We start from the raw sequence: 72089 nt of genomic DNA on the forward strand, positions 1-72089 counted from the left end.
TGACATTGAGCATATAAGTTTGTGAGAACATGAACATTTAGTGTTTTTGCTATTGGTGTTTTCTTACACCTATTATTAAAAGCAACACATACACACACACACAAACACACACTTATACACACATTTTCATCAACAATATTAGAATAAAGACTTGCCAGCCTCTCTATAGAAAATAGAAAATCATAAAAAAATATGCTAAATGCTGAGATAATTAAAAATTATGAAGGAAAGCCAAATATGGGAGAAAGAATAATAATCAGGCAACTATTTCAAGACTTTGTAGTATTTGTGACATTTGTCAGATTAAAATTTTTTGTCTGAAAAAAAAATTTTTCTGATTTGCTTTTGTAACTAACTTAATATTTGGAATTTGTTTCTCTTAAAGAAAGGTCCAACACTGTGTAAACTGTAGACCCTACAAAATTGCTCTGAGTGCTATCATTTCTACTTCAAGAAAATCATGTGAGTGTATAAAATACATGTATGGTCACCCTTTAGTATCCAGAGAGGTAATGGCTCCAGAACACTTCTTTCTCCCCTAGTGATGCCAAAATCCACAATTGTTAAAATTGTCTGCAAAAAAAAAAAAAAAATGACATTGTTGGCCAGGCACCAGTGGCACATGTCTATAATTGAAGATACTTTAGAGGGCTGAGTTCTGAGAATCACAGTTCAAAGCCAACATGAGCAGGAAATTCCATAAGACTCCTATTTCAAAAAAAAAAAAAAAAGTCCAGAAGTGGAGCTGTGGCTCAAGTGGCAGAGCAGTAGCTAGAGGGGAAAAAAAATAAAAACAACAACAACAACAACCCTCAGGGGATAGTACTTAGGATGTGAGATCAAGCCTCAGGACTAGCACAAAACAAAACAAAAATGGCATAATCATACCTGTAATCCAAGGTACTTGGAGACTGAGATCATGAAGATGATGGTTTGGAGCCAGCCTGGGCAAAAAGTATGAACGAATCTATCTAACCATGCTGGGCATGGTGGCTGTGCGTGTCACCTCAGCTTTGTGAGAAGTACAAATGAGAAGATCATGGTCCATGCTACCCTGGGCAAGAATTGAGACCTTATTCTAAAAATAACTGAAACCAAAAGGGTGGAGGTATGGCTCAAATGAAAAAGAATCTGCCTGGCAAACACAAGACCCTAAATTTAAACTCCACCCCTAAAAAAAATCAGGTATTATATTTGCACGCATCTTCCTGCTTATTTTTACTTATTACAATGCAAATGATATGAAAATAGATTCTATACTGGTATTGTTTCCAAAATATTAGCCCCTAAAAAGCCTTTGGATCTATGGGTGTGGAGCGGATAAATACAGAGGACCAGGTGTAATTAATCTTGCTTTTCTCTCATTCTCGGTTCACTCCAACCACCTTCTCATCAATACTTCATCTTTTACAGTAGCCTTCAGACTACTGGCCTTTTTAATTCCATGCTCTGCTTTCTAAAATCTCATTCCTCCTGCAATCCCAGTCCATTGAACCTTCATAAGGAACTGCACACCTTTTAATAAATTGAAAGATCAGAAGAGAACGCTCCCTTGGCCTTCTGCATATATTTGCATCTTGACCTTACAGCAGGGACCTTATAATGCCTTTACTTCTAGATCTCTGAGTCCCAGACAACATGGAATTGATCATTGTCTTTATCTCCCTTACCTGTTCCAGAGCATTGTCAAGTTTAGTGGGCAGCAGCTATTTAATGCATTTGGGTCTACATGTGAAATCATACATGCATATGGACTTTCAAAAGCAACCAAGTCTTATACACTGTGTTCTGCAGCTTCATAGCTACCACGGAATACACTACTCCACTTTGCAGTTCAGACAGTTACAGACACAGCTGGCTTTTGTCTGGTCAAAGTAAGAGGAAATGCAGAGCCTCCTGCTGGCTGGCCATCTGGGGTAATCATTCCCCAGTCCCTGCAGCACATCCCAAAGGCAGCAGTTCTGTCCTCTCAGCTAGCGATGAGCTCAGTCTGGCAACCGCTGTCTCCCTAGCTTACCCATGTGGGAACTTGCCACTGTGCTAGAATAGTTCCTGTGTGCTTGGATGGGCTACAGAGATGGAGATAGTCCAGTATTTAGGGGAATGTCAGGAAAAAGTCAAAGAAATGACTAAGAAGAAATCAGGGAAAGAACCGTTTAAGTAAGTATGGGAAAAGATTATTATCTATGCAACTATTCCAGGAAATAGTAAAACTCTCAACGCATAATCCTTTTTCAGAACCATTTAAAAGGCTGAGTTACAGGAAAGTAACTCTAAGTACATATGCACACATGAATGAATACAGCCACAGTTTCACATATGTTAATTCACACATACAAGTACTTACTGCCAGGTGTCTGTGGCTCACACTTGTAATCATAACTACTCAAGAGGCTGAGATGTGAGGACTGCAGTTCAAAGCCAGCCCAAAAACCAAAAACCAAAAAGTGGAGATATAGTCTCGGTGGGGGGGGGGGGGGGAGTCTGGGAAGGGATAAGGGGAAACAAAGGAGGAGGCTACAATGCTTGATAAGAAATGTACTCATTATCTTGCCCATGTAATTGTAACCCCTCTGTACAGTATTTTCACAATAAAAAATAAATAAAAAAAATTTTTAAAAATGGCAGAGTTGTAGCTTTGAGTGATCAAGCTCAGGAACAACATCTATGCCCTGAGTTGAAACCCCAGTACCAACACCAAAAATCAGAAGAACAAAAAAACACAAAAATCACAGTGTCTCTTCATTGCTGTGGGCAAATTTGAGCTAACAGCTATAACATGAAAAGTTATTTATTATTTTTATATCTATCTTTTCATTCTAAAGTCTTCTTACTTGCTTTGCTAATAGATTCAAGTTTTGACTACAAGTTATTAATGGGCATTAGCATACATGTCTAGATTTGACAAATATGTTAGAATTTCACAAGCGTTGAGTGTGAGGAAATTCAAAAGCAGCCAACATTTTCAAACTTTTAACACTTCCAATAAAGGCCCAAGACTTCAGTTAGATTAACCAACAACAATTAACAATTATAATTCAAAAGTAAATAGAAAGTGACTTCACTAATGAGTTCATTGTGTCGCTCAATTACAGAGTGTAGCTTTTCAAACATGTTTCTAATAGACATGTTCTTTTAAATATTTGGAAATCATGAAGCAAGGATCCATGTATTAAAAATCAGTTTCTTTTTGAAAGAGCCAGCTTTTGCCTGCCCTGAAAAATCCACTTTTTAATAATGCATTTATCCCTGAAACTGATCCTCTGAAAAATCTTGAGCTTTCACATACACAGCAATGTACATTTATTATCTAGGATCAATGAGCCTGATAACAAAAAATTGCAATAACAGGAGAGAAAATAGTTTACTCTCCTTGAACTTTATTGTTACTTTGGTTGACCTTCTCTCAATTTGACATTTTAACAGCTTGAAAAATATAGATTGTAGATGCCTGACCGAAACAGCAAATGTTTTCTCAACTAATCCCCTGAGAATTTAGCCATTTAATTTTCGTGTACAGAAAAGGTGATAAATTACTTAGGATTATACCTCAAACGGGTAAATGTTGTACAGATGGCTCACCAAGTGATTATGAGAGAGCATATCTCAACTGCAGATGTGAAGGAATAATTAGTCATTGTCTTTTTCCATAGTTTAGAATAGCATCTATGCCTGAATGCCCATTTTAAATCATCAGTTGGAGGCGGTGAGTACACTCATGTCAAAGCAGGATGAAATCTGATTTTTTTTTCAAATCAAATTATTCCAAGGATTTGGTCAAAGGTTACCAGTTAGATACACTGAACAGCTATGTTAAATATTATTCATCTCATGAAAGGGAACAACTTTAATCTCGGTTTATTGTATAGGAACTACTGTAGCCAAGAACCAAAGGTATTAAATCCCAAGGCCATAGCACTTGTAGTGAACAGGCATGGTAAGCTATTTCTTTAATAGACTCAGTGGGCAAATACAATAAAGTTCCAACACCCACTTGTACTTGGCTCACCTCATACAACTGCCAGGACCAGCAAGCACAGTGTGGTAGATGGAACAAATGACTTAAGTTTTGAAATTCTCAACATAAAATGTACAACATGCCTTACTACTTTTAGCAAATCCTCCTCAAAGCCCAGAATTATATCGTTTTATTACAGCAGTATACAATTTAAAAAGAAATAAAAGAGACTCAGCCAATTTTGGCAGTGCTTAGGGCTGAGTTTGGGTACAGACTGCCATTCCATGAGCTTCCACTCAGAAGGAAAGATTCTTGACCCATAGGCCTAAGTCTTCACCATACGCATAGTCTACCAACTCTGCAGCAGTGCTATGTCAGCCCATAGGACTTATTTTCCTAAAAGGTTATTCTTTTTTGTGTATGTATATTTGTTGATCCATGCTTGCATTTGGCTTTTTCACTCAAGGCTGGAACTTGAGCCATACTTCTATTTCCAACTTTTTGCTGGTTAAAAATAAGAGTCTCATGGACTTTTCTACAAAAACGGGCTTCAAACTGAGATCTTCAGATCTCAACTTCCTAAGAAGTTAGGGTTACAGGCATGAACCACCAGTGTCTGGACTATTTCCTTAAAAGGTATTTTTATGGAATGAAGAATACAATTCATTTAAAGTTAATGACCTACATAACAAAATCCTTTTTTAACTATAAGGACATTAAGTCTATGGTCTTTAAGGGTTTTCTTTATTGCTATTATAAAGGTGATGTACAGAGGGGCTTGCAGTTACATAAGTCAGGTAATGAGTACATTTCTTTTAGAATAATGTCACCTCTTCCCTTGCTCTCTCCCAGTTTCCCCAGCTCCAGCCCCAGCCACAGTTGTATAATTCATTTTCAGCATCGTGTCTGTGAGTGCCACTGCTGCTTTTTTTTGTTCACACTTTGTCTTGCCATTTCTATGTTACCCTTACTCTCCCAAGACAGATGACTGATCAAACAAGACAAAAAAGGAAAGAAAACAAAAATGGCAACAAAGATAAAACCATTTCCTGGAGTTTTCATTTCCTGGAGTTCATTTCAATAAATATTATTTTATATAATCGGATGTACCTAAGTATTGTACCTTTGTGTTCCTCCCCTAAGAATATCCCCCTTACTCTCTGGTGTTAAAATGCTGAAGACTGATGGCAGGTTGAACATTCACAAATGGAAAAATTAAGCCACAAATTCTCCTTTTTATCTTCCTGATTAATTTTTGAATTTTTAAGCTACTCTATTCCCTTAAATTCCCCCCAATTAAGTTGTAAAATAATCACCATGATTATTAAGCAACTATATAATATTATATTTTCAAAGTGTTTTGCAATCATCTGTTTTATAAAGTACATTGTTCTGTATATTGGGTTTTATCATGCTTTCTGTGCAACAACCATGTTCCACCTGAGCAGATTAAAAAGTGGTATCTCAATTTTAGGGGCAAAGAGTGCTCTTTACTCAATCTGTGTACCCATTATTTGCTTCTGGCCTTTTGACCTTTGTGCAGTCCAAACATGCTATCTATATTTTATTGGGAGTCATAAACGTCGTGGAGAAATCACTAAGTACGTAGGACCTTATATAATGAAGTATATCAAAATGAATTCAATGGCCTGGAAATAACAGGTTTTTATTATGTCCTATACACAGTTTTTTTTCTATTTTTTTCTTTCTCTTTTAGTTTTCTGTACCCTTTGTCTTATATATAAGCTTATCTGATCCGTGGAAGGGAAAGGGAATCACAGAAACAGCAGGACAAAGGATGAACTAATGCAACAATGATGCTCACTAGACACACTGTTAGAAATGAACTTTACAAGCTAGGGGGGAGGGGGAGTGGAGAGTGGTAAACAGGAGAAAATGAGGGAGGGGTTACCAGTGTATAAAGAGAAATGTATTTATTTCTCTATTTATGTAACTGTAACTCCCCTATTCATTACCTTTACAACAAATTTTTAAATTTTTAATTTAAAAAATGTCCTAGAGAAAGCTGGGGGAGTGTCCCAAGTGGCAAAGTGCCTACTTGGCAGACACATGGCCCTGAGTTCAAACCCAAGTACCTCCAAAACAAAAAGAGCTATGGAGTACAGCCAAAGCTCTTATCAGGATATCCTACATGCATTGGAACACTGATGAATAGGCTCTGAATGCAATCTGCACTCAAGAAACTGAAGTTTCATGATAACCTCCCCCGCCCCCAACTCCTCTCTGCTAGAAATTAGCCAGTTGTTAAAATATGAAAAAAACCAAATAACCATAGATTTTTCTAGGCATGTATCTACAGAGGGCATTCTGACAGTTCCAGGTGTGATATAGATATATAGATATGTATACATATATACAAATATATGTATATAGGTACATGCATATACATATGTTTGTAAACATCATATATGAATATATACATGTACATACACATATACATGACATGTATGTATATATTATATACACGTGTGTATACACTGCATAGTATAGTACACTGCAATGTACTACATGATGAGAGTATGGTTCACTACATATTACATATCCAATGGTGCCCCTATATGATTGCCTTTGCTAATGATATCATCAGTGATGTCATAGCTCCCTCACTGTGTGGTAATACACTCTGTGATATGCACACAATAAAACCATCTACAGTGCATGAGTTATTCAGCAAAAAAAAAAAGAGAGGCTAATCAATGAATTTACTCTTAATCTTCTCCCATACCTGATGATTGATTCTCTTGGCCACTATTGCCACATGAGTCTCTAAATGTTCTTTTTCTCAGAACTGACATCTGTTCTCCATCAGGTCTCTAAGAAGGAGAAAGCCAGACATAGCCTTTCCTTTTCCAGAGCTTGTTAGCCAGGTGACAATGTCGCTAATGCTGGCTCAGCTCCACATTCAAACTTCCTTATATAGTGCTTACAACTGAACTGAACCACAAAAGCTATCAAATATCATTGTTCCCTGTACCACACCAGAAGGCCCTATGAGACTTAAATCTTTGAGATTAAAATGTACCCTGAAATTGTTCCTCCATCAGCTCTCCTTACAGATCCACTCCAAATCTAGCCCATTCTTAAATCTATCAGTCTTATTCACCTACCTTAATCTTTCCCCATGAGAAATGCGCACTGCCTGTCTCCAATAGGAATGCTGCTTCTGCATTCTTCCTGCACATGACAAAATCAATTGGCACCTGTAGCCCAAGCTACAGAGTCAAGCAGGTAGTGCTCTTCTGTTAGATGGGAGGGAAGGTAGAGAGTTATGTTGATTTCTCTCCTAGAAATATCAGCTAAGGAGAGGCAAGCATGCCTTACCCTGAGGAGCTATAATATTTTTCTTGGAGAAAGCACAATCTAATGTCAATTGAGGTGAAGATACTTATCCTATTAACCTGACTTTGGTCTCCTGTAGTTCAGTGAAATAAGCTGTGTTTTAAGATAAAAAGTCTGTTACTTTCCTATTATCCTCAGTCCTCTAAATAGTTTATTATGCCAAATAATAAATAGATTAGTACAGGTGTTAATTGGTTATCTTTTTCAATCCATGAGTTTTGCTATGGGTTAATCAATTGGATTAATGCTTCTAGAACAGTAGTTTATCCTCTCTCTCTCTCTCTCTCTCTCTCTCTCTCTCTCTCTCTCTCTCTCTCTCTCTCTCTCTCTCTCTCTCTCTCTCTCTCTCTCTGTGTGTGTGTGTGTGTGTGTGTGTGTGTGTGTGTGGTGTGTGTGTGTCTGTCTGTCTGTCCTTCTGTCTCTGTCCTATTTCCTTCTCTTCCCTTATTCCTCCCCTTTATCTCCAGATTTCAGGCACAATGACCCGAATTGTTGGGGACAGGAAGGAAAACTGCGAGAAAGCCAGGGAAGGGGTGACATTGTCCAAAAAGAAGTGTACTGTTTACCTAACCTATGTAACTGTAACCCCTCTGTAATCATAATAATAAAAATATACTAACAATAAAAATATAAAATATAATATCAGTAAAAAATAAAAACTGAAAAAAACCATGAAATGTCATGGTCTATGTTATAAGGGGGCAGAAAGTCAGCCTAGAAATGAAGCCAGACAGAGTACAGATGAAATATGGAGGGATGAAGATAGACAGATGGAGAGTTGATAATTGTATGACCCTATATCCAGCCACGAAGGGGTTACAAATGTTCTATCTAATCTTAGTCTCAGTTCTGATGCTGGACAAAGGATAGAATTTATATCTAGTACAAACAGTGCCAACTACAAGGTTTGTGTTTTCTGCTTTATCTGTATTCCCTTTTTTACAAAATAAATAAATAAATATATGTACTTATATCATTTAAAGAAAAAAAGAAAAAACAAGAACATCTTACCAGCCAGGAGCCAGGGGCTCATGCCTGTAATCCTAGCTACACAGGAGGCTGAGATCTGAGGATTGTGGTTCAAAGCCAGCCCAGGGAAGGAAAGTCCTGAGACCTTTACCTCCAATTAACTACAAAAAGCCAGAAGTAGATCTGTGACTCAAGTAGTAAAGCTCTAGCCTTGAGTACAAAAGCTAAGCTTAAGGACTGGCAAAAACAAAACAAAACAAAAGCCAGCTCATATATAATAGTGATTGAATGGAGCTGGAGAGATTGTAGACATAAGTGACACAGTGGAGGAACTCTTCCTTACAGATCCTGCCGGCCATGACAAAAGTCCTGGCCCCTGTCCTTGTTCCCACTACAGTTCCTCACAGTCGACTCTAGCAGCTGTGTCCTGACCTGCCTTATCTCTAGACAAAAGGTTCTCAGGACAATGGCCAGGTCTTACTAATTTTGCAATCCCCAAACCCAGAACTATACCTAACTCAACAGTAATCAGTTGTTCTGTGTTGACTTTATGATTGAAGGGACTCCAGATATTTATAATCTTATTAGACAAACAAATAGCACATGGCAAAGGGCATGTGTGCCTTTCAAAGCAATGTAGCATCACTGCCAAACTGACATTCCTGGTGCTTACAAGAAATAGAAAGGAGACAATCTCCTGAGAATCATACCCATCCCTTGCCAGTGCTATGCCTGACACTAACATCATCCAATGCAAACAGAATGGAAGCCATAGATGTAACTTCACAGACATGAAGTTCAGAATAAGAGATCCCTTCAGCTAAAGCCAACCTTCCACATGTAATTTTTAATTATCTAATAGCCGCATTAATGAAAGTAACAAGATAAATGAACAAGACAAAAAGAAATTTAAAAAAATAATGAAGGGAAAAAAACCCTCTTGTTGGGAAGGTAGTAGGGGGTGGGGACAGAAATGGTGGGACAAAGAATAAACAAACGCAGCAGTGATACTCAGTACATACTATGTTGGAAATGATCTAGACAACTTGTGGGTGGGTCCAGGAGGAAAAAACTGAGAGAGAGCAAAGGAAGGGGTAACACCATCCAAAAAAGAAAATTGTACTTTTAGCCAGGTGCTAGCAGCTCACATCTGTAATCCTAGCAGTAGGCTGAGATCTGAGGATCGCGGTTCAAAGCCAACCCAGGAAGGAAAGTCCATGAAATTCTTATCTACAATAAACCACCAGAAAACCAGAAGTGGAGCTGTGGCTCCCGCTAGCCCTGAGCAGAAAAGCTGAGGGACAGCACCCAGGCCCTGAGTTCAAGCCTCATGACTAAAAAAGTAACCAAAGAAACAAATAAATAAAAAGAAGGAAAGAAAAGTTTTCTCTGGCTGTCTATAGCAGGGGAAGCCACAGCTACTCAAATCATAAAACATTCACTATAGCATTGCTGCTTGAAGATGGAGGGTTGAGCAAAGAGTGGAGAGTACCTTCTCAGGCTGTGGGCTGTCCTTGGCTCCCAGCCACAAGGGGATGGAGTAGCCTCAGTGTTAATGAAGAGCTGGCTTCTGCCAAGTGAACAATTCTGGAAAGAGATTCTTTCCCAAAGGGTCTAGAGAAGATGTTAATTTTTACATTGACCTTGCACAACCTTACACAGGGAAACCATGAAGGCCTGCCCTGCCTGGTGACCTATGCAAATGTTATAGGATTGGAAGGGAAGGGAAGGGGAGGGAAGGGGCCTTTTGATAGTAGCTCAGGCCTGTAATCTTGGCTACTCAGAAAGCTGAGATCTGAGGAGCATAGTTTGAAGTCAGCCCCAGCAGAAAAGTCTATGAGACTCTTATCTCCAATTAATCAGAAAAAGCCAGAACTGGAAGTGTAACTCAAGTGGTAAAGCACTATCCGTTAGTGGAAAAAAAAAGCCAAGTGAGAGTTCCAGCCTGAGTTCAAGCCCAAGTACTAACACGCACACACCAATAATAATAATAATAATAATAATAATAATAATAATAATAATAATAATAATAGATGAAAGAAAAGACAAATAGGTGAGGTTAAGTTTAGCAATGTATTATAATTAACTTACCATATCCCAAATTGTATCATTTACCAATTAATTAATAAAAACATTATCTTCTTTATTACAGTAAGTCTTTGAACCTGGGGTGTGTACTTTACACTCTCAGCATATCTCAGTTCTAACATCACACCATGGGCTCGTTAGCCACATGTGATTCATGGTGACATACTGGACAGCACAGGTCTGTAAAATTAAAGCTCCCAGAGCATACAGAGGCTTCTCTCCAATGATCCAATGGGACTGCCCTGAATAGCTTATTGCTAGCCCCACAGAGCCTCACCTTCAACATGCTCCCTACCTTTTCTGACTATGAGTGAGCTGACTATGGAGGGGCTACAGATATTGCAGCTCAATGTTGAACAACCACTCTATTTTTTCCTATAGAACCTGGGCTCACGTCATGTGCTGGAGGCTCACACCTCTCACCCAAGATCTCAGGAAGCGAAAACCTGAGGGCTGAGGTTTGAAGCCAGCCCAGTCCATGAGACTCTTACCTCCAATTAAATGTCAGAAAACAGAAGTGGCACTGTGGCTCAATGTGGTAGAGAACTAGCCTTGAGCATGAAAGCTCAGCGACAGCACCCAGGCCCGGAATTCAAGCCCAGGACAAAAGCTAGGCGTAACAAAACATCAGCAAGTCTCTATCCTTTTGCATTATTTTTTCCCCAAAGTAGGTTCTAAGAAATATAAGCAAATTATAAAATCTCTAGCACCTGAATAAAATGAGAAGTCAACAAGAAGGAGGTACCCACAATGATCCTGGACATCTCATTCCAAAACTGCTTCAGGCTTGGACTTAGAAGGTAACGTTTCTCTCCTCTAAAGGTTCCTCTGGGAAAAACTGTGATTTTATCCAATGGAGTAGAACCACCTTGGCAATAGAACACCTTCATGCGAAGCTTAGAGTCTCTATTCATAAGAGTTCTAGAAACTCATGTACATCTGTGGATCATTCACACTATGAACAACCTCAGTTCTTGACATGCTAGATGATGACACACTCCCCATCCCCCACCCAGCTGGCCCTCGTCTGATTTCCTCCTCAGTCCTCAGTCATCATTTCTGAAGAAACAGAAAACTACCACAGCCTTAGATACGGGCTGAACTTTGTTCCAGTAAATCATCTCAAGCCCAAGTCTCTCAGGTAACTGGAGACTTTTTGTGAAGGGACAAGATGGAGAATTACTATTGTTTGTTTAGTTACAGCTCTCAGTTCGATTTAAACATGTTTGGTTGGAGATGGAGAAGAGAGGACGGAAGCTAGAGACGTGAGTATTGATGCTTCTCATCCCACGGTCAGAGCTCTGAGCTCTGGACAGGGTCCTGGCAGCTCAGCAATCCACTTCCTCTGGCCACACACACCACCACATTTAAATCATTTCAAATCAATGACGACATGTTTTTCTTTTTCTTTTCTCTCTCTCTCTTTTTTTAAAGACCTCTAGAGGAGAGAACATTCCCTTAGTAAATTATTCCCGGATTCAACAACTCTCAAGAAAATGGTCCTCAGCTCCATGTGCTTTAGATCTCTACCACAACCACTTCCAACCCTTCTGCGCTTTCCATGCACCATCCCTGAGTTTCTGGTTTGAGGGGATCTTGAGGTAAAGAAGGCAGCTTGCAGGGTCCAGAGGTTTACAGGTCAGTAGAAAAGATAAACTTCCTCATCTTCCAAGGAAAAAGGTGCAAAGGGGAAGAAGATAATGGGCTAGGACTGTTTCCAGGAGAGAACTCTTTGTCCTCAGGAGGGATGAAGAACAGCTGGCATCCATTGCTCTTATTTGTCCTGGTAATTTCCTTCTTCCTCACCTTCTGTTTGCTCTTCACATCATTTCATAATGCTGTCAATATTTTGAGACATCTGGAAGACAATGTATAAGGTAGGTACATGTCCTGTCTGACAGAAGAATGTTCACAGCCTCAGTGATTAGACGTCACATGCACAGTTTGGGGATTAGAGTCCCCAGAGAACACTGTCCAGCCTCCCAGAGGATCATCCCACCTATTCCAGAACTTCCCTTTCTCTCTCTTGCCTACTTTATGTCCTACCTGCTATATTAAAATGGAAAGTAGAGATCAACATATTAGACAGTGCTGGGCGCTGATGGCTACTCACGAGGTTGAGATCTGAGGATCATGGTTCAAAGTCAGCTTGGGCAGGAAAGTCCATGAGACTCTTAACCTCCAATTAACCACCAGAAAACTAGAAGTGGTGCTGTGGTTCAAATGGTAGAGCACTAGCCTTGAGCTGAAGAGCTGAGGGACAGTGCCCAGGCCCAGAGTTCAAGCCCCACTACAAACCAAAAAAATATAAATATATGTATGTGTATTTATATACACACACACATATATATGACAGTGTATTTTTAGCTCATCTGGTCTTAAGTACCATTTCTCTACACTCATGTCTTTTGCTGACCTGATAATAGTGGTCAGTTGTCACATAGGACCCAAATATTCTTATAGTATCTAATGTGTGCCTCCCCTCCCCCATCAATGGGTAATTGTTTCTTATCCTTTGCTGTCTTCCTTTTAGCTAAGTATGTAACTCTTTTTTTCTTTTCTTTTCTTTTTTCCTATTTTTTTTCTTTGGTGCCAGTTCTGGGACTTCAGCTCAGGGCCTGGGCACTATCCTTGAGCTTTTTGCTCAAGCCTTGCACTCTGCCACTGAGCCACAGCTCCACTTCCGGTTTTTGGATGGCTAATTAGAGATAAGAGTCCCACAGACTTTCCCACCCAGGCTGGCTTTAAAAAAACAGTGATCCTCAGATCTCAGCCTCCTGAGTAGCTAGGGTTACAGGCATGAGCACCAGCAAGTATGTGACTCTTAATGAAAAATCTGTTTGGTCAGAAGAAATCAGAAAAAAGACTCAGAGAAGTTAATAAGCTTCAGTAAGCTCAACACAAACATTCCCCCTGTTAGCGGGCACTGGTGGCTCACACCTATAATTATAGCTACTCAGGAAGCTGAAATATGATAATCACGGTTGGAAGCCAGCTCAAGCAGACTCTTACCTCCAATAAACTACTCAGAAAAAGCCAGAAGTGGTGCTGTGGTTCAAGTGGTAGAACACTAGCCTTTAGTAAAAGCAGCTCAGGGACAGCATCCAGGGCCTGAGTTAAAGCCCCAGGACTGGCAAAAAAATAAAAAAATAAAAATCCCTCTTCTTTCCACCAGGGAACATTTCCTGTGTGCTCATCAGATCTCACCAACTATACTGTGACCTTTGATCATTCTGACATAGGTTCCTAGAGACTAGCTGTCAGGATTTCCTTCCTGCATGTCTATTCCCTTTTGTTCTTTTGGTTTTGTCTGTTTGAGACAATACTGGTACTTGAACTCAGGCCATTATGTTCTCCTTTAGCTCTTTCACTCAAGGCTGTTACTCTACCCTGTGTCTCCACATCTGGCTTTTTGATGATTCATTGAAGCTAAGAATCTCTCCGATTTGTCTGCTTGGACTGCCTTCTAACTAGAATCCTCAGATCTCAGCCTGAATATCTAGAATTATAGATGTGAGCCACTAGTGCCAGTCCTTTTGTGGGGAGGGGAACAGGAGGGAGGGAGGGAGAGAGAGAGGGAGAGAGAGAGAGACAGAGAGAGAGAAAGATCTCAGATTTTTGAAAATGTATATTATATAATGTATTTAAATAAGACTACAATTTAAATTTCCTCTAAAAACAACTCCATTGCCCCCCAAAACTCATATGTGAACCCTGGAATATACAGAAGGGTTTGAGCAATGAATGGTCACATAATATATAAGCGAGCACACAGATGAGGATAAATTATGGACTGAACTCATCAGCAGGAGCAGGGATCCAGGCATAGAGTCTCCTTGCACATGGGGCTGGGATTTGAACCAAGTCTCAGGGAATAAGTTGTCCCAGACTACTTTTGGGATACAGAATATATATATCCTCTCATCGCGATAACTAGAGAACAATCTAAAACCATCGAAAACTTAACACATACAAAGTAGACTGGTTTAACAACTTCAAGTGGAAAAAACAAAGAAATTGTGAGAAATGTTTATCTGAGTGAACAAAATAAGGCTATGAATTAAGGTAAATAATTAGATTTTTATATAACTATAAGGTACTGAGCCCTCAACTCAGCAAAGCAAAAGGAGAGATTATTAAAGATTAGAAGAAAAGAATACAGAAAGAAATATAAAGATTATACCGATGAAACAGTGGCTCATTTGAATATTTCAAGTGAATGAGTCCAAAAAATATGGATTTCTAGTGAGTGAGACATCAATGGTAAATGTGATCTAACCAGTGAAGACAGGAAAAACAAAACAAAATATTGAGAAAGATATAGACAATTGATTTTGAAATCAGAGCAGGTTTTCTAGAAGCGCTTGAGTCATAAAGGGATCAACAGAAAGAAAAAAGGAAGAAGGAAAAGAGGGTAATAAAAAACATTCTTCCTGATGATTCAAGTGAGATTAGAAACCACATTGACTTCGAATCCTGCTGAACCACAGGCCCTCTGGAATGACTGAAGGGAGAAAATTCTTCTATCTCCACAGACCAAAACATCCACCAAAACATCCAGAACATCTCTCTTTCTATTGGTACGTGATTGGTCAAATTCTCACCAAGGGCCTGCCAAAGGCTTGCTATAATTCCTCTGTGAATTTCATTCAACTTACTTGTCCCAGAAGGCTGTGGTAGAAAGTTTATTGGTTGGTTTCTTGAAAAGCAAACTATCACCTTGATAACATGGCCATCTGTATTCATTCTGGCTCATACCACTACTGAACACATGCTTCACATGTGACAAATTTATCTGTTGAGCAAATGTGTTCAGCCCACAATTTTCCCTTTACCACAAACTACATCAAGTTCAATATGGATCCTACTGTACATGCTTGAGAAACACTAACAACTGGTTGAATGTTCAGCATATTTTAACTAGATATTCCCTTCCACTGGAAGGCAAAAAAACCGAAGTTATTTGTTTGCTCTGGGTCATGCTTAGAGACTTCACCTTTCAGGACCTCGACTCTTCCTCTGTATAAGGAAATGTGAGGAATGGCCCCTAATGTTGCCTTCCAGCTCTAGCATTCTAGGACTGCCTCAATCTTTCAGATGCAATGGCATCTGCCCCAAGACAAATTCCTCCAGCTTCCTATGTCCATCCACAAGCAAGATGGGAGGGAGAGATCTGGGTAAGAGGTATCACAAAGAAAGGGAACCTTGAAGAATTCAGACTCAATCGCATCCTGCACACTGGCCTCCTTACTTCTTCCTATTACTTTGCTCTTCTCTCTGTGTAACTGAGATTAGTCACATCTAACCTTCTCTGAGTTCTGTTCCTTCCTAGCCTTTCACTGGCAGCTCCAGTAGAGGCCCTTGGAAGAGGCCAAGGAAAGGCGGTAGAGAGAAGTGGATGGGTTTAGATGGAAAGATGGTGAACTCAGGGGTCTTGGAATACTCCCAGCCAAGCAAATGATCCTCTCAGAAAAAGTAGCACTTCTATTTCTAGATGCCCTCCAAAGTTTCTTAAAGACACAGCCTTACCAGTTCATAGGTTTCAGTGTCCATGAGCATTTCCAAAAGTCTGTCATTAAAGACACTATAAACTTCTCAGAAATTCTCTCCTTAATCCCCACTTCCCAAGCCAGACCATTATTATTTCCAGTAACTGGTTGTGATTTCCCCTCCGGCTTGAAGGAAAGGCAACACTCCTAAATGCAATGCTGCACTGCCCATGCAAATGTTTTTCACATGGCTCTTATCACCCCATGTCAAAGTGTCTGGTAAGGTGCTCATGCTTCATCAAGAGCAGGCACTAATATTGAACTACAAATTTTCCACCTTAGTTTTGTGACTCACACACATTCATGAGAACTGATCCTTGAAAATAACAGGGCAGCGGGTGACACTAGAAGAGATCTTATTTTTTTAAATATGTGGGTCAAATCTGTGCAATATTATCATGACACTCTATTTAATTACTGTAATGAACTCATTTCCAGTGGCCATTGATTGATCCCAAAGGATGCCTAATCACCTCTTAAAATAGAACACTGGGCTGAAACAGAGATAAGAACATTGCTAATTATATAATTCTTTTATGAACCATGAGATCTTTGCATTGGGGCTTCCGCATTCTGATTCTTTTTCAGCCATCTTGCTTAAAAAGCTGAGAAAAGTAAACTCCAAACCCTATTATTATAAAGTGAGTTTTAGGTTGACACTTGGGAATGCTCTATCATTCATGCCAGGCTACTGATCTGCATTTTGTGGATTTGCTTCTAGAAGATACAGCAACAGAGTCTAAAGACAAGCATGTCCGCGCAATAGATAGGTCTGTTTTGAGGATAGTTCACACACTCTAAATGTGATCACAGAGCCGGGTAAATTGCCTAGAAGGAATGTTCAAAGCAGATGTCACTTTTTTTCTTATGTCAGTCTGCTGTGAAAATCACCCAGTCTAGTAGAACTTTATCTACAACAGGAGAGAATTTTAAGGATTGCTGTAACAGCAAAATGAAAACCTGAAGCTACTCAGAAAACCCCAAAGATGCTTTTTCCCTAAACTATAATCAAATTATATTGTGTCTTAATTATGTCTATTGTACCTTTGGACTAAAGAACTATAGGAGAGTTCTGTTTTGGTTTCACCAATATGCATTAAGATTCTGATATATGGGCTTCTGTTGCTTTTAATAAAATCATGCTACTCTATTTGGGAAATATGTTTCATGAAATAAGTGTCTCAACATGTTTTTGTTTTTCTAGAATCTCAATGTCTACAGCAGGATTCCTATTGTTCAGACCCTTGGAGTAAATTACTACAATCAGACCACATAGGGAGAAAAGTTAACTCCTGATTACAACAGCAAGCAGTCCAAGAGGTGAAATATTAATCAATATTAACTTTTAGCAACCCAATTTTTCTCACTAGAGTGTGTTACTATCAAGTGGATCAAAAATGACATTTTCATCAGTCAGTGACTCCTTCAGTATTTGTTATCTGCTGAAATCCAGGGTCCCCTAAGTTAAGGGGGCTAAACCTACTACCCATCTCAAATGTCCCTTTGATAGCTTGTTCTGGCTCTTATAATTTGTCATTGTCAAGCCATTTAGTTCTTTCGATTTGGCCCGATTTTTCTTGCAAGTGTCAAAAAATGCAAAACCCACAATTGATGACAGAATCCCATTTCCATTGGTTGTGATATGCCAGGAGGCAACTTTATTTAAACTATCACAACATCCTCTCCAAACTAGTTGCCTGAGTTCCAGGGTGGTCTGAAGAGTTGATTCAACAAATAAATGCCACTGTAGCAACTTACAATTCCTAAGGCCAAACATCCAGATGTGTCAATAATCTGTGTAAATGAGAAACAGATGTAAACTCTTGTTGAAAAATAAATATAATAGAATTATTTCCTTTTGCCTCCTGATGGTTTCACACACTTGAATTTATTCCTTCCACATTTTTTGAGTTGGTTCAGTTTTAAAAACAAAAATCATTTCTATTTTTCACACAGGGAGTGTGGCGAAGCATGAAGAACAGAACAGTTAATTTTGTGTCTTGTTCCATGTCCCCTGGAGCTAATCCAAGCCCTGAGTCCTCTGGAATCTATTAGTGATCCACAATCCATGTGGATCTTCTAGAATGTATTCTAGAACATCGTGACCAGGTAAAATAACTGCTATCATGAAACCTTGTCAGCTCCTATCTGTTACTCCAGTCATGAGATAAAACAAACATTTCAAATATGGTAGGACTACATTATTGACAGCTCCTACTAACATTCCTTTGATGTTTAAACTCTAAACAGAGCTGTTTAGAGTTTTAAAAGGTGTTTTAGTGTTTAAACATTCTTTTTTGATGAGTAAAATTGCCTCTTAAAGCCCATTAGTCCCTGTCAGGTTAGAGTGAGAAATGCTTATCACTGGGAGTTTTGTCAGAAATATAAGTGATTGTTCATAGACAACACACATACCACAACCAATTGCATGAAGTTGCTTATGACACCATTGACAGCAATTAGAAAAGTCATAATGACTTCTGAGTTCCGATTTTCTGGAACCTCTGGGGCCATTTTGTCCTGATCATAATGGGATCCAGGGATGCAAACTCAACTGCTTCATAAGAATTACCTTTTAAGAAACTGAACCAAGCCAAGTGCTTCTGGCTCATGCCTGTAACCCTATAGCTACTCAGGAGTCTGAGAACTGAGGAATGTGGCTCAAATCCAGCCTGGGCATGAAAGTCTATGAGACTCTTATCTCTGGTAAACCACCAAAAAGCCAGAAGCAAAGCTGTAGTTCAAATGGTTGAGTCCTAACCTTGAACACAAAAGTCCAGGGACAGTGCAGGGGAACTGAGTTGAAGCCCCAGGACTGGTACAAAAAGAAAGATGAGAAAAAGAAAAAGAAAGAGAGAGAGAAAGAGAAAGAGAGAAAGAGAGAAAGAGAGAAAAGAAAGAAAGAAAGAAAGAAAGAAAGAAAGAAAGAAAGAAAGAAAGAAAGAAAGAAAGAAAGAAAGAAAGAAAGAAAAAGAAGGAGGGAGAGGAGGAAGGAAGGAGGGAGGGAAGGAAGGAGGGAGGGAGGAAGGGAAGGAAAAAAAGAAGGGGGAGGAGAAATTGAACCACTTCACAGTCAGGTCTTCACTCTCAACACCATTCAGAGCATGTATAATAGTAACCTTCCTGCCAGAAAGACAAACAAATAGAATTATGAGATCAGTTAGTATCTGTATTTAACTTCTCCTTGATCTCTTGAGTTTTCTGTAATTGTTCATCCCCCTAACCCAGCCAGGACTAAATACATTACAATGGTACAGAATTGGCTATATAGTATTCAGGGCTAAACTATGCTAAGAAAAGGAAAACATTTGCATTTTGGTGTCTTGAAAGTGTTACAGCTAAAATAAACAAGGTTTAATTGCTAGTGTTCCAACATGCATTTTGTCAACTAAGGACGAAAAGAGAATCTTGTCCCTGATAACATGGGAGCCACCATCGCGTGGACCAGCCAGCCTACATCTAGCCCTAACAAAATCATGAAATCACAGACCTTATTAGCAGCTAGAGAATATGATCTCACAGATTCTCTTGGAGTAGTTTTACCCCAAGTCCTGTCTGGCTTTTACCAAGTGAGGCACTCACCAATCTATCAGTCCCTTCCTACCTTGCAGAAAGTTCTGTGTCTTAGGCCTCATCTGCCCAGAGCATCACTCACAAAAAGGAAGAAATGGTTTTCACCCTTTCAAAGATGGCTTTAGTGCTTTCACTATGTTGCTCTTGTCTTAGAATGTATTTATAAGCCACGTCCTTTATAAAAGATTTACAAATACGCACTTTATCACCCAGCTAATCTGATTACTTAATATGGGTCATTGGTCTAATGATAGAAGAGATCATGGTAGAAAACAAAGTTAAAAGTAAGAATATAGAGACAGTTGTATAATGTCAAGGATAGCTAAAGAGGTTATAATCAAATCCTTTTTAAGTTTTGAAATGTTTATATTGGATGCCTATGGCTCACGTTTGTAGACCTCGCAACTCAGGAGGTTGAAATCTAAGGATCTCAGTTCAAAGCTAGCCCAGGCAAGAAAGTCCATGAGAATCTTATCACCAATTTACCAGGAAAAAGCCAGAAGTAGAGGTGTGGCTCAAGTAGTAGAGTGTCAGACTTAAAAGAAAAAGCTCAGGGACAGTGCCCAGGCCCTGAGTTCAAGCCCCAGAACCAGTACACACACACACACATCATCATCATCATCATCATAATTCACAATAAAAACTTATTTAAAATAACAATAATAATAATTGCTATGGATAATTAACTAGAGTAAGATTTAAAATTAGCTATTCTCAATTTCTTCCTGGATGAAAACCCAGCAAATTAAAAAGGAAGGAGGGGGCAGATAAATAGAGAAATGAACAGTGAGCAAATACAGGCACAATATTCAATGTTCATATGTAAAAATGGAACAGGATAACTTAAGGTGGGAGAGTCGGGGGATAAAGATGGCAGGAGGGACATTGATCAAGGTGCTTTGTACTCATAAGCTCACATGCTGAATTGAAATTCCTTTGTACAACTACTCAAAGATCAGCTAGAATCATGGTGGTAGCCATGGGGCTTGAACTCAGGGCCTGGGTGCTGTCCCTGAGTTCTTTTGCTCAAGGCTAGCACTCTACCACTCCCAGTTTTCTGGTAGTTAATTAGAGAAAAAGAGTCTCACGGACTTTCCTGCCCTGACTGGCTCTTAACCATGATCCTTAGACCTCAGCCTCCTGGGTAGTTTAGGATTACAGGTATGAACTACCAGCAGCAGGCTAGATAGCTAGGTATTTAAAAGAATAAAATAAATAAGGAATTATGCTACTTCAACCCATAGCTTGCTTCTTTCCAAAACTCATCCCTCTCCCTGGCTGATGTGGCTTCTTCATTTACTCTGTTCACGGTGATGACTACCAGTGAGTGGGCGAGAGGCACTTACGACTACACGTCATTGCTTAGGTTAAGTGGCAGCGGCTGTGGAGGCTGCACACGCTGGCCCCCTCTGGAAGGCTGGCCCCCACAGCAGCCCTGCTTCCCACATTGCTTTACTGTCTTGCTTTCAAAACAAAGTTAGGCCTTTTTTTGGTTTTATTTGCGTCTGACCTTACTGAAAATGACAAAGAGGCTACCTCCTCAGAACGTTCCCAGCTTAGCCCCCTGGGCTGTCTGAAGGTTTAAATCAATATGGGCGCTGGGCTCCAAATAGGGTTTGGGGGGAGGTGGCTTGTTATTTGTTCTTATTTCTCTTGCCATTTTGCAAACTGGGGTTTGGACCTCAGCAATCATTAGGTGGCTTCTCTGCTTTCCTCTATTGGGAACTGATGATCCAAGATGGAAAGAAAGAAGGGGGTAGGAAAGAGAGAGGGAAAAACTGAGCCTCAAGTACAAATTAGTTGTTTTTGAGCCAAGAGGATCACATCCAAAGTTAGTGAGTCATTGTGTTGAGGGATACTGTCTTGCCTAATAAATAAAGGCAAGTGGCCAAACACACACCTGCCCACAGGTAAAGAATTCAGTTCTTACCAGGACTGTAGATAACATGGAACTTCACATGCAAAAGGTATGCCCTTAATTCAGCACATTTCTATCCTACTTAACCTCTGTCTCCTTTTCTTTCAGGAAGATAGAAAAGGTACTTACACTCAGAGAAGCCATGGGCTGATGCTTCCTGAAAATCACCTGCATCACTGCCTCCTCCTGCAAACTTCTCATTTTCTTTTCAGCAATTCCAGTGTACCACTTGGATGGTATTGTGCTTTTAGCCTCTCTTTTAATAAAAGAGGTAAATTCTGGTGCCATTAGACACATTAATGTGTCAAGGACTTGGGGGTGAGCACAGTAACTCAAGCCTGTAATCCTAGCTGGTTAGAAGACACATATGAGGAATCACAGTTCAGGGCCAGACTGGGCATAGGATTTGAAGAGACTCCACCTCAACTAAAGGCTACGTATAGGGATGTACCCTTATTATCCAAGCCATAACCGGGGAAACTATAGCTGGGCACAGTGGCATATCTCTGTTGTCCCCAACCATCCAGGGAAGCATAAGTAGGAGGATCAAAATCCAGAATAGCCATGGCAGAAAAGAAGAGCATACTTGAAAAACATCCAAGGCTGAAGGCATGGATCAAGTGTAATAGGAGACCCTGAGTTTGATTCCCCAGTACTACTCTAATTTTTTTTAAAGCATTTGCTTATAGTGATCAGTATTTTTTCAGTTTTAAGACCTTATATCAGCCGGGCGCTGGTGGCTCACCCCTGTAATCCTAGCTACTTAGGAGGCTGAGATCTGAGGATCGCGGTTCAAAGCCAGCCCGGGCAGGAGAGACCGTGAGACTCCTATCTCCAATAAACCACCAGAAAACCAGAAGTGGCGCTGTAGCTCAAGTGGTAGAGCGCTCGCCTTGAGCTGAAGAGCTGAGGGACAGTGCCCAAGCCCAGAGTTCAAGCCCCACGACCGACAAAAAAAAAAAAAAAAAAAAAAAAAAGACCTTATATCAAATATGTGTCTCTCCCTCTGCCAATTCATAGGGAATTTTTTTATTGATGCCTCTCAAATCCTTATCTCTGCCCTAGCACACTCTTTCTAAGATGCCATTTGTACCAAGAAGTAATATAGCACAGTGATTAAATCATCAAGCTCTGGGACCAGATTGTTAAGAGATGAAACCTAGCTCCTCTAATTCACTATAAATTTTAGACAATCTCTTTCCTCAGTTTCCTCATCTATGAAATGGAAATAAAAGCTGTGTGTGGTGACTCACCCCTGTAATCCCATTGCTCAGGAAACAGGCAGAAGGATCATGAGTTCAAGGCAAGCCTGAACTACATAGTAGGACCCCGTCATTTAAAAAAAAAGTATGAAATAAAATGAAAATAATACCATGTCTTATTAATTCTAAGGACATTTAAATGTCTATGACACCAAGATGTGTCTTAGACTTGATGGCTTCTTAGATTTGATGAAGCAAACAGCCAATAGCTTTAGTCAGATTTGGAGAATTAAAACCATTTAAAATATACCATTTACAACAGTATTTGACACATACTGAGCTCTCAACAAATGCGAGCCAACATTACTCCATTAGTGGATACATCCTTTTCCATTTCTCGTCACCTCCGACTCATTTTTCCTTCCAACACACTAATTCCCTAGCATGCTTTATCTTATTTATTGCCACTCACCCATGCCAGAAACATGGAAACCATGACTGATTCTTTCCTGTCCTCCACCCTCCACGTGCAAGCACTAAATACATTCCCCTAGTTTTACATTTTCAATTCCATTCATCTTTCATCTTCATGCCATGCCTGTTCCTACTCAGGCTATCATCTCTGACCTGAAACATGGCAGCCTCCAGATAAAATTCTTACTTTTCATTAGAAAGAATAATATTATGTCACTTGCAGGGAAATGGATGGCCCTGAAACAAATCATGTTAAGTGAGGCAAGGCAACCTCAGAGAGACAAATAGTGCATGTTTTCTTTCATATGCTAAGGCTAAATCTAAAATACTCGCAGGACATGATAATTTATACAGGACTCTGTATTCACACACTGTGAGACCAAAGGAGGATACTCTTAGGAGAGGAACACAAAGGCACAATGTCTATGTGCATCTAATCATATAAAATAATATTTATCAAAATGTACTCCAGCAAATGAAAACATGACTTTTTTTTCATTGCTGTTTTTGGTTTATTTTTGTCTTGTTTGTTCATTTATCTGTTTGTGGGGGTCACACAAATGGAGGGGCAAAGGTGAGCAATGCAGCAGTGGTTCTTAACTAGACACTGTTGAAAATGAACTATACAACTAGATAGGGACTGGAGGGAAAAACTTGGAGAGAGCAAGAGGAAAGGGGTAACATTGTAGAAAAATAAATGTACTCTTTACCTGACTTACAAAACATCATTTTATAACAACAATTTCAAAAGCTCTTACTTTGCCTTTGAGTTATCTTTGGGACCTGGGAATTAGACCACTTTCTCTGTCTCTCTCTGTCTCTCTGTCTCTCTGTCTCTCTATCTCTGTCTCTCTGTCTCTCTGTCTCTCTGTCTCTCTGTCTCTCTGTCTCTCTGTCTCTCTGTCTCTCTGTCTCTGTCTCTGTCTCTGTCTCTCTGTCTCTCTGTCTCTCTCTCTCTCTCTCTCTCTCTCTCTCTCTCTCTCTCTCTCTCATCTCCCTCATCTTCCTCCATTCTCCCCGCCCCCAAGTATGTGGGCTTTCTTCTATCTGGAGCAATCGTCTCCCTTTGACCTATTCATGCCTCATCTCCAACACTCAGAAATCAGTAGGACTTTCTCTTGTGTCCCCTTCCTCCTTGCTACTTGTTTGTAGTTCCATATCACCTCACTTCTGTTTCTACTCTACTTTTCTCACTCTCAATCATTGCAAGTTCCTTACTTGGCAGCAAATTCTTTAAAGTTGTATTTATTTTCCTGTCACCAAGATAAGCAATTTGTGATCATTAAATAAATAAGTGAAGGAATGAAGGTAAGTAATAATGCATTTGGTATTGGTTGACAATATACTGAGAAAATATGTTGAGAACAAAAATCGGTCATGAGAGAGAATAACATGAGGAAAATATCCAACTAATTCTTCTCCTTAGCTGTAATGGTCAATGTGTCTTTCCCTGAAATGCACCTTCCTGCTGTTTGCCTTTCCTAGAAAGTGCTGGCACTTTCTAGCAATCTAGCTATGGTACCCTCGGGCCAGGGTACCAATGCTCTTTCTTTACCAATATTGACATCAGTACACTTATTGGGCACATGACAAATGCATGTTGTCCTTATTCCTATTGCAAGATGACATCCTTTAGTGTACTGCCCAGATGTGATGGAAAAGGCGACAAACTATCAAAGTTACTGTTGGGAATAAAAATTACCTATGTGGTAATAATGAAACTATGGAAAATGTGGGCCAACACTAACCCTCAAGTGTTTTCTCTGATTGAGATTGCTTCTTAAATGCCTGTGCTCACTGCAAAAGGCAATTGCATAAGAACTTTCCCAGACTTTCAACTCCACCCTGACCCCCCAAACACATTCATGAGTTAATGTCGAGCTAATATGACAAAAACAATGCACCAAGAAAGTTCCTTGGCTAGTTACACATAGAGAAATTCTTTTGTAGCATGGAAAAAAGCCCCACAAAGGACAGGTTTCTCCATGATACATTAATCCAGAGATGAACCAATAACTCACTGGACCAAAGACTTCTGATCAAAGACTTGCTTAACAGTCATTGGCCAAAGGCCAAGGCTTCCAAAATATCAGTGTTCTCCTTGCATAGGCCAAGAGCCTTTGCACAGTAGTAAAAAATCATGACTGGAGATCCAGCCTTTAAAAGAACATCAGGTATATAATACACCATTTTAGATTAAGTAGACAAAATAACTATAGAATTAATGTGCCTAGCAGATCTGGTCTTATGAGATCTTTATTTGGTACATTCTTCTGATTAAGCACAAGGCAATGAACAATGGGGGATAGAAGCGATTGTTGAAAAAAGAAAGGTACCTATCCTAGTCTACTTGACAACTCTCTGAATGTAGTCCTCTCCTGCTGTAGTTGTCTATGAATAACTTGCAAAGTGGGTATCTTATCACCTGGTCCCCAGGGATGCTAATCAAATGCGAGAGTCCCTTCGGTATCAGTCTCTAGCACCTAGTCCCAGAACTGCATTCTCAGCAAAGTTAATGTTGTAACCAATTCCCTCCAGCAATTCCAGCACACAGTATCCCCACCCCTTGGAAGGAATCCCAAGACAGAACCACCTCCTGCCCAATCCCATTCTATAGGCAGTAGTCCTGTACGTTTCAAGTTGTACTGCTCACATTAGGAAGCAAGCTTCCATTTGTATTTAATACTGTTTTCAACAAAAGCAAGGAGCAAATGTTTGTGCTAAAACAATAATATGGTCTTAGAAGAACATTACTAAGGGACACCCATAATTCTCACTCTCTCCACTTCCTGGCCATGTAAAAAAATGACACTTTCTCACCCAATGAAATGAAACACAGTCATTTAACATCTTTTGACCAATAAAGTATGCAACTCAAAGGATAAGTATCATATTTGAGCAGAAATGCCCACAGTCAGTCATTCTTTATGCTCTCTCTCTCCTTGCAAATGCTAGTGTGTATTTCAAAGGACCAGGATAGTCACCTGGTGTCACCTAAACCTAAAGTGGATTTGGCATGACTTTATAAAAAAAGAAATGTTGTGTCATTATAATAACTGTGCCTATCCTAGGCAGATCAGATAGTAAGTTTGGACCCTGTAGGGCAGAATTTGTTTCTGTAGACTCTATACCAGCCATCAAGAAAATGCTAAAGCCTCAAGGCTAGCCACCTCCCAGAGAGAAGCTTATATCATATTCCATCTTAAAAAAATTACGATGTAGTTTTTCCATTAAAACTGTGTTACTATAAAATAGCAACAACCCTTCTTGTAGTGCATAATTTTCACTCTAATTAATGTTCTGCATGTTGTGACAAGAAAATTGAGCCATTCACTAGTCTGATTGCAATTATGAAGCAAGTTTAAGGTTATCATTAATTTAAATCACAGTACTGACTCAACATTATCAATTTGGCCTCTGAATCATAGAAACCAGAACTGTAAGCATTTAATTTATTTAGAAATGCATTGGGCTAATTCCTTAACAAACTGTATGATGCTCATTATAATATTCTCAAGGTGATGGGGGAAATACTTATCTACAAATATGAAAAAAATGGGTGACTGAGTAGTTTGTATACTTCATGCCCTCAATAAAAGTAAGTCATCTGAGTACTATAGTACTGAGTATTATAGTACTAAGTACTATAATAGATGTTTAAAACTTAAGCTTCTAACTTTTTTCAGATGCTTCTTCTTACTGATTATGAGATGATTCACCCAACTTTTGTGCACCTCAGATGCTCTATAAGTAATATTTTTATGGTAACATACAGAAAAGTATTTCTTGAGAATGTTCTTTAGCATTCAGTTGAAGGAAGAATGATGAGAGAAAAGTGTATTCACTGCTATTTTCTCTTCAAGTCTTGATTTGTGAAAATAGAATTGCAAAATTTTAAGAATAATAAAATCGCTATAACATCTATCTGGAAACCTCAATTATCTGGACTGCATCTGAGAATCAAGAAGGCAGTGATAGGAGTCTGAGAACTCAAGGCTTACTACACATGTACCCAGATTCACACAAGCAGAGCCATTCTGAGTGTTGGTCCTATGTTATTTGTTTGTGCACACTTTGTGTCATCAGCACAAAATCCATGCCAGACACAAATGTTGTCCCCATTTGATAGGTGAGGAGCATGAAGTGCAACCAGTATAAAGAAACATATCTAGAATATTGACAGCTCCAGAATTTGAACCTAGACCTAACTACAGAACCACACAGCATGATGCAAAGACAAAGAGCTAAAACTCTCACTACTGCTGTCAACATGCAAATTCTGTGGTTCAGCTAGGTGCCTATTGTCTCCATGATTGGCTGTGAAAATTCAATGCTAGAGAGTGATTCTGGAGAGAGATCATGGATAAAGGGAATTTTCTGGAGTGCCTAGAGGATAAGGGTTATCAATGGATGCTGTTGCCTCCACATGTCCTCTCTCTGTGGCCTGGACTTCATTATAGCCTGGCAGTCTCGATGGAGTCAGATCTTTTACTCAATGGCTCAGGACTCCAGGAAAGAATAATGAGGAAAAACTTGCACTGGCTTTCAAGACACAGAGTATTACTTCTTCCATGCTCATTATAAACTGGCCCAGATGTAAGTAGCTAGGACATAGACATAAACCCCCTAACCTTCAGTGGAGCTCAAGATCACAGTATAGAATATGATACATGTTAAATGTGCATATTATGATACATATATAAGACATACATATTTTGGTATATAATATGGAAGACTGGCAGCCAAGATGATAGCCATTTTGGGGAAGTGCCATGAGCCACTAGGACTCACATAAAATTAAATTGCTCCACCATCCTAACTAGTTCACCCTGGGCAGTGTCAAACCCAGAAAGAATGATGAGCATCATGTGGCTATTACGCAGCCTCAACAATGACCAACATCTGTCAATTTGAAGAAGAAATGTCAAGAATGGCAAATAGGGCAAGAAATAAAAATCAAAATGTCAGTTTTACCATAAGACAGATATAGAAATAGTATGGGCATGAAATAAGAAAGATTCAGTAACTACAGAGGCAGGATATTTAATCTGGATCTACAAATCCATATAGTTCAATAACCTCTGTGTAGTGGGGTGAGGTGGGGGAGGGCCCTCTATTCTTACACTGAAAAATACCTGATTTTCTAACAATGATCCTACCCATCTTGGTCAGGCTAAATTGTAGACATTATATTCCATGAAAGAAGGCAGCCATGTAAGTGCCACGATGTAGAAAGATTTACATTGGAAACAGGCACTTTTAAGTGGAGCACATTAATCTCACATGGAAAAGCTCGTGTCTCAGTGAATTTCTGGATCATTAGTACTCAAGTAGAAAAGATGCAGGCCTGGGATGGTTTGTTTGAATGAGAAAATAAGAAAACACACTGCAGGCTGCATTTTCTAGAGCTAATGCTCAAAATTCCACCCACGATTACCAAGCTGGCACACACCGCATATTCAAACAGCTTTGAGCAAGTGCGTGGACACATTTGTAGACAAGCACCTGCTCTTGTATTTAATGTCGATCCTTATCACACAAGGGTATTTTAAAAAAGAGATTTTTTATAGCCTTGAGTTCTCACAGCAGCAAATACTAATGGAATAATTGGACATGTCCATAGTCCATAGACAATTGACCAAAACAAGAATCATAGTTCTCACAGTGAAATTGCTGCTCAACATATACACTTGCCTTCCACGAATTTATTTCAATGCATACAAAATATCAGTTTGAAACCAGTTGGCTTGTGGCTTATGCTGCTAAGGAGGCTGCAATCTGAGGATTATATTTTGAAGCCAGCTGTGGCAGAAAAGTCTATGAGACACTTATCCCCAATTAATGAGCAACAGGCTACAAGTGGAGGTGTAGCTCAAGTGGTATACTGCCTGCTTTGAGTGAAAAAAAACAAGTAGAGCATGAAGCCCTGAGTTCAAGCTGCATTACCAGTACAAAAAAATAATAAAGAAATATAAAAACAAACAGATAATACATCAGTTTGCATTTCTTGAGGGTACAGAAACCACTGGCTAAGAAGAACCAAACAGGTAAGAAATCTGAACAGATCATGGAGTACTGACTTGAGAGTTGATCAATAGAGGATAAAATATTGTGGAATAATTAATATAAAGGAGGTATTTGATAGAATTTTTAAGAGCATCTTCTTTAACCTCTGAACCCCATCAGCTATATAAAGAATATCTTTTAAAAAGTTGTTTTCCAGGCAGACATCAGTGGCTCAGGCCCATAATCCTAGCTACTCTGGAGGCTGAGATCTGAGGATCACAGTTCAAAGACAGCCCAGAGCAGGAAAGTCCATGAGACTCTTATCTCCAATAAACCATCAGAAAACCAAAGTGGCACTGTGGCTCAAGAGGTAGAACACTTGGGGCCTGGGAAGGTGGCTCAGTGGTAGAGTGCTTGCCTTACATGCATGAGGCCCTGTGTTCGATTCCTCAGCACCACATAAGCAGAAAAAGCTGGAAGTGGTGCTGTGGCTCAAGTGGTAGAGCACTAGCCTTGAGCTGAAGAGCTGAGGGACAGCGCCCAGACCCAGAGTTCAGGCACCATGACTACCCCCCCAAAAAAAGAGGTAGAACACTAGCCTTGAGCTGAAGAGCTGGGGGACAGCACTCGAGCCCAGATTTCAAGCCCCATGGCCGACAAAAAAAAAGAAAGAAAAAGTTGTTTTCCCAGCCAGGCGCCAGTGTCTCATGCCTGTAATCCTCACTACTCAGAAGGCTGAGATATGAGGATCACAGCCCTGGCAGGAAAGTCTGTAAGACTCTTATCTCCCATTAGCCACGTAAAAACCAAAAGTGGCACTGTGGATCAAGTCAAGTGGTAGAGAACTCACCTTGAGCTGAAGAGCTGAGGGATAGTGCCCAGGCCCAGAGTTAAAAAAAAAAAAAAAAAGTTGCTTTCCCTTGGACCACAGTTTCAATTTTTGTATCCGTGTGTGTGTGTGTGTGTGTGTGTGTGTGTGTGTGTGTGTGTGTGTGTGTATGCGCGTTAGTCCTGGGACTTGAACTCAGGACCTGGGCACTATCCCTGAGCTTTTTTGCTCAAAGCTAGTACTCTACCAATTGATCCACAGATCCACTTTTGGAGTGCTTAATTGGATATGAATCTTGTGGATTTTCTTTTTCCTGCCTAGTGTGGTTTTGAATCGCAATCCTCAGATCTCAATCTCCTGAGCAGTTTGGATTGCAGATATAGCCACCAGCACCTTGTTTCCCTTAGCTTTTTTGCACAAGGCTGGCACTTAACCACTTGAACTACACCTCAACTTCCAGGTTTGGTGGTTAAATGGAGATAAGAGTCTCCCAGACTTTTCTTCCAGGAAGGGCTAATTTCAAACTGTGATCCTCAGATCTCATCATCCTGAACAGTTACGATTAAAGGCATAAAACCATCAGTGCCACAACTTCAACTTCTAATTTCTAAAACATATTTCTTGTTGAGCAGTAGAAATTTTTAATTGTTTTGTTGTCAGTGTGCAGTTCTTGAATTAGCTATGACATAGAATTCTTTGGGCCAGGAACAACGGGAGAGATCTGAAAAACAGATAATAGGGAATCAAAGAAGATAGACTTGGCAATCAGAGAAAAAATACACAGTAATGATATTGGTCTCTTTGGATAAGAAAACTTCTGTAAACGTTAAAAGTCTCTCCTTTTCACCCTATACCTCCATCCAAGGCTCCAGACTTTATCTTTCTGTTTATTAAATATGTCTAGTATAAAAGTGTACATGTGTCTTTGTTTCAGATCCCTCTGTTTGTGACTTTGCTTATGACTGTGGCTGCTAGTGAGGAAACTCTAAGGGGCAGTTACAAATTCTTCCATCAATCAGACAATTATTAACAACAAATCGTTTATTTTTGCAATGTTAAGAAGGAAGACCTAGACTGACTTAAATTGTAGAACTGTGATTGCCAAGTATGTCCCAGGCCCTGCAATAATTAATAATAATAATAATAATAAGCTTAAGAAGTTTTGTTCTAACCTAATATAATATTATTAAATTCATCCAGGCCCGAGACTTCTCAAACTGGCTTCTGGATCCCAGGAAGAGCCTTCTGTCACCCAAGGAGACTTATAGTAGCACTTTTAAGTAATAACTTATGATTTTCTACCATGTAATTATGGGCCACTGAAACCTAGCCTAGACCCAAAGTCACACTCCAGAGATTTCTTGGCATGTATTTACTATGGCAAAGAAAAAAAGAAAAACAGAAGGAAAAGTAGGATGGAATATTTTGAAAAACAATATGAATGGATAGAAAAGTGGGAAAAATATTTCTTCTTTGATCCTTACCTGAGCTATCATCAATCTCTAGCAGTCAGCCATGCATTACCACAAGTTTATTATCAGGGAGCTTGTGAAAATGCAGTGAATTGTATGTCACCCCAGCCAGACTCAAAGTCCTATTCTTTTTTTTTTCTTTTTTTTTTGTCAGTCGTGGGGCTTGAACTCTGGTCCTGGGCACTGTCCCTCAGCAATTCAGCTCAAGGCTAGCACTCTACCACTTGAGCCACAGCGCCACTTCTGGCTTTTTCTATTTATGTGGTGCTGAGGAATCGAACCCAGGACCTCATGCATGCGAGGCAAGCACTCTACCACTGAGCCACCTTCCAAGCCCCCAAGTCCTATTCCTGCCTTGCCAGCCTCACCTATTTGCTGTCCAGCTTAACTAAGCAATGCTTAACTTTGGAAAAACCATTAATCCATTTGCTTTTCTTCAAAAATGGTCATTTCATATCAATGTCATGGTTATTATGTCATTTGAATGTCTACCCCAGAGCACCTTGTAAAGGAAATAGCTAGAAACCACTCAGCAGCAACTTGGATTGAACATTTTCATATCTCAGAAGGGAACCTACATAGAGTAAAAGACTAAAGTCGAAATCACCGGGATAAATAAGAATCATCAAGACAAACACCAACAGTGCCCATTAGAGCACTAACTAGACCAGGCAATGGTATTGTGTGTCTTTAATACCAGCACTCAAAGGTCTGAAGCAGGAGGATTTTGAGTTCTAGGCCAGCTTGGGCTACCTAGTAGGACCCTTCCTCAAAAACACAACAAAATAAAATCAAACCAAAAAAATCACTATTTAAAATTTATTTTTCTTTAAATTTTTATTGTAAAGGTCATGTACAGAGGGGTTACAGCTACAGAAGTCAGGTCTTGAGTACATTTCTTTTTGAACACAGTCACCGCTCTCTGGTCTATGAGTAACAACTATGTATCTCTATCGTAAACAGAGTGAATCGGGCTAACACACCACAACCCCTACCACAATCCGGGTGATATTTCTGGTAGACTATCAAAGGGCTCCACCCTCCCCATAACACTTGCCATAGTGTGGGAAAATCTAACCATCACAATCAAGCCTTTCAATTCTGGTGTTGTGCCCGAGCAGCCCTTGCTAAACACAAACGGCATTTATGAATCATTTTGTTGCTGCTAACTTGAAAGAAAAGGATAAACTGCAGTTGAATTTTTAAGGCAAGAAGTGGGAGGCAGCGAGTATCATCTAATAAATGAAAGTGGGTTTAAGACTTGGGTTAGAATTTCTGTTTCTCTAGTTATATGACCCTGAGCAAGTTACTTCTGCCTTTTGAAGCTGGTACCTTATGTACAAAATAAAGACAAAAAAAATCTACCTCACCAGGTGAGGTGTGTTTTCGTAAGCATGGGTATTAGGTAGTGTGGAGCAGCACAGCAAGCATGGGGTAAATGGGAGAATTATCAGTGAACGAGAAAAGGGCCAGGTGCTGGTAGCTCACACCTGTAATCTTAGCAATTCAGGAGGCTGAGGATCTTGGTTCAAAGCCAGTCCAGACAAGAAAGTCTATGAGACTCTTCTCTCCAATTAACCACCAGAAAACTGTAAGTGGATCTGTGGCTCAAAGTGAGCCTTGAGCAAAAGAGTTCAGGGACAGCGCCCAGGCACTGAGTTCAAGCCCCACAACCAATAAAAAGAAAAAGAAAGAAAGAGAAAAGGATAGATAGATCTGGGGTGTAGGCCTAGACACAGTAGACAGGTCCATACGGGACTGATTGCCAAAGGCATAGAGTCTACTGGAAAGAACATAAAGCCTTAGATTGCAACTGAGAAGTAGGTGAAGAAGTAGGAAATACCAAGAGAGGTGAATAGCTTTGTTTTCTCCTCCCTCCCAGTAGGCTCTCACATCTGAAGAGAAAGAAAGAGAAAGAGAGAACATTGTCAGTCCACAGTGAAGGCAGATCCAGTTCAGGAAGATCTAGCCCATGTAGAAGTTGCTGTTTCCACCCTTGGTCAGTGAGCCCAAAGCTTGTCTAGCATCTTGACTGTCTGTGAACAGCAAATTGCTTCCTGCTACATAGCTCCTATTTCCAAGGCAGCCCTACCAACTGGAAGCTGAGCACAAATTCCACATGAAAGTAGGGCATCTGTTTCCCAGTAATGTAACTTTCCTAAACACTGTGTGTGTGTGCGCGTGTGTACACACACACACATAGATTTATGGTAACTCTGGGCAGCCATGCAAAAGGTTGCATTGTGTTCAGAAGTCCTGGCTTCTCATTTCAGGAGGATTTCAGTTAAGGACCTTTTGAAGTGGGAACTTGAATCATGCATCTATAAATTCCTCATTTTCCACAGTTATTAAAACAGCCGCCAGTGCCAGGGTATCCCATTGTTCATTCACTTCCCTGGCACGCCAGTGTGGGGGTGGATGCCAACCACACACCAGCCACAGGACACAGACAAATGGTAGGTGAGGCAGGCAGGCGAGGTGGAGACGGGAGGGTACATGCCAAAGGGACACAGGTTTGGGACAAGACATACCGTCTCTGCTCAGAAGTGTCTTAGTTGATCATACATTGGAAACCCCTCTAGAGTGAGGCAGGCAAGCACAAAAACAAGCTGAATTTACAAAAGGATGGCTTTCTGCATCCAATAGGGTTTTCTATCTTAAATAATAGGTTTTTCTACTATAAGTAATGCAATTATGCATTCCAAGGTCAAGGTGGACAAATATTTTCTACTGTTCCTCATCTCTTGTTTTGGTCCTGGTCACCAGCCAGGTGACAGGGAGAGAGTTCCAATAGGGTCTCCTAAGGTCAAACTGGGAAGATATAGCTATAGTTTAGGGGATCAACCCTGGCTGCCGAAATCTGTGTTAGAACCAGCCCAACATGTTTGCTTTAATTAGTTCTTTTCTTTGGAGTATAATGAACTGTATATAAAGTACTTTGTTCCTACATACACCAGATTGCCACTACTAATTATCATTATAATACTCTCAGAGTAATTTTCCCATCTAGAGAGTTCAAAACTCATCACCTACACTATCTCTTTTTTCTCCAAAATATCCTTATGAAATAGCTGGAGGAAAGCTATTATTATCTCATTCCAGCACACACATAAATCAAGACAAAAACCAAAATGTTTATACAGTGCATAGCCAGAAACTAATAAAACTAATTTTTAGTGGTAGTTTGTGAAATCAGTTTCATTATGCCTGTAATAGCACCCTGCAAGCTTCCCCAGTCTTCTTCTGGATTCAATCATGGAACCAAGATTCCCTGCTCAGGACAGAAGGGAAGAAGTGACTTCAGAAGGACCATTCATCCTAGAAAGAACCAGCCGCCATGAAACCTGTCATCAGAATGTGCCACTAACAGGAACGTGGCAGAGCCTCTTAGAAAGCCAATCACAACCCTAACTTGTCTAACCTAGGATAACCACACAGCATCACAATGTACATTCTGGGTAATTCTTGGAGTGAAGGATTGTCCAGTGCTTTCTAAGATGTTTATCAGAACTTTGGTGTCTGTCCACTGGGCAGACAGACAGATAGACCAATCAATGGATTGATTGATTGATGCCATTTTTAGCACCTTCACCCGTTGCAACCATAAAAATTGATTCTAGATATTGCCATACATCACTTGAAAACTGAAGAGGAGCTGGGCCAAAATATCCCCTACTGAGGAGCAATGATCTAATCAACCAAAAACTTAAAAATGAAAACCTCTGGAGTATTTCCAGAACTGTCCAAAGGAGCACAAGACCAGTCTGCCCGAGTGGCAGATTGTCCCCTGGTGGGGAATATTGTCAACAGAAAAGTGGGCCAAAAACCAGCCAGACTCTGTCTTGTGGATAAGTTCAAAGACAATATGTAGGGCCGGCTTTCAAATTAGCTGATGTAACCCAGGTGCTGGTAGCTCATGCCTGTGATCTAGCAACTCAAGAGGCTGAGATCTGAGGACCACAGTTTCAAACTAGCCCAGACAGGAGAGTCTGTGAGACTCATTTCCAGTTAATCACCAGAAAACCAGAAACGCTCAGGGGCAGCATCTAGGCCCTGAGTTCAAGCTCCATGACTGACAATAAATTATAAATTAAAAAAAAAAAGGGGGGGCTGGGAAGGTGGCTCAGTGGTAGAGCGCTTGTCTTGCAAGCCTGAGGCCCTGGGTTCGATTCCTTAGCACCATATAAGCAAAAAGAAAAGCTGGAAGTGGTGCTGTGGCTCAAGTGGTAGAGCGCTAGCCTTGAGCTGAAGAGCTGAGGGACAGCGCCCAGGCCCAGAGTTCAGGCCCCACGACCGGACCCAAAAAAAAAAAAAAAAAAAAAGCTGATGGAACACAGCTAAAAGTAATAGTGATTGGGTGGCTGGGAAAGACTAGTCTTCAAAAAGATCTGCAACACCTGGAGCCATGGATGGAATTAAATAAAATCTTTTTTAGCTGTAGCAAATGGATGAACTATGTTTGCTTCCAAAAATACTCAACTGTGGAACTTGAATGTGGAGGTAATAAGATATAGCAAATGTGAGCTAAAAAAGATTTAATAATTTTTGTCAACCTTATGTTTAATGAAAGTTAATTACAATGCATAAATGCCCCTTCCTGGCAGTCAAAAAAAATAATGAAATTCTTAGTCTCATTAAATGAAATATGATAGCCAGAGGAAGAATCAGTCCTTATAAACACTGCCTTGAGAAATCCACGGGTGGATTACTCTGTTCCATTGTTTGTAAAGCTTGTAAATAAACTAGAACATACCCCAAGAGTGTAACCCTAATGGAGAGGAAGTTTGAAATCAGGACACAGGAAGGACTTGATTTTATAATCAGGATCCAAGAAAATTCTGCAAATCTGAGAGGTATTTTTTTGCCTATTTTAAGAATTCCAGTGCTACAAATCCAACTTTTTGTACAATAGAGGTAGAATAGCTTTTCAAAGTATTGTTATTGTTAAATAATTATACAAAATAATGGCTTTACCAACTCTTTAAAAAAAAAAAATAATGGCTTTCACTGTGACAATTTCGTACATGCACAAGATCTACTTCAATCATACCCATGCCCCTTTCCTGTCCCTTGTCCTCCCTCACTCTTGGCCTCTTCTCTTTTCTAATAGCCCCCTCCCTTTCTACTTTTTCAGATTCTATATATAAAAGTAATTATATGATGACTGTGACTCTGGCTTATGTCACTCAAGATGATGATCTGTGATCCCATCTATTTTCCTGCAAATTACATGATCCACTCTTCATAACAACTGAGTAAAACTTTATTGTGCATAATATATGCTGCATTTTCTTGATCCATTCTTCCACTAACAGGCACCTAGGCTAGTTCTGCAGCTTGGCTATTGTGAATAGTCCTGCAATCAATCCCTTTTTTTTTTCTCCATTCCAAGGGCTTGAACTCAGGGCCTGGGCACTGTCCCTAAGCTTCTTTTGCTCAAGGCTAGCGCTCTACCACTTGAGCCACACCACTACTTCCGGCTTTTTCCATTTATGTGGCACTGAGGACTCAAAACCAGGGCTTCATGCATGCCAGGCAAGCACTCTACCACTAAGCCACATTCTCAGCCCAGAAAGTCAATTTTTTAGCATCTTTTGTTATGTTCAAAGTTATCTAAGGATGTTCCCCTCACGGGGAAGTGTTACATTCTCCAACATAAGCCAGATGAATAAGAAACTAAATGTCCCTATAAGCTTCTATTTCTATGAATAAAGATCAGTGAAATTTGCCAGCACTAAATAGTAAAAGCTTGGCGTCTAGATGGTAACTCAATAAATTATATCCATTACTTGTCATCTGTTTTCTTTAACTTGCTTCCCACCCCTCGACCAAAAAGTTGCAGGTACGCCACCCATGGTATTAAGTTCCCAATTCTCTTTATTATTAGGAGAATAAGACTCTAGAATACCCGGTTACGGGAAATAAAAGGCTAGAACTTAATTTCGTGATTACAAAGGTTAAAAAGAAAAGTAACAACACTCACTGCTATCAAGATGTTTTAACCGCACAGTGTAATCAACTTTTACTTTTCCCAACTTACTTTTGGGTTGTGTCCCAGTAACAGGCCTCTCACCCTCACTCAGCTTTTCCTCTCACTTCTGGCACTCCACCACTTCAGCCAGGCCTCCACTTCTGGCTTTTTGCTAGTTAATTGGAGATAAGTGTCTCCAGGGTTTATCTGTCCCACCTGGATCTGAAATAAATCCTCAGATCTTAGCCTCCTGAGTAGTTTGCCCTGCTCCAACTCACTTTTTATTGAAAGCCATCGTGAGCTACATGAGTCTCCAACTGGAGCGACTAACAACCAACCATCTCCTGTCCTCCTCTCCCTGTGTCACACTGCTCTGAGTCATGTGAGTGTGTGCAAGCCAGACCGACTGGAGAAGGCAAGGCCTTTTGATAATCTTCATCTTGTGTGGCTCTACAACAGGTGCCAGCTCGACTAACATCACAGCTCATGGCTGAAATGTTTCTTCACATCTAGCTATCAAGGGAGTTTAAGCATGAAAGACTATAAGGCTACTCCAAATCTGTGGAAAGAAAACCCCCAGGAATTTGTCTTTGGTGTATGGTCTATAAGAACTCGCTATGCTAGTTACCAGCTACATTCTTCCTTTGATAGAAGAATTGCCAGCTTGTCATCTAGAGTGCATATAAGATGCCAGGCTCTCTTCTTGCATTTGGGAACAGACTTGTAAAAATCACAAAGACAGTGGTACTCACTGGACACTATATTGGGGATAGGAGGGAAAAACTGGGGAAAAGCAAGGGAAGGGATGACATCCAAAAAAAATCTACTCTTAACCTGACTTATGTAACTGTAACCCTTCTGTATATCACCCTTATAATAACAATACAAATTTTAATTGCAAAGAGCCTCTGATCATATATAAAGCAATATTTATCAAAATGAACACCAGGAAATGGAAAAAATTGCAAAGAGGCTGGGTACCAGTGGCTCATGCCCATCATCCTAGCTACTCAGGAGGCTGAGATCTGAGGATTTGATGTAACTGTCCTCCCTGTGTACATCACCTTTACAATGACAATAAAACAAATTTAAATCAATCAATCCCTGAGGACAGGCAGAAGTAGAATGCAGATTGGAAAAGGACCTGACAAGAATAATAGTTCTAGCATAGAAGTAGAAAGGAGCATGTGTAGCCAGAGAAAGAAGAAAGCGAAGAACTGTGGAGATTCAGGTTTAAAGAATGAGAGATGTATGACCAGAAGACACGGCTCTGCCTGCCCAGTGAAGTCTAGAACAGCAATACTCAGAGCAGTCCCCACATCTGTAACCACAGCATTAGATGGTGCCAATGGACTGACTGGATTGTGCCCTTGCCAAATTTCATATGTTGAAGCCCTCGAAAGAGGGAGTTTAAAATAGGCAATTAAGTTAAATGCTAGAGTGGCCCTAGTCCAATCTGGTGTCTGTATAGAAAGGAAGTTACATACAAAAGGTAACAGCATTATATAACAGAAGTGACTTTCTGAAGACAGGATCATCTGTGGGGACAGAGGTCTCATGGAAACCACCCCTGCTAGCACCTTGACCTTGGACTCCATCCAGTCTCTAGAACTGTTAGATAATAAATTTTTTGTTGTTGAAAGTGTCTAGTCTGTGGATGCTTGTTATGGCCACCTTGAGGATTGCAGCATGTGAGAATGTGGAAGGAATATACACTCTCAAAGCCCATCCCAAACCTACGATATCAGAAACTCCTGAGAGATGACCCAGCAATCTGCGTCATCCCAAACATTCTAGGTGATTCTGATGCATTCACTGCTGGGTGTGTGAACCACTGGTCTGAATATTCTGGCTTATGCACAAAAGAAGTTCAGATAAATGACTGCTTTTATTCTTATTCTTTCAATAAGCAACAATAAGCTGTACGTAAAGGTATCGCTAATGATCAGCTTCTTTTTCTATTAAAATTAATTTTGGTGGGGTTGGAAAAGATGGGGGGAACAATGGAAGGGGCGGCATTGATTAAGATGCATTATACTCATAAATTGACATGTTGAATCGAACCCCTTTGTGCATCTACTTAAATATAACAAATAATAATAATAATATATTTAAAAACAAATTCTGGGCCAGGCATTAGTGACTGACACTAAGGAGATAAAGCGAGGGAGAATCCAAGGCCACCTGGGCTATATTGTGGGACCCTGTCTTTAAAAAAATGCTGGGCAGGGAATGTGGCTTAGTGGTAGAGTGCTTGCTAGTATACATGAAGCCTTGGGTTTGATCAGTACCACATAAACAGAAAAAACTGGACTGTGGCTCCAGAGTTATTAGAGTGCTAGCCTTGAGTAAAAGAAGCCCAGGAACAGTGCCCAGGCCCTGAGTTCAAGCCCTAGGACTACCAAAAAACAAAAAAATTAACTGGGAGAGAGTGAGAGAAGCGGTAACATTGCCCAAAAAGAAACGTACTCTTTACCTGATTTACGGAGCTGTAACCCCTCTGTACAGCACCCCTATAATAAAATTTTTTTAATTTAAAGAATAAAAAAGAAATCCTATTTCAGTCCTTCATCTTTGCAGACAACCTTTCCTCCCCCTGCTCTGTGACAGTAATTGCTACAATGACTTGGTAGCCAATGATTTGTCTTGGGAATAGTGACATCAGAGACTGAAATTTCAGGTAACAGGTTCTGACTAATGCTCCCCAGCCCTGGCACTGCTCTCAGATGTCACAATTTGGGCTTCTCATTGCATCTGAGGAAGCCACATCAAGGCAGGTCACTATTGGTAACATCAAACAAGTTTGATTTTCTTGGATCTCAATCCTAGACTACTTCCTGTTCTCCAAATAAGGAGAGTTAGTCATCTTCCTTTAGTACTCTATTGTAATAAAATACAGAATTTCACTTTTTCTTGCCCACTTCCACCAGAGCAAATAGCAGGGGAAATGCTTTACCACAAACCAAGCTTTTAACATGTGCTGAAATACAGAATTATGGCATGTGAAATTTTTCACTGAAGAAATGTTGCTTCTATACAAAAGATTTTGAAAGATCATGCACTCACCACATGGCAAATAAAAAATTAGAATATAAGGGCATTAATAATTTAAAGGGGTATGTTGACTAGAATCTTTTCTCTGAAATAGTTCTACACTATTTTGTCCTATACTTATAATCTAAGATAGGAAGCTAAGATCCAAGGATTTGGGTTTGAAACCAGTCTATGCAGACAAATTTGAGAAGCTCTGATTTCAATTAACTAGCCAAAAGCCAGAAGTAGAGTTGTGGATCAAGTGGTAGAGCACCAGCTTTGAGCAAAACAGCAAAGCAAGAGTTGGAGAAAACAAGATTGGGAATGTGGCTTGGTGGTAGAGTGCTTGCCTAGCAGGCATGAAGCCGTAGGTACATGAAGCCCTAGGTTCAATTCCTCACTATCACATAAACAGAAAAAGCCGAAGTGATGCTGTGGCTCAAGTGGTAGAGTGCTAGCCTTGAGCAAAAGAAGCTCAGGGACAGTACCCAGGCCCTGAGTTCAAGCTCCAGGACTGGGGGTGGGGGGGAAGAGGGAGGGAGGACGGGAAAGAGAGAGAGAGAGAGAGAGAGAGAGAGAGAGAGAGAGAGAGAGAGAGAGAGAGAGAGAGAGAGAGAGAGAGAGAGAGAGAGAATTGGGGAAAACTGGTTGTTAGTTGTAATTACTTTAGATGTTCAGATCCTACAGTCAAAATATACTCAAAACATTGAATCATTGAAAGGATTTCATTCTCTAATATGCCTCCCATAAAGTTTCTATGCAAAACTTCAAATGTTATAGAAGAAGCCGCTAAAGCAGAAGAATCACCTAGCAAAAGCCCAAAATCACCCAGATCCATCAGTCACTGGATGGCTCGCACAGTCATCCATGTCCCCACTGACTCACAGTGGCCCTCCCACGTGGAAGCCAGAAATGAAAGTCACCATTAACAAAAGGAAATCAACCTGATATTTTTAAGGAGATTGAGTTCACTTGGACAAATAGATTATAGCATTGACCCCATCTCCAAAGTACCATGCTTGTGTTATTTCATCCCCTTCGAAGAGAAGACTTTTTCTATCCTATTTTTTGAACAATAATATAATGTCACAAGAGGTGACAAAGGTGACAGTGCTGTCTCACCTCCTCCTCCTTGCTTTGAAAATAGGGTCCACTTGTCAGGAAGTTACCCTATCTGCAAATGCTGTCTCCTCTTCCAGGATAGATGGACAGCTTTGCTCCCCCCCCATTAAAAGTAACGGCTCTCCAGGAAAGATGGTATTTGCTTGACACACAACAACGGAGTGAAGGTTTCTGTGTGTCACAGCATTTCTTCTTCTCCATTTCTCTGGCAACATGCTCTTCTTATTTGGGCAACTCCTTCCTTGCCCATACTGATGAACATGCTCCTCGGATTGGCCAAGTTTCACATTCTGTTGGCTCCAAACTGTACAGCAGTATAGGCATGTAACCCAGACGAGGCCAGACAGAGCCTCTCATGCTCCCGGTGAAGTTTACAGGGGATACATGTTTGCTTTCCACTGCGATTGCTCTGCACTGTGCAGCTGCTTCAAGATGAAGTCAACAGAGATGAAAACAAGGTCTAGGTCTGTGGCTGAAGTGGTAGACCACTGGCCTAGCAAGCCCCAAACTTCAAACCCCAGTACCAAGAAGGAAGAGGAAGAGGAGGAGAAGTAAGGGGAGGAGAAGGTGACAGTGATAACAATGAAGGGAAAAGCCAGGCACCATTGGCTCATGCCTGTAATCCCAGTTACTCAGAAGGCTCAGATCTGAAGCTAGCCCAGGCAGGAAAGTCTGTGAGATTCTGATCTCCACCAAACTACCAAAAAGCTCAAGTGGTAGAACAAGCAGCCTTAAGCAAAAGAAGTCCAGGCCTTGAGTGCAAACCCCAGGACCAGGACAGAGAAAGACAAAAGAGATTTATAATTGCATGATGTAAACTCCTGAATCCATTCATTCCCAAAGCCAAGTTCACTCTTTGAACGTCTCAGTTAAGTGGAAACTTAAGAATCCTGATTAAATGAATAATGTTGTTTACAATTAAACTGTTAAATATAGCCAATGATCAAAAGTTTAAGAGTATGTAATCAAGAAACTATGGTTTTCTCCTCCTCCTCCTCCTCCTCCTCCTCCTCCTCCTCCTCCTCCTCCTCCTCCTCCTCCTCCTCCTCCTCCTCCTCCTCCTCCTCCTCCTCCTCCTCCTCCTCCTCTTCTTCTTCTCCTTCCTCTTCTTCTTCTTCTCCTTCTTCCTCCTCTTCTTCAAACTATCTATTCTCCAGGTAAACAAGCAAGTCTTGAGTCCAATTTCATGGCCTAATGATGATAGACTACAATTAATTCTAGAAGAGGAAGAGAGGAAAAGAAGGGGAAGAGGAAGAGCAGGAAGAGAAAGGGTTGGGGAGAGGGACAAAGAAGAGAAAACATCTTCTCTTTTCCCATTTCTTTAATAAGCATATGCAATTAAAATAAATTATTTATTAACAGTATCATTTAGTCAATCTCATTACATAATAACATAAATAACCACGTCTATCAATATTTGCAAACATACAAAGGTGTTTAGAAATTTGCTTAAATAATTCCTATATAATCCTCCTAAAGATGAGGTTTCCACTACATTCCCTGTAATATAAACTAGACAAATGTATGTCTTACACTGTCTATAGAAACATATAATCATATATTCCAATAATAATGCTGTACAGAGCTGAAGTGATTGTTTTGTATAATAAGACTGTATATCTTCCAGCTGGAATAAAATGAGATTTTTTTTGAAAACAAAGTTATTATATTGTTAAATGGGACATAGAAAAGACATTCTCCTTCTTAGAATATTTGTTTTGTATTTAAATAGAAAATATTTTTATGGGAACAGCAGTAATAACTTATGAACAATTCTATTTCAATAAAGGTTTTTTTAATGAATCAGTATTTTTGCTTGCAAAGAACATTCTTCTCACTTGATTCATAAATGTTCTATAAAATATGTCTAGTTGAAATATTACATCACTACTTTCTATTTTGCCAAACGAAGGCTGAAATTATATCAATTTTTTGAAAACCACACATCTGTTTTCTATAGATGATCACTATTTCTCACTTGCTAAAAATATATACAAAACAAAAAAAAAATCCTCCCAGCCACTACCTGAGCAGCTAGTGATACATACCTGTAATCCCAGCCCTAGGAAGACGGATCCAAGGGAACTGTGAATTTGAGGACAGCTAGGGTCACAAAGTAAGACTGTCTCCAAATAAATAAATAAATACCAAATATCATTTAACACTACTACAAATACTGAGTAGTCTTTGAAGTGATCGAATCACCAACCAGATCCATTGGTTCATGTAAATACTGCCGTCTGTCTTGCACAGAGAGCTGTTTTGTTGCTGCTGGACATCTTTTCAGGAAATGAAGCAACGCTCAAATGTTCCCCTAAGAACTTAAGCTTGGGGCATACACAGAGCTGGCGTGATGGAGCCACTGTGTGAATGCGAAAGGAAGTAGTGAGTGGTATGATGAAACCAAGATAAGATACTCAAAGACATTCAGCACTAATGTTCAAAGTCACTGATGTTGGTCAGACTTTGATAGAAGAAATAGCTATCCTGTAGCATATGTTCTTCTGGTTAATAACTCATTATTAAGCATGCAGTTCCCTTTCCTCCTCCTCTACACTCCATGTCAAAGCGGGGTGGTGTCAGATACTTCAAATCTGTAAACCAGCTGCAAAACATGAAATGAATACCCTTCTATATCTCTGCTTGAAGGTGATCAAAAGCCATTCAGCATGAGCCAGCACTGGTGACGCTTACCTGCAATCCTACCTACTCAAGAGGCTGAGATTTGAGGATCAAGGCTCAAAGTTGGTCCAGGCAAACAAGACCATGAAACTCTCATTTCCAATTAACCAGCAAAAAGCTGAAAGTGGAGGTGTGGCTCAAGTGGTAGAGCACCAAGCTAGAGCAAAAATGTCAAGTTAGAGTGAGAGGCCCTGAGTTCCAGCCCCAATACAGGCATACACAGAAAAAAACATTTCATATGAGTTGACAGGATGTCTCTGTGAATGCCCATTGGTTATAATAGTTTTGCCTATGAATGATACACTGTTGCTCCCCTCCCCCACCCCTCCACCCCTATAAAAGTCTTGTGTATAAAAGTGTGAAAGGAATAAATTCCTTTCCTTGAAGGCTCTAGCTTTTTCCTTTTCTCAATTAAGAAACTTAGAAGTTTTGTTTTGTTTTGTTTTGCCAGTGCTGGGGCTTAAACTCTGGGCCTGGGCTCTGTCCCTGAACTTCTTTTATGCTCAATGCTAGTGCTCTACCACTTGAGCAACAGCTCCACTTCCAGCTTTTTCTGTGATTAATTGGAAATGAGAGTCTCACAGACTTTCCTGCCCAGGCTGGCTTCAAACCATGATCATCAGATCTCAGCCTCTTGAGTATTTAGGATTACAGGTATGAGCCACTGGAACATGGCTAGAAACTTAGAAGTTACTAATAAACTTGGGTTTCTCAAATTTCCCAACATTTCTGCTACTGCTTTAAAAGAGAAAGTCACCCCCAAAAGGGGCTAGTTGACAAACAAGAAGAGTCTAGGCTCTGGGAGAATCCTGGCATAATGAAATCACTCCATTATACTCAATTCAGTACAGATGCATTGGAAAATAGTTTTTATTTAGCACTGACCAAGCAGTTAATTTGTCAATTATTTTGTAATTACTTGCCCACTGTCTAGTTCCACCTCCCTGAGATGTGAACTGAGGTTCTTTTATCCACATTACACTAGAGACATGGAGAGCTAAAAGATTTTGTGGAAGTGGTTAATGCTACCTTTTTGAGGGAATGGTAGCTCCAAACACAACTGTAGCCATGCTTTCCATTAGAATCTCTGAGTTAATAAGGGTCAAGCTTTAGGCATAAGCCCACCTTCAGTCCTCAGTTTCTCTGCATCTACAGATTCAACCTACATACCCAGAATGTGTTGGGACTAGGCACCAGAAGCCAACACCTGTAATCCTAGCTATCAGTAGGCTGAGATCTGAGGATTGTGGTTTGAAGCCAGCCTAGACAAGAACATCCATAAGATGCCTATCTCTAATTAACCACCTAAAAGCTGGAAGTGGAGCTGTAGCTCAAGTGGTAGAGTGTCAGCCTTGAGCATAAAAGCTCAGAGACAGCACACAGGCCGAGTTCTAGCTCCAGGACTGGCGTGTATGCGTGTGCACGCGCGCACACACACACACACACACACACACACACACACACACACACACACATGCACGGGGAAAAAGCATCTGTTATGAACACATGTAAGCTTTCCTTGTTATTATTTCCTAACAGCTATTTACATAATATTTGCATTGTATTAGATATTATAAGTAAGCCAGAGATGATTTAACGCATATAAGAGGATGTATTTGGTTTATATGCAAATACTGTGCCATTTTATATATAAGGGACTTGGGCCACCACAGCTTTTGGTATCCAAGGGATTTCAAGAGATGATGAATTTGCATAGCATATTCAGAGTAACCAAATGCTTTCACTGTGTTTATCATATTAATCTTCACAATAGTCTCTCAGGTACAGCAGATATTCTACTCCATTTCTGAAAAGGGAAAATGAGAATTCAGACAGATTATAAGCACCCAGATCCTGTTCCAAATGTAGAGACCTGCAAATCTATACAACAGCATCTCCTGGAAGAAAATCCAAATGAATGCATTGTTCCTCAACTGTATGGCCTGGAGAGGCCTCAGCTGTCATCATTTTTCCCTTTGAGTCTTACTGGTCCCACTTGAGGACCCGCCCTCCCTCTGTTCTTCCCCGAGGAGCACACACTGCCAAGCCTGATCTTTTCCTATCATCTGGTCACGTGACTGCTCGGCTTGGATTTCTCCAATGACTCTCATCTCCTTAAAGGTAGATTTCATGTAAAGTTCTCCCTATGATTGCCAAATCATCCATGATCTGTCTCCAGAGCACCTCTAAATTGGGGTAGTACTGGCTCAAGGGCCTTTCTGTTGGTGAATGCAGTAAGTACACTCATTCCACCTTAGAGTCTTGCACACACTTTTGTGTTCATTGGAACACCAGTCCCTGTGTCCCTACGCTCCTACCAGTCAGGTCCAGCTGACATGTCCCATCCCACACATTCCCACCCTAAATCAATCTCTCCTTGTTATCTGTTTGTTTTGTTTTTTTTCAACATAACCATTTGAAATTTTCTTTTTCTTCTCCACTCTAGTTCCATAAGAATCATCACCCTCAAGGTCTTGTTCCCTTTTTTGTAAGACAAAGGATCCAACAAAGTTGCCTAGGCTGTACCTTTACCTAGGGGCTCAAGCAACCCTCCTGTCTTCAGCCTCCTCAGTAGCTGGGACTACAGGCATATTTTACACCCACCTCCCTAGTAACTTTTACCCTCAGTGTCTGGACTAATATACAAAAAATACATGAATAATATACGGTAGGCATTATATACATATATATATATTATTGGTTGCCTATTGAAAGGCAATAACTATTTTTTTGCTATTGTGAAACACACAAAAATAAAATTCTTTGTTTTTATAACCTTGGATATTTTTTCAAGTATTTCTGTATGGTAAATAGGATGAAGATTTTGAAGAGGAGGAGGAGCAAGAGGAAGATGAGGAGGAGGAAGAGGGGAGGGGCAGGAGGAGGAGGAGGAGGAGAAAGAAGGAGGAGGAGGAAAAGGAGAAGGAGGAGGGAAGGAGGAGGAGGAAGAAGAGGAAATATTTATTAAATATTCATTTAACTGGCCACAGTGGTTCAGATCTATAGTGCCAGCAATCTACAGGCTGAGGAACAAAGTCTGAAGTTCAAGTTCAGCATAGGCTACATAGTGAAATTATATCTCAAGGAAGAGGGAGAGGCAGAGGAAATGGAAGAGAGAGGTGGGGGGAGAAAGAGAGGAAGGGAGGGAGAGAGAGAGAGAGAGAAAGAGAGAGAGAGAGAGAGAGAAAGAGAGAGAGAGAGAGAGAGAGAGAGAGACTTAGACCACACCTGATGAGGACCTCCTTGCTGCTTCAGACAGAGGGCACAGAGAGAGAGACAGAGAGAGAGGGAGAAAGAGAGAGAACCGTGACCATGTCTGATGAGGACCTCCTTGGGCTTCAGTCTGTGGCAGAGGCATTACGTGGCATGAGAAAAGACAACAGGCTTTGAGTTTGGGTGGCTAATAGTGAAGAGGTAATATATTCTTCTACTCTTGATATTTATTAGGGTCAAATGTTTCCTAGCAATACATATAAAGAAGGCTGTATGTATCCACAAAAAATGAAAGATGAATAAGCTTTCTATTTTATCCCATGACTAAAGTTGTGGTGACAATTGACCATTTGTCCCAGGGTTCAAGATCCTTGGAGGTAAAACACATGTACACACATACACACACACACACACACACACACACACACACACACACACATTATACTGGTTCTAGGACACAAATGCAGAGCTGTTGCTGATTGCTGTCTCTGAGCTTTCTAGCTCAAGGCTAGCACTTGAGCCACAAACCCACTTCCCACTTTTTGGTGTTTAATTGGAGATAAGAGTCTCATGGATTTTCCTGCCTGGTCTGGCTTCAAATCATGATCTTCAAATGTCAGTCTCCTGAGTAGCTAGGATTATAGACATCAGCTACCAACGCCGGCTGAACGTATTATTAAATACTATGCAAAACTTTATTTGTAGATCTTTCATTTAGTGAGAAGTTTGTGAGAAAAAAAAAACCTATTTTGAATAATTATCAGAGGCTCTCAGACATAGGATTTCATTCTTCTGCCCAGTCACTCCTTACCAATATTTAATTAACTTGGAAAGACACTGCTCAGTAAATCCCTTTTTTCTTGATTGTATAATTACTGCTGAGACTGAATGAAAAAATAAAAAGAAACTGTAATAGTTAAAGAATTAATAGAATTGACTCCATTATCTTGCTCAATTAACTCTTCTTGTTTCTACAAAATACCTCTAGGGCTTTGTAGATCAAGTTTAAGCCTATCAGGCAAATCCAATTTTTCATCTAAAATATTCAAAAGAAATTAAGCTCAACATGGCCTACTGCTTGTCCTGCTGGGAGAGCCAGCACTCTCTGATTTCAAGTTCTCAGTCTCTTTTCATGAAAAGTGCTTTAAAATCTCAGGATAATGGAAGCTTTGGTGATTAGACTGATCTCACCTTTCAAGAAAGTTCTCTGCAAAATGGCAACCACAACACTTTCATTCTCTTTCTCTCCCTTTCCATAATGTCTTTGTCATACAAATTGGTCGGTAGCACCATGTTGCATAGGCAATTGTGACATAAGACAATTGTTCATGCTGAAATTTGAAATTAACTCAAGTTCCGACGACCTACCCATGAGTCCAGTAGAAAATAATAATGACCAAGATTTCAGTGCTGAAAATCCTTTATGAGATACACTTTTGTATTAATGTCTTTAATTTTTTAAGAAAAACAAAGTTTACTCAAAATCATATACTTTTTCATATTACTAAGAAGTAAATAATTTGGTTATGCTCTTAAACATCCTTTGGTATATCAACCAAAAGTATGTTGGTTGGTTCATTTTTGTTTTTTTCTAAGTTTGTCCGTTGCTATATTAAAAGCAACTATCACATTAAAATAATTGTAAATTGCCAGGAAAATCCTGGCATCAGTGGCTAATGCCAATAATCAGTGCTAGCTACTCAGGAGACTGAGATTTGAGGATCATGGTTCAAAGCCAACCCAGGCAGGAAAGTCTATGAGATTCTTATCTTCAGCCAACTAACCAAAAACTGGAAATGGCACTGTGGCTCAAAGTGGTAGAACGTTAGCCTTGAGTACAAAAATTCAGGGATAGTATCCATGCCCTGAGTTCAAGCCCCAGAACTGGCACGAGAAAAAAAAGTTCTCAATTGTCTGGGGCCTACCTGGTAATAGCTTTTGACTCTTAATCTTTATGGTTTTTTTAAATATATTTTTATTGTAAGATACTGTACAAAGGGGCTATAGTTACATGAGTAAGGTAATTAGTATATTTCCTATTGAGCAGTTACCCCCTCCTTTGTTTTTCCCCTACTATCCCTTCCTGCCCCACCTCACCAATTTCTCCCCCCCCCCCGTAATCTTTACTGTTGAATAAACACAGAAACGAAAATAAGTAATTTCAAAACTGCCCATATCCAGGTGCCAGTGGCTCATGCATGTAATTGTAGCTCCTCAGGAGGCTGAGATCTGAGGATTGCTGTTTGAAGTCAGCCCTGGCAGGAAAGTCTGTGAGACTCTTATCTCCAATAAACCACCAGAAAACTGGAAGTGGTGCTATACCTCAAGTGGTAGAGCTCTTGCCTTGAGCTGAAGAGCTGAGGGACAGGACCCAGGCCCAGAGTTCAAGCTCCATGACTGACAAAAAACAAAAACACAACTGCCCTATAGCCGAGTGGGGGAGAGGGGGGCGGGTCACACTTTGGCAATCTCAGAAGTTAAGAACTATCCAGTGTATAGACTTTGCCAGAAAAGACTGGGAATTTACCACAGCTAGGAAACAATTAAGAATTGGTCACTATGATCCAGAATGAGTTAGTCATTTCAGACCAAGGCAAAGATGATCCTTTAAATATAAAAATTCCACCTTCCATCTGTTCAGGAAACCCAGATTTTGCCATTACAGTTTTAATTGATGAGCTGAGGATGTGGCTCAAGTGACAAAGCACTCACCTAGCAGGTGGAAAGCCCTGAGTTCAAACTCCACTATGCCCAAGCTTTAAAAAAGGATCTCAGCTTGTGGACCATAGCCATTCTAATTAATTCTTTGATAGTATCCCAGAAACATGCAGATTTTTTCATGCATTAAAAAAAATCTAAGAATCATTTTTTCTTTAGTAGGAAGGACTTGAAACTCATACCCCAAAGGTTCATTTATACTCTGATCATCTCCGATGACCACTTGTGCTCATTCACTAAGCATTTGCTAAGCATTTGTTGCATACCAACAATGAATAAGGTATCTTGAGCAATGTTAAAGGTAAAGGCCCTTACGAAGCTGACACTCCCTGTTTCCAGGTCGGTTTTATTTGTATACACACACACACACACACACACACACACACACACACACACACACACACACACACACACACACACACACACACACACACACACACACACACTGTACACAGTCCAAGCCTCTTAAACTTCTCCAGCCTATTGACCATCAATCTTTCACCTAAAAGCTTTCAAACACATTTCCATTTTCCTGTGCCTCTGAGGCTTGACCTCACTACCTGCCAGCTTTATACCAGAGAAGTTAACTCTTTCATGTTTCTGGAGGAACCTCAAGTTGACTTTTTGAGTAGGGCTACTACTGAGAACATACCAGCTTCTGACCACACAATGAGGCAAACATTGGTTGATTAGTAGCTTGTGGGCTTTATTGACCTTCTGGCACAGCGGAGCTTAGAGTGTAAGTAGACAGGCAACTGTCTTATTTTCTAAGAGCTATGGATATTCTAGAAGCTACAGGAGAGATCTGCTGCTGAGAGGATGATGTGACCAGGACGCTCTGCTTGGACGAACCAGGAGCGTTCATTGCGCTGCAGGAGGAAGTGTGAGGGGATGGAGTGAAAGTACATTCCAAACAAAGAAAAGAACAGTTATTCAACAAATATTTGTGTTAGACACTAGAAACCAAGTCGTGCCAGTATAATGCATTCATTGTTGGGGGCTATGAAGGCACAGTAGAGATTATGGCCTAGCTACTGCTATTTCTTAACCCTATTCTGTTGCCAGGTGATGTTCTAAGCACAGTACTTACCATATTCTTCACAACTGATGAAGGAACAGACCCAGAGAGGCCAAGTGCCTTACCCATGGCCACACAGCTCGGAACAGATAGAGCAAACACCAACCTATGCAGACTGGCTCTGAACCAGGAAAAGATACTTGTTTCTCCTCAGAGTAGGCAGAAAGTAGTAGTTGGAGGTAGGAGATGGGAGAGATGAGGGAAAGTTGTCATAAAACATTTATTTAATGATTAGTAGGACCTAACCAGGTTTAAAAATTTAAAAAGAACAAAAAAGTATGCCAAAAAGCCACATCACTTTGGAGAGAAAATTTCTCAAACCACAGCATCTGCCACTATGTCTATTATATAGAAATTATGCTCTTGAGCTCTTCCTTGAGCTCTTTATTCTAAAAATAGAGTGCAGGATGCTGGTGGCTCATACCTATAATTCTAGCTACTCTGGAGGCTGAGGTTTGAGGATCGCAGTTCAAGGCCAGCTGACGCAGAAAAGACCTCTAGGGACTCTTATCTCTAATTAACCACTCAAAAACTGCAAGTGGACTGTGGCTCAAAGTGGCAGAGTGCTAGCAAATAGAGCTCAGGGATAGTACCCAGGCCCTAAGTCCAAGCCCCACAACCAACAACAACAACAAAAAGACTAAGGAGAGGCCATGGAAAAGTTTTAAGAACAACACAATTATATTGGCACTCTTAGGAATTTACTGGGCATAGTTGTGGTAGCTCACGCCTATTACCCCAGCTATTTAGGAAGCAGAGGTAGGAGGATCACAGAGCAAGACTATATGGGCAACAATTTGAGACCCATCTGAAAAACAAAAGTAAATCACAACAGGGCTGGGCATAGCTCAAGTAATAGAAGGCTGGCTGAGGTTCTCAGTTCAATGTTCAGTGCTACAAAAGGGAGAGAGAGAGACAGAGACAGAGACAGAGACACAGAGAGAGAGATCACTGTAGCTGCTGAGACAAAAAAGGATAGAGACAAAAACGGAGACAATGAAAGTAGTCAGGAAGCCATTTTAGTAATTCAAATAAGCTACAACAGTGGCTGTCACCAAAGTGGTGGTATGGGAAAAGGTAAACAGATGTGAAAAAGTGTAGAAGTAAAAAAAAAAAAAATAGACCACACTAAAAGAAGGAAAGAATAAAGGAAGACTGTGACATGCACACACAGGTCCACACAGGGAGGCGAACCTTCAGAGAGGAAAGGAGGTCCTAGAATGACTTGCAATGTAGCCCAAGCCTGGAGTTTCAATACCCCTTCTTTGCCTCTTATGTGTTGGGTGTGCTAGTATTGATGCTTGAACTCAGAGTCTCATGTGACTTTTTACTCATAGCTGACATTCTACCCCTTGAGCCATACCTCCACTTCCAGCTTTTTGCTAGTTAATTAGAGATGAGAGTTTCTTGGATTTGTCTATCGAGGCTGGCTTCTAATTTCCTAAAATTTCAGCCTTCTGAGCACAGCAGAAACCATCAGCACCCAGCATTCAGTGTGTGTGTGTGTGTGTGTGTGTGTGTGTGTGTGTGTGTGTGTGTGTGTGTGTGTGTGTGTGTGTGTGTGTGTGTGTGTGTGTGTGTGTGTGTGTGTGTGTGTGTGTGTGTGTGTGTGTGTGTGTGTGTGTGTGTGTTTTATCTGCTAGTCCTGGGGCTTGAACTCAGGGCCCGGGCACTATCCCTAAACTTCTTTTGCTCATAGCTAACACTGTACCACTTGAGCCACAGTGCCACTTCAGCTTTTTCTAAGTAGTTTGTTGACAATAAGAGTCTCACGAGAACTTTCCCAGATCCTCAGATCTCAGCCTCTTGAGTAGTTAGGACTAGAAATGTGAGCCACCAGCTCCCAGCTGCATTTGGTTATTTTTAACCTTGCAATACATGTGCTTTTAGTTTGACACCAGGTCTCAAAGGTGGAGGTGGGTAATCCTGCCTGGTTGGATGTAATCTCATCATCTCTTTCTTTAGGCATCCTTAAAAACCATCTCCATAAATCCTTTCAGAAACCAAAGTAAAATGAATAAATAAATGAGGACATGTAGATCAATCAATGCCTGACATTGTGCTCACTTTTCAAGATGCAGCAATTCATCTGAAGCTTTCAATATCCTTCTGTGCCCTCTTCACTGCTCCCCTATAAATATACCTTCACCTGCTCCAAAAGAGATGGTTGTAATCCCCTGCCTGTGTGCTCAGTGCCTCTGACTTCCTGAATGTTATCTCATTAAACCCTCTTGCAGTTTAAGAAAGTTAAATCATATCTGTCTGTGCACACTCAGAACCTAAGTGGCAGAGCCCAAATTTGAACTCTGGTCTATCTGATTGAAATCCACAGTCTTTCTCCTATTCCACCCAAGTTTCTGATTGTAGAGGGTTTGGAATCGATCAGGATGAAAACACTAGTGAGCATCTTATCGTCATGAATTGTCCCTGGCACACCAGCAGATGCCTGGGCCATATTTCTTTTGGCGGTATCTCTTTGTGTCTATAAATCTTCTGTCTCCTGCTTTCATTTTGCCAAAATGAAATTTATTCGTGACATTCTGTGGAATATTTAATTCCTGTGTCCAGGATGTTTCCCAATCTACTTCCAGAAGTTTAAATTTAGGAATTTTTTTTTTTTACTCAAGATCTCCCTCAACTGTCAATTCTTTCCTGAATTTTTATATCCCCATGCAATTATTGCTAGTGACTGGTTTCTATCATGTTTGAAACTTCAAAATACAGTTTCTAAAATTAATGTCCTTTCAATTACTCTATTTTGATCAGAGACTTAATATTTCTATTTACTCAAAATAAACAAATTGTTTTCTGAATAAAAAGGAATTTTAAAGTCAGATATGCCATTCTAGTGCCTTGTTCCCACCTTACCCCAAAATAGATTTTCAGCAGGACATTTTGGGCTCATGCCTGTAATCCTAGTTATTCAGGAAGCTGATATCTGAGGATCACAGTTTGAAGCCAGCCCGGGCAAGAAACTCCATGAGATTCTTATTTCCAATTAACCACCAAAAAAACCATAAGTAGAGCTGTGGGTCAACTGGTAGAGCATTATTAGCCTTGAGCAAAAAAGCTCAGGAGACAGTACAAGTTTTGGTGCTGGCACAGATTAAAAAAAAAAAAAAGATTTTCAGATTTGATGAGCCATGAAAGGTCACAAATTACATGATTCCATTTCTAGAACATGTAGAGACCCAATGAGCCCATACAGACAAGCCAAGATACTTGGCAATGCCTGGGAAGAGAAGAATGAGGAAAAACTGCTTTTAATACATAACGGGGATTATTGTGGAATAATGGAAATATTGTGAAGCAAAATAGATGTGAAGGTCAAACAACATAATCGATATACTCAATGCTACTGAATTGTTCCATTTGAATAGTTGATCTGAGGGCTAGAAATGGAGCTTAGAGGTAGAGTGCTTGCCTAGCACATACAAGGGCTTGGGTTAGATCTTCAGTACCACAGCAAGCAGAAAAATTAAACAATTGATTTTATATGGTGTGGCTTTTAGCAGAATGAATTATTCTGTGATAATGACTTCCAGTCTACCAGCCTTCATGGCCTCCCTGCTTCATTCTATACTATCCCAGAGGACAGACAGATTTGTCTTTCCGGCATGTCAAGACTAAACTTAGCTTCCTCCAATGATCAGAGTCCTCGTATTTATTGTCAATAAATACTCTACTCATCCAAATCCAATAGGCTCCACAAACATCAGGGGTACCTTCCTTAAAGGTCTACCTACCATTCTCCAGTGTGTATCAGGGCCTCCCAAAGCTGCTTCTTGCTACTTGGGGATCACTAACATCTCCCTCCTCTGGGCCCTTCTGCATTCAGGTAGTTCTAAAGAATGTGGGTGGGATGGCTCATTCCTGTAATGCCAGCACTAGGAAGTTAAGGCAAGAGGATCTCAAGTTTAAGTCCAACTTGGACTACATGGTGAGTTCAAGGCTAGCTTGGACAGTATTTTGCAAGACCTTGTCACACAAAAAAATGTAGCACTTTTATCTGATATGTAAAATATGCACTGCCTATAATCATACGCTTTCTTTATGGTAAAACACTGTATCAAAGATCCTCACACTACCTATTTCACTTTGGGAAGTGTAGGAAGAGCCCAATAAATGCTTCACTGATTCCTCATTAACTACTAATCATCTATTTCTCCCACTCCTCCTACAAACTACAGTGTATCTTTTGTTTGGAGCAATCTGCTCTATGGCATCCTCTCTTTCTGCTCCCTAATTTAGCAATAAATGATTGTCTACTTTCAGAGGAATTGACTCTGGGCATCTAACAAAGAAGCATTATTCATATACACAGTCCAGGATCTATAAGAAAGGACAAAAATGATTCTCAGATGTAGACAGTTTTTGCCACTGCAATGGTAAATGGTCAGAAGTCTGTTTACTTTCAGGCTCTCTTTGCTCTCTCTCTCTCTCTCTCTGCCATTCATGTCCAACTTTCCCTATCTCTCCCTTTCTCTTTTCTACATTTTTGGCTGTGCCCTGAAGAATGCGATGCAGGCTGGATCCCGGGGACCCCCTCTAGGTTCCCTCTCAAAGGCTAGCCAATGTAGGCTTGATCTATTTGTTCAGGGTTTCTTTGCATTTTTTCAGAAATTTGTCATCTTGAGTTCGCCATCTTGGCCACATGGTGGGCTAAGGGTTTGGCCCCATGTGACCCTTAACCTTCCACCAAGCTTAGTACTCCATCTATCTATTCTAAGGTGCCTTGCTAACAAGTTGCTCTTTTCACAAGCCCTGGTAATTGAGGCCCAATCATCTGATGTGCTTTGTTAGCAAAGATGTCTAAACATTGTTGTCAAACTTTTAGTTTTTGAGTTTTGCCTTTTTTGTTTTGTGTTGTGTATTCTACTACTGACTACATGGTTCTAAAATACTGGGCATATCTAGGCCCACATCTAATGAGCTTTGTCATTGCAGAGTATTTTTTGGTCAGTTCTTGATAAGGAGCAGGTAAGCTCTACTTATTCTACTTGATTTCCTTGTTGCTTTAATTGGAAATAATAAAGGGTTTTTGTGGCAAAAAATGCAGTTCAAAGCCACCCCAGGCCGAAAAATCCCTTAGACTCCATGTCCCAACTAACCTGCAAAGAGCCAGGCTGGAAGCATGGCTCAAGACTCTTATCTCTAACCAGCCAAACTCTGCAAGTGGTACTATAACTCAAAGTTGTTCAGTGCTGGCCTTGAGCAGAAGTGCTAAGGGACAATGCCCAGGCCTTGAGTTCAAACCTCCTTGAATACCAACTGGGACAAGCCATCCCAGCAACGAGCACCTAGACTCAGCCAGTATGGGGAAGAAGGGAACATGGAGAGGAGTAAGAGGAGATGATGTCACATCAGCTACTTTGTGCCTGCCCTTTTAAAATTAACCAGAGCCGGGAGGTCAGTAGAAGTAAGAAGCCTGCCCACCCAATGTCTATATCTGTCTACCTATTAACAAAGGAATTTATATTCTTGCCTTTGTCACCTGACTTCTCTACCTAGTCACCAGATGTCAGAAGTAGCTAGGGACATTTCTACCAACATTTTCAGCCCCAAGTCCTTCCTCTTGCCATTTATTTGCTCTCTAGTATTTTTCCCCCAGCCCCTCAATGCCTCATGAGACTTCTCCAGACTTCATCTAAGGACTCACGCCACCAAGGGACAGCTGTTGCTCGCTGCCTTCTCTAGGAGGGGACCAAATTCCAGCCTTTTACCCCTAATGTCAACGCCCCTTGTCAGCAGGAAGTAGCCAGAGAGAATCCTCACCCTATGTCATGATTATTAAAAGGCTGGAATGTAAAGTCTGTTCCTGGATGGTGAGCAGACTCCACCCTCCTCACAGCAAAGTCTCCGCCCAGTTACCTCATTACCTAGGCAACTGGCACACCTGGAAGAGGTCACATCTGCATCTGCTGAGGTCACATCTGAATTTGATGTGGCCACACCTGTCTCCACCCATACCCTAGATAAGGCCTAGCCCAGGCCCAGAAGCCCTCTTTTCTAGCTCTTTCCCAGCTTTCTCTCTCTTTTTTATTGTAAACATACTGTACAGAGGGGTTACAATTACATGAGCAAGATAGTGAGTACATTTCTTATCAAGCATTGCAGCCTCCTCCTTTGTTTACCCTTCACATCCCTTCCCAGCCTCCCCCCCCCCGTCCCCCCCACCCAATCCTCCCCCCCCCCCCAAAGTTGTAAAGTTCGTTTTCAACATGACAACTTGTACTTCTCATTGTTCCAACGGGTCCACCTATATCCTTAAATGACTTGTTTTTCCCCTTTTCCTCCACAAATTATACCAACATCAAATATAGTGAAAGCAGGGGTTATACTGTGGGGGAGGGACATACAAAGTAACAAAGAGATAATCTTATAAATGCGTTAGAAACAAATGCATGAAAGAAAAAAACATTTAAATACATATCTAATGGTTCATTTTCCTAACATCACATTATCTGACCTTTTCTGCTTGACTCATACATATACTAGATATTGCACACAGGATGGTATAGGAGAAACCCAAGGTCTCCTTGGCACAGGCCGAAATTTTCTTAATAGAGACCCAGAAACAAAACAAATCAAAGAAAGGTTGGACAAATGGGATTGCATGAAGTTGCAGAGCTTCTGCATGGCAAAGGACATAGCTAGCAAGATCAATAGAAAGCCCACGGATTGGAAGAAGATCTTCACTAGCCATACAACGGACAAGGGTCTCATATCTAAAATATACTTTGAACTCAAAAAATTAAATCCCCCAACAACAAATCCTCAAAGAAACAACTGCACAATAAATAAGTGGGCTAAAGACTTAAAGAAAAACTTCTCTGAAGAAGAAAGAAGGATGGCCAATAGACACATGAAGAAATGCTCAACCAGCTTTCTCTCTTTCCCAGCTCTCCCAGCTCTCTTTCCCAGGCCTTTCCCTGCCAGGTGGAGGGCCAACATGGCCTGGTGCCAGCTGGAATAATGAATAAACCTACCCCTTACCTGAAAAAAAAAAAAAGAAAGGGCAAAAAGGGTAACTTATATTAACCATCTTCCCTTCACAGGAAACTCCTGCAGTCACACCTCCTTGTACATTGTAGAGTTTTGTAGAAAGAACACGTACACATAGGTCTCTGTGGAATGATGTTTAGGAAACACAATTCAATACATGTCCCATCAAGTTAAAAAAATCACTAATTGAAATCACTAAATCTTTTTTGTTCAACCAACTACACTTTCACTGTCCTTTTCACCCAACCCAACATTTATTTTTATATTTTATTTTTTGGTCGGTCGTGGGGCTTGAACTCTGGGCTTGGGCGCTGTCCCTCAGCTCTTCAGCTCAAGGCGAGTGCTCTACCACTTGAGCTACAGCGCCACTTGTGGTTTTCTGGTGGTTTATTGGAGATAGGAGTCTCACGGTCTCTCCTGCCCGGGCTGGCTTTGAACCTCAATCCTCAGATCTCAGCCTCCTGAGTAGCTAGGATTACAGGCGTGAACCACCAGCGCCCGGCTCAACCCAACATTTATTATACAGTAGAAGGGGAAAACGTTAAAGGCTGAAGTTTTTATAAATAAGAGGTTGTGGTTGGGTAAAAGGACATATGGGAATTAGATAAGAGAGAAAAACTAGAGTAAGGGGAGAAATTATGACTCTAGATTTTGGACATTGCAAAGCCTAACTTGTTATAGACCGAGTGATAAAGACAGGCCTAATTCGTCTTACAATTTTAAGCATCTTTCCTTTCTGCAAAGTAAGAGCTCACAGCTGTATGCAAGCTAGACCATCTAACAAAGGTTTCAGTGGAATGTGGGTAGAAGCAAGATAGGAACACATAAACACCAAAGAGATATAGATCCAAACACAGTGGGAATCTGATAAAAGGTAAAATCAGCATAATAAATAGATATAGCAGAAAGAATAGCAGAGATTTCCCATCTTCATAACATCACAATTATGTCATTATGTTTATATAATGCATGCTGATAAAGTCCATAAGCTTTGTTGTTTTATACATTTACATATATTTTTTTCCAGGATCAACATTCTTCTTGTAATGTATTTTTTTATGTTGTATTTCATGAGTAATTCCCATTTGGCTTCAGAAGAACATTTCCACCCACAGTGGAAAGCATGCCAAACCTTGGAGATTTTGCAATATTCTTTTGTAGTATTCTCTTTATCAGGGAATCAAGTAAATATTAATTTTTTTCTACAGAAAAAGTATGTTTCTCTGCCAAGCACCCATTACAGTGTGATATAATACGAATATCAACACATTTCTGTATGGTCTCCAAAGACTTCAATCAAAATGCATGATAGCTGTTAGTTTCAGTGAGAAACTATAGAACTGAATTCATCTCAGAATTCTTTTTTCTTTTTCATTTTTGTCTTTTCTTTTTTGGTACTGCGGATGGAACTGAGAACACTGCACTTGCTACACAAGCACTTTGCTACCAAGCGCCATCTCAGCCCCATTTCCGAATTCTTTAACCTTTTTATGAGCAAATCTCTAATTTAAGAGACTTTTTTTTTGTCAGTTGTGGGGCTTGAACTCTGGGTCTGGGCACTGTCCCTGTGAGCTTCAGCTCAAGGCGAGTGCTCTACCACTTGAGCCACAGCACCACTTCTGGTTTTCTGGTGGTTAATTGGAGTAAAGAGTCTCATGGACTTTTCTGCCCAGCCTGGCTTTCAACCCTGAACCTCAGATCTCAACTTTCTGAGTAGCTAGGATTATAGGTGTTAGCCACTGGCTCCTGACTTGAGACTTCCATTTTTCTAACCAGTTCATAAGATCGACCAATTCATTTTCCACAAGCCCAGTATCCCTATGAGGCTTAGTAGACAGAGGGCTGTAGGATGTCTAAGAACCTATCTAACAGGAGACCCTTCATTCAGTACAGTATTCCTGCACCATAAAAACAAAACAAGGCCTGGTGCTAGTGGCTCATGCCTATAGTCCTAGCTATACAGGAGGCTGAGATTTGAGGATTGCATTTCAAAGCCAGCCCAGTCAGGAACTCTTTTCTCCAGTGCTATGGCTCAAAGTAGTAGAGAACTAGTCTTGAGCTGAAAAGCTCAGGGACAGTGCCTAGGCTCTGAGTTCAAGCCCCATAACTGACAAAAAAGGAAAGAATGAAAGGGAGGAAGGAAAGAAGGAAGGAAGAAAGGAAGGAAGGAAGGAAGGAAGGAAGGAAGGAAGGAAGGAAGGAAAGAAGGAAGGAAGGAAGGGAGGAGGGAGGGAGGGAGGGAGGGAAGGAAGGAAGGAAGGAAGGAAGGAGGGAGGGAGGGAGGGAGGGAGGGAAGGAAGGAAGGACGGAAGGAAGGACGGAAGGAAGGACGGAAGGAAGGACGGAAGGAAGGAAAGAGGGAGAGGAAATCAAAACAACATACAGATCTGAAAAAAGATGATCTGGTCTCAATTCAGATAGGACATTAGCCTAGAACAATGAAGAGCTTTCATTTCTTATTTTTAAGTACATTTAAGAATCACTAAAAGGGCATGATAGTACATGGTGTACAGAGCACCCTGCCCTCAGGAGGCTGAGGTAGGAGGATCCTGAGTTAAAGTAGTGTAAGCTACAGAGCAAGATTTTGCTCAACAAAACAAAACAAAAAAAAGAAACAAAGTCAGAAAGAGGAGGAGGAGGAGGAGGAGGAGGAGGAGGAGGAGGAGGAGGAGGAGGAGGAGGAGGAGGAGGAAGCAGCCACCTAAGGCTATAGCTCAAGTGGTAGAACACTTGTCTAGCAAGTATAAGTCCTGAGTTCAAACCTCAGGGATGCCATATATATATATATGACAAAACAATCCACCATAATAATAGCTTAAAGGAGAACAACAGAAGGAGATTATACAAAATGAGTGTAGGAGAAATCAGAGAAGAAGTCCAAGAAGTGAAACTGCTAAGAAACCAGGTTTCTTGGCACTAGAGGCTCCTCGAGAAATACCTCCATTTCACTCCTCTCCAAACCTTGGGATAGACTTACATACGTGGAAATTGTAGCTCAGACACATCCTCCCGAAAAGTCACGATAGCTTCAAATTGAAGAGTGTTTAAATGGTGAATACTAGTAACTTCAAACCAACACCAACTAGAAAAAAGGAAATGAAATTCAAGGGAGAAAACCACAACCAATGTCATGTGCAATTCAATTAAGGTTCTTCTCCCACAGTTTAGACCAACAACTCTATATCCTCCAAGTTCCTCAGTCCTCTAACTAAAAAAGCCCACTTGCATGACAGAAATACACCTATGTATCATGAGTCATCCCATTTATATCATTGTAAGCCTGTAACTCATTATCAGTTCAAATCACATATAGTCTGGAATGGAATGGTAGATGCTAAGGCTGGCAAAAGAATGAGGCCCCAGACCAGGAGCATCCTGTACATAAGTGTGTGAATGTGGAGTGTGTCTCTGTGTGTGTCCAATGCAATCCAGGATGGGGTTGACAAATGAGGCCATAGAGAGCATTTGTTTCTGAGGTTCCTTGTTTAATCAAGCCACAGTGATTATTTGATCAAGTCATTATAGGTATCTCTATTTGCCAATGAGGAAATTAAGATGAATAATGAGGGTCCTTTCCCAGACCACTTAGAATTTCCCAATGGAAACTGAGCCGAACCTGAGAAGGAAGAATTCACCCTGCATGTATCAGACTACTTACCCATTCACTACAAAATTCTCTCCCATCCAATAGTACTTCAAGCAAGTAGTGAGCATCCAACTATGAAGGAATCTGACCCAAGCTGCTCATAAGAAAGCTTGCTGGAGCCTTGATGAGCAGTGTCAGTGAGGGAGCTGTACCTGCTTCTGGGAGCTCTACCCCTAAAACCTTATAAAAGTATCCATAGCAAATGTGAGCCATGCAGATCTTTCTCTTCATAGCAAACTTGCCCCTTGACAGCAGATCATTTCCTTAGACTTAACACATTCTCGCAGGTGAGGAGAGGTGTGAGCTAGCCTTCTCTACCTGAAAGTGACAATGTTTTATATGATGTCCCTGCCTATAGGAAGTTTATTTTTATTTTTAATGTTTCAGTAGTTAGTGAATTCCTATTAAAATGCTCTGAAAAGAATATAAATTCTACCTAGCAAATTCAGAGAAAAAAAGAGAATTGACTTGTGACTGACTAGGCCTAGAATCCTAGCTACTCAACAAGAAAGTCTATGAGAGTTTTTTTTTTTTTTTTGGGTAGGACATGGGGCTTGAACTCTGGGCCTGGGCGCTGTCCCTCAGCTCTTTGGCTCAAGACTAGTGCTCTATCACTTGAGCTACAGCATCACTTCTGGACTTTTCTGTTGATGTATTGCTGAGGAATCAAACCCTGGGCCTCATAAAAGAGAATAGGAAGTAGAAAAACTACCAGTGAACAGGAGATATTACAGATTTCTAGGAAACAAAAACAAATGTACCAATGATAACCAAGCAAACTAGTTTTTTCAGAGAGGTCAATAGCAGCCTCTCCCGTTAGCCTGGTTTTCAGGAAGCTAAGGTAGTAAAATGGTTTAAGGCCAGCTTAGACCACATAGTAAGATCCTGCCTGCCTGCCTGCATAAATAAATAAACAAACAAACAAATAAATAGAATTATAAAATTAAATCAAGTGGAAACTTACGGAAAGCAAAAACTATGAAAATATGATTTTAAAAAACCATGAAATTAAAATATTAAGTGCCAACCATATGATCCAGTAATTCTACTCAGGTATATGCTCAAAGGAAATGTCAACAAGGGCTGAGAATGTGGCTTAGTGGTAGAGTGCTTACCTAGCATGCATAAAGCCTTGGGTTCGATTCCTTAGTACCACATAAACAGAAAAGGCCAGAAGTGGCACTGTGCCTCAAGTGGTAGACTGCTAGCCTTGAGCAAAAACAAGTTCAGGGACAGCACCCAGACTCTGAGTTCAAGCTCTAGGACTGGCAAAAAACATGCCAACAAGTGGTTTTTTCCTTTCTTGCTATTGTTTCTAACGTATTTATAATGTACATGCTATTTTTTTTGTTGCTTTGTATGTCCTTCTCCAACAGTATAACCCCTGTTTTCACTATATTTGATGTTGGTCTAATTTGGGGAGGGGAAGGAAAAAAACAAAATGTTTAAATAGGGATACAGGTTGACGCATTGTAACAATGAGATGTACAAGACACTATGTTGAAAAACAAACTTTACAATTTAGGTGGAGGGGGGAGTGTAGTTGAGGAGGTGGGAGGGAAGGGATGGAAGGGGAAAAACAAAGGAGGAGGCAACAATGCTTGATAGGAAATGTACTCATTACCTTGCTCATGTAACTGAAACCCCTCTGTACAGTATTTTTACAATTAAAAACTTATTAAAATGCCAACATAAAGTTGCACTAAAATTTAAATATTCATAACAATATTCTTCCTTATAGCCAAAAAATGGGGAGGAAACTCTCGTTCTAGCAACTGATGAATGTATCAATGAATTGTGGTAGGTCCATACAAAGAAAATATTATTTGGCCCTGGATAAAAATAATATATTAGCACCAAATGTGATGGAATATACTGGTAATTCCAGCTACTAGAGTTTGAGGCAGGAGGATTTCAAGTTCTACTCATAGATATATATTCAAAGGAAATGCAAATATATAGTCACACTAAAAGTTGAATGCTCATAGCAGTATCTCAATAAAGACAAAAACCAAAGTGGGGGGGGTAGACAAAACAAAGAAAAGAGTTCATCAGGTACTCACTAAATAAATTTTAAATGCTGTCAACTAAGCAGATTGTTGGGAAGTTTCCTAACCCCAAGGCTAAAGGAGGGTTTGAAACTCATACAGAGATTTTTATCTGCACAGGAAGGAGAATTACCCTGGCATACAATCTCAGAGGTGACACTAGATTCCAGGGGACAGCAGAGCAAAGCTGTCAACACTTGTGAGGAAAATGATTTTCAACACAGAACTCTTTCAAAACTATACATCAGATATAAATCAAGAAAGACTAACATCATTTTTTTCTCTCCCCCATAGCCTCTGTTAGGAAGTTTCCTAAAGATGCATTCCCACAAAATGACAACAACAAAAACACGAAGGATGAGTTAAAGATAGGCTGGAACAAGGCCTAAGTGGTAAATCATCTGCCTCATATGTATAAGGCTGTTAGTTCAAACCCCAGTATCACCAAAAGAAAAGTGATACAAGATTTAGGAATCAGCAAACTCAACTTAGGGCAACAAAGGAATCCCAAATTACTACTTTGGGGAAAACAGTTAATTGTATGGAAAGTTGTATGGAAAGTATCCATATATTTTCCCTATCTTTCAGAAACTGCATATAGTTCTTGGAGAAAAAAATAACAAAGGCAGATAAAGAAATTTAAAATTTCTCATATCTCATGGGGCTATAGCTCAGTGGAAGAGAGGGCCTAGATTCATAATTAAACAAATCGGTTCATAATTAAACAAATATGTCCTGTTGTCTTAAAACAGCCATCTCTCATTCTAAAAAAAAGTCAATCAAAATAGGTTTAAAAAATAGTAGCTATATTTACAAATTAGTGAAATGTAGATAACCTAACACAAAAGAAAGAGAAATGCAAATAGTTAAAAATTAAATGTGACTCCCTCTAGTAAATAGGATTCTTGGTAGGGAAAGGTCAGCAAAGGGCCACTTCTGTTCCCTTATAAGCTTTCAGTAGCATTTTAAACCATAATTATATACTATTTTCTAAGACTTTTTAAATAGTTAAAAATTAAATATATCCACTGTCCACTGGCAAAGGACAATGTGAATGTACAAAAGGAGACACACCTGAATAATGTATGGTTTCCATGAGAAGCTTATAGCATTTTGAGTATAATCAACTGTAGAATGTGTTAAGTACAGATAAACATTAGAAGACATATTACCCCTTCCCCCCCAAAAGGTACAACCCAATGATTTATTATGCCTAAAAATAAAACAAAGTTGTACAAAAGAGATGGCATTTGGATTAAGACCTAAAATATTAGTAGGATTTTGATAGATGGAGAAAGGAAAAAGTATATTCTAACTTGTCCTAAAATACATTCCACAAAAGGACAATCATTTATGGACATTCCTAGCCAAAAGCCAATTACACCTTCCAGGAAAGAGCTGTTATTTTTGAAATCCTCATCTCAAGAGGAGAAGAAATATTCAGAATATTTCATGTTAAGCTCCGACTTACCTGTAACACAAAATATTTTCTGAGCTGGTGAGTCACTTACTTACTTAAAGAATAAAACCCAGAGGAAAAACAAGATTATATTGTGTGTCAGTGACCATGAGATTAAATTCATTTACCTAGAACAGTTTCTATTGACTTAAATACACTTCAAGTTGACCGAGTTCTCTAACTGTGTAATAAAAATAGCAGAGCTTGTTACTTGGAAAATAATTATATTGAACTGTAGTTTGAAGGCTTCTTATTAGTGTATATCTTGATAAATTCTTGCTCCTTGTTCATTTTATTGAAAGCTTAAATGTATAAGTAAATCTATCAGTAAAGATATTTAATCTAGGTACTTTATTTATTGATGGTTACTATTTTAAAGGAATGAGGGCTCTACACACACACACACACACACACACACACACACACACACACACACACACACACACACACACACACACACACACAGAGCCCATCCAAAGTCAGTTTGGAATCAAAGCAGGTTAAAATTTAACTTTTGCTTTGGAATCATTTGGGGGGGGGGATAATGAAATTTTTAGATTAAAACAACTTTGGTTACAAAATGCTTTAAAAAATAGAATCTAGCTTTCTAACATCTGTTTGTCTTGTCTTGTAGTACTGAAAAATACACATCAAAATGCCACAAAAAAAGCCAGGCACCGGTGGCTCACTCCTGTAACCTACCTACTCAGGAGGCTGACATCTGAGGGTCACAGTTTCAAGCCAGCTAGGGCCAGAAATTCCAATAAACTGTTCAAAAAAGGCTTCAGTGGCACTGTGGCTCAAGTGGTAGAGCACTAGCATTGAGCACAGAGGCCCAGGAAGAGTGGCCAGACCCTGACCCTGAGTTCAAGCCCCAGGAGTGGCACACACACAAAAAATGAAAACCACAAAATTAAAAATCTGGATGCTTTAAACATTTTAAAACAAATACATACATAAGACAATTATAGGGTATTGCCAAGTTTCATTTAAAATTTGTCTCCTATTTATTCTTCCATTTTACGTGCTTAATCTCAACTGCCTTCATGTATCAATCTCATGCACTGAAGTAGAGATAAGACTAGAGGAAAGGAAAAAAGGACCTTCATATTTTGAGTCAACAAATATTACTGGGTGCCTGCTCTGTACACAGAAATATGCTAGGTGTTCAAGAGAATAGGAAAGTAGTATGGTACTTGATCTTTGTTCTCTATTTTATAGAGATTAAATGAACAGGACTTGCAAAACAACTCAATGTGAGAATAAACACTAAAGGAAGTGGCACAAACAGCAATTTGTGGACTTGTTGAGAAAGAAAGGCTCAGTTTGAGCTGCAGTGGAGGGAACTGATTGTTCCCAAATACTTGGACCTCAAGAACTGAATTTAAAGGGTCCACCTGGAATGCAGCTCAGTGACAGAGTACCTGAATAGCATGTCTGAGTTCCTGATTGATCCCCAGTACAGCAAGTAAATGAATAAATAAAATATACAAGCCAGGGCATCAGTGGCTCATGCCTAAAATAGTACCTACTCAGGAGACTAAAACCTGAGGATCATTTTTCAAAGCCAGCCCAGGCAGGAAAATCTGTTAGACTCTTACCTCCAATTAGCCAGCAAAAAAGCCAAAAGTGGACAGCGGCTCTAGTGGTAGAATGCTAGCCTTGAGCAAAAAGCTCAGGGACAGTGCCCCAGCCATGAGTTCAAGCCTCACCACCAACCAAGAAAAAAAAAAGACAATCATTGACAAAGTGAAGGCCTGATAAACATCAGCATGCAGAGTGTATTAATTTTGTGGCATGTTCTCTCCAAATCAATCAGGGTGTATTATGTACCTGTTGTTGTTTTTTTGAAGCTGGATATGATTAAGTTCTTGGCCTGTACAAAGAAAGTATCAATAATGCAAGAACCAAAACCATGCCAAGAGAGATTAAACATCTTTTTAGAGCTTCTTTGTCAAATATGAAGAGAAAGCCAAGTGACATAGTCATTTGTTACATTAAGTGCTCTATACCGCACATAATTCTATGTGCTATACATTTGTTTACACAGCTAGAAGTGTGTTTGCCCCACACCAGCTTTACAACAAACTTGTGACTAATGTGTTGTACCATGGCTTTGCCACAGCTGTGACATCCCTAGAAAATAGGACTGTTAAAGGAAATAGCTAAAAGGAAATAGCTCTGTTATAATCTCATGGGAGCATTGTCATGTATCTGTCAGTCATTGCCTAAAACATCCCTGTGGAGTACATGGCTGCATTTGCCTGGCTTACCTTGATTTACAGAATACAAGCAAAGCAACAAGAAGAAAACTAAAATTGCATGGTTGAATGGCAATACCTTGGTATAACTACTTAAATGATAACAAAAATATTTAATTTTTTTAAAGAATAAAGCTGAGATTCATAAAAAGGTGACCAGGAATTCCAAAACTTATGAAGGGAACAAAACTGATGTAGCAAAATAAACATACTGAATACTCTGGCTCATCCCATCCTCAGAATTATGTAGAGTGAAATTTTCCTCTGACTCAACCAATACACTACTTAAAAGATAGAAATATGTTGGGCACCATTGGCTCACACCTATAATCCTAGCTACTCAGGTGGCCCACCCCAGAAGGAAAGTCAGTGAGACTCTTATCTCCAATTAACCACCAAAAAACCAGAAGTGGCACTGTAGGTCAAGTGGTAAAGCACTAGCCTTGAGCTGAAGAGCTGAGGGACAGCGCCAAGGCCCAGAGCTCAAGTCCATGACCAACAACAACAAGAAAAGAAATATGGGAAATCTGAATATAGTAAGGGAGGAAGGGAAGCCAAATTCTCATTCCATGGTGAAAACCAATAAACAATTCCTAAAATGAAACAATAGGTGGGAATATAAACATTATTTACAGACAAGAAAGTAAGCAGCACCCTCCACTAATGAGTGAACGAATATAATTGAAAGAGTAGCCAGATGGGCTATCTGTAATCTCAGCTACTTGAAAAGTGGGGACAGGAGGATCCAGAGTTCAAGTACAGCCCTGGCAAAGTTAACGAGATCCTATTATAACCAAAAGAGCTAAGCTGTGTGCTGATGATTCATATCTGTAATGCTAGCTATTTAAGAGGTTGAGATCTGAAGATGGTGGTTTGAAAGCCAGCCTAGGCAGGAAGTTTGTTCTCAGAGAGACTCAATGAGTCTCTTCTTATCTCCAATCTAAGGAATAATGCCTCTGTTGGGAGGAAAATAACACCAGCCTCATTTCTGACATACAGGAGTTCAATTTTTTTCTTTTTTGTTTTCTTTTCTTTCTTGTTTTCTTTTTTCTTTTTCTTTTCTTTTTTTTTTTTTTTTTTTTTTTTTGCCAGTCCTGGGCCTTGACCTCAGGGCCTGTTCACTGAGCCTCCTTGTGCTCAAAGCTAGCACTCTACCACTTGAGCCACAGCTCCTCTTCCAGCTTCTCTGAGCAGTTTATTGAAGCTAGCCAGTGCTAGCTCAAATCTCAGCCTCCTGAGTAGGATTCCAGACATGAGACAGTGGTGCCAAGCTTAGTTCAATATTTGCATACATTGATCAATGAACCAATTAAAAACCCTTACAAAGCTACCATCAAATCCTTTGTCAAGCCAGATGCTACCCACAATCCTAGCTCCTCAGGAGCCTGAGATCAGAAGGTTCTCCAATTAACCGCCAGAAAACTGGAAGTGGTGCTGTGGCTCAAGTCGTAGAGCACTAAACTTGAGCTAAAGAGCTCAGAGACAGCGCCCAGGCCCAGAGTTCAAGCCCCACAATTTACACACACACACACACACACAAAATTGTCAAAGAATAATTTACTTTTAAAATTTTAGTTGTCTTTATATTCCATTCTATAATAGGTCAATTCTGCATGCCCCAAAATAAAGTTGTGTTCCATGACTACAGAGAAGAGGTTGATTTTAAATCAACTTCATTATCACAGTAATTGAAACTGGCCTGTTTGAGAAATATGCTATCATCTCTAATCCTGAATTCTCAGAAGGTCCAATAATAAAGCTTAGTTTCAACCTAGTGAATATGAAAATTTAGCGTAAGGGCCTTCATTTTAATTTATAGCCTCTTCTATTGGGCCTAGTGAAGTACATCCAAAACAATGACTTCCTGAAATTTTTATTTAACATCTTTTAAATTTCTACTACTAGCATTGGTTCCTGTGAAAATTCCTATCATCAATCAGTAATAGTTCCTGGCATTGAGTAAATATTAAGCAATGCGTGTTTTTGCTTTATGTTTTTTGTTTTGTTTTTAATGAGCAAGCAAATAAATGTTGTAAAAGAATTTCTTTTCCTTCATCATAAAACTTTAAACACTCTGATCTTTGTAAAAGGTACTTGTCATTATGTCTGTACTTGTCATTATACCTTTCAATACCTTCCTTACATTCCTTTTATTGTAATATAGTTGTGAAAATTTTGCTTTAAATTTTCTTACTACATCCTTAGAGTGACTTTGTGTTAAAACACTCCCCCCCCTCAAAAAATTATTAGGAAATAATTAGCAGGGCTAGGGGTACAACTCAGTATGTGTGATACTCTGGATTAGTTTCAAACATATGAAAGAAGAAAGAAAAAACAAAAGGAAGACTGGATGTGGGAAAGGAGAGAGAGGAGGGAAGGGGGAGAGAGAGAAAGGAGAAGGAAAAGAGGGAGGGAGAGCGGGAAAGAAGAAGGGAGGGAAGGAGAAAGGAGTGGAGAAGGAAAATTGGGGGGGGAAGAGGAAAAGAAGAAGGGAAGGAGGGAGGAAAGAGGGAAGGAGAGGGAATGGATGTACATAATGCTTAGCTTTGTTGTTAAGCATTCCATAATGGTAGCTTGAGCTAAAGGTGCAGCTCAGTGTGGAATGTACAAGGCCTTAGGTTCAATCCTTAGCTTCACAAAAAGGAGGAAGAAGGGAGAGGAGGAGGAAAAAGAAAAAGAAATGATTGACAATTGCTAATGTGAGATGTCCATTCCTCCTGCTCCTGAGAAGATGGTATTGAGTGTCTCCTGTAACGAAATGCAGTTTCTTGATGTGCAGATTGATGCACCAATTTGTGAGAAGCTAGTGGCAGCTGTGTGCTCTGGCGTGGTAAGGCCGGAGGTAGAGGGGAAAGAAGACAGCGCCACAAGGTGCACTTGTGACTCTCCCCACCCGAGTCCCTAGCTGAGTTTCATTCCGTTGGACTGGAATGCTATAAATTTCCAGAACACCAGACACACCCAGGTTCCAAGGCAAGTAGAAAAACACGTTCCATCGCCAAATCCCAATTATTTTTGTATCATCTACCATTTGAAATTTGCCCCGTTCTTCCCACTTTCCCCCAGAGCAGATAAGCAAGAATCAACTGTGGGCAGTCATTAACTAGGAAAAAGAAAATGGATGGCTGGCTTTACAGGAAAGGACTGGTAAATAGGAGAGCTCTGCTTGATATCATAACCCCAGCTCATCAGGGACTTATGCAAGAGTATGAGTAACCGCTTACCTCAAGTCACTGTTAGGTGAGAACAAGGAGTCCTTCCTCCTTCCTAGCATGCTGCGAAAACTAGAAAGATAACATCTTCAAATACTTAAATACTTGGGGGGGGGGGAGGATGACAGTACAGACACAGGATATAATTACCACATGCCAGTAGAGCATATGTGGTCTTCATACACAGCATAATCAAAATTCTTCCATCACACATCCTTCCCAAATGAGAACAACCAAGAATTCACATCGGGAACTTTAACTGCTAGAAAGGTAACCCTCTGCTATGTGTTTTTTGTTTTTTCTTTTTTGTTTATCAGCAGTCTTGTGGTTTGAACTCTCTGGTCCCTAGCTTGCTAGGCAGGCATTCTTGATGCTAGGCAGCCCAACTTGATGTCCAAAAAACCATTATACATATTATTATGTTGTGAATGCACTATAATTTATGCATCTTTTCGGTGCCAGTCCTGAGGCTTGAACCCAGGGCCTGGGGACTGTCCTCGAGCTTTTTTTTTTTTTTTTTTGCCAGTCCTGGGGCTTGAACTGAGGCCCTCAGCACTGTCCCTGAACTTCTTTTGCTCAAGGCTAGTGCTCTACTACTTGGGCCACAGTGCCATTTCCAGCTTTTTATGGTTGTGTGGTACTGAGGAATCGAACGCAGGACTTCATACATGCTAGACAAGCACTCTACCACTAAGCCACCTTTCCAGCCTCCTGAGCTTCTTTCACTCTACCATTTGAGACCCACCTCTACTTCTAGCTTTTAGGTAATTTAATGGAGATAAGAGTCTCATGGACTTTCTTGCTTCCAACCACAATCCTAAGATCACAGCCTCCTAAGTAGTGATGATAATAGGAATGAGCCACTGACATCCAGCTTATGCACTTTTTTTTTTGTCAGTCATGGGGGCTGAACTATGGGCCTGCACGCTGTCCCTCAGCTCTTCAACTCAAGGCTAGCACTCTACCACTTGAGCCACAGTGCCATATCCTGCTTTTTATTGCTTATGTGGGGCTGAGGAATTGAACTGAGGGCCTCATGCATGCGAGGCAAACACTCTACCACTGAGCCAACTTCCCAGCCCATGCACTTAATTTTTTCTTCATGAAAGTTCACTTTTTTTCTAGTAGAAACAATACTACAATAAAAATTACTGACCTGTGTTTCAAAACCTGTGCTTGACTGTTACTATAAAGGTGACTTACCAAGGGGTTACAGTTACATAAGTCAAGCAAAGAGTACTTT

The sequence above is a fragment of the Dipodomys merriami genome, unplaced genomic scaffold (genome assembly GCF_024711535.1).
Source record: "Dipodomys merriami isolate MVZ:Mamm:240054 unplaced genomic scaffold, mDipMer1.0.p SCAF_6, whole genome shotgun sequence".
In the NCBI taxonomy this organism is placed as follows: Eukaryota; Metazoa; Chordata; class Mammalia; order Rodentia; family Heteromyidae; genus Dipodomys; species Dipodomys merriami.